Source organism: Salvelinus fontinalis, chromosome 6 (genome assembly GCF_029448725.1).
Source record: "Salvelinus fontinalis isolate EN_2023a chromosome 6, ASM2944872v1, whole genome shotgun sequence".
In the NCBI taxonomy this organism is placed as follows: domain Eukaryota; kingdom Metazoa; phylum Chordata; class Actinopteri; order Salmoniformes; family Salmonidae; genus Salvelinus; species Salvelinus fontinalis.
The window spans coordinates 40,574,088-40,646,176 of NC_074670.1; the positions used below are offsets into that span (position 1 = coordinate 40,574,088).

At 43.1% G+C, this 72,089-nt stretch overlaps 1 protein-coding gene across 1 annotated transcript; it reads left to right on the plus strand.

Moving 5' to 3' along the window:
* The first annotated feature begins 4,431 nt into the window (after positions 1-4,431).
* Positions 4,432-31,238, plus strand: LOC129858614 (histone RNA hairpin-binding protein-like). The gene is given in 7 exon segments (XM_055927930.1): positions 4,432-4,625; positions 26,966-27,070; positions 27,153-27,215; positions 28,465-28,599; positions 28,711-28,860; positions 30,846-30,957; positions 31,095-31,238. Coding segments are annotated over 7 exon segments (828 nt in total). The 3' UTR covers positions 31,164-31,238.
* Positions 31,239-72,089: the final 40,851 nt, after the last annotated feature.

Here is a 72,089-nt window from a genome sequence, read left to right on the forward strand (position 1 = left end):
TCGTTATATTAGAATACCACATGTGCAAACGTTACCCGAGCATTGATTCAAGCCAAAGAGAGCGATAACGTAATCATCGCCAAAATATATTAATTTTTTCACTAACCTTCTCAGAATTCTTCCGATGACACTCCTGTAACATCATATTACAACATACATATAGAGTTTGTTCGAAAATGTGCATATTTAGCCACAAAAAAACGTGGTTATACAATGACAATACTAGCAAAACTAGCCTGAAAATGTCGGGCGCCATATTTGACAGTGATCTTGTTTCATGAATAACTATTCATAAACTTGACTAAAAAAATATAAGTTGGACAGCTATCGAAAGACAAATTAGTTCTTAATGCAATCGCTGAATTACATTTCTAAAATTATCCTTACTGTGCAATACAGGGTTCGCCAAGCGAAGCTATACCAAAGAAAATGGCGGATTATGCGTTTAACATTTTTCGACAGAACAACGATTTATCATCTTAAATATTTCTTACTATGAGGTGATCTTCCATCAGAATCTTGGGCAATGTATCCTTTCTTGGGTCTAATCTTCTTTTGGTCGAAAGATGTCCTCTTGTCCATCGAAATGCCCACTAACGTTCGACAGGGACCCCGAAACGTGCCCGGCGCTTCAAAGTGCATCACAAAGCAATGCCTCAAAATCGCACTAAACTGATATAAATTGCTATAAAACGGTTTAAATTAACTACCTTATGATGTTTTTAACACCTATAACGAGTAAAAACATGACCGGCGATATATTACTGGCTAAACAACAGCTTGGAAAGAGAGCAGGTCCAACGTCCATCGTGCGTCAGGCGCAGGGAGCAAAAGAACGGTACATCCGGTCTTTGGCCTTTTATACAGGCCCTGATTGCGCAATCGACTCCATTCAAATTGTCACCACTTACTGACATCTAGAGGAAGGCGTGGGCAGTGTTTGTATCCTCATAGCATTTATAGGGACATTAAAACTGACCTGGGACCAGAGGCCAAGATTTCTGAAATCTCACTCCATATCAGGAAAAGTGCTGTAGAATGAGTTCTGTTCCACTCAGAGACATAATTCAAACGGCTATAGAAACTAGAGAGTGTTTTCTATCCAATAATAACAATAATATGCATATTGTACGAGCAAGAATTGAGTACTAGGCAGTTTAATTTGGAGACCAATTTTCCCTAAGTCGAAACAGCATCCCCTATATCCCAGAGAGGTTAAGTCATTTAGCAGACGCTCTTATCCAGAGCGACTTACAAATTGGTGCATTCACCTTAAGATATCCAGTGGAGCAGCCACTTTACAATAGTGCATCTAAATCTTTTAAAGGGGGGGGGTGACTAGTTCAGGACAGTGGTTTTAATTGTTTCCACCAGTTAATCATTAATCCTCAAGAAATTGCAGAAAATGACTGTTACACACATGACGGTTACATGTCAATATTTTGTCAGTATTAGCTAGCTATGAACCTAGCAATGAACCTCAGACAGTCTGTATGGCATCAACGAAGCCCATGGATTGAGTAGAATATAATATAACTTTATTGCTCCAAGGATGCAAGTTGTATATACATGTAGTTATGACCAAGCATGAGTTCCCCATCACCTGTACATTCAATATATTCAGTGAACATATACTCTACCTTGACAAATAAAGTTGTGTTTCAGGTATGAACGACTATCAGATGTTCTTTTTCTGTAATACCCAATACCAGGAGGGTCAAACTCTAGTCTTTGAACAATGCTGTGTTTGCATGTACAGTACATGTAGTCTAAATTAACACTTGTACAGTAACTTGTATTTAGTAACTTGTATTTAGTAACTTGTATTTAAATGTAGCAATTCAACAACACTGTTTAGCCTGCACAACTTTTTACAGCATGTCATTGTCTCGTTGCTCAGGTAGTTTGCAGCAAGTAAGTGATTTCCACTTTTCTAATGGTTGTCAATTCCTTCAGGGCTTCTTTTTCACTGTGCTCATCTCATTTTCAATGCATCAGTGCAACAATGTTATCATAACCCTGTCAAAAGTGATCACACCAATGCACTTTCTCTCAACTTTCCCCAAAATGCATTCCCTGTTGTGTAGGCCTATTTTACATGAGCAATTAGTAAAAGCAATCTTGCTTCTTTCCCCGAATAGGCTATCAGGCTTAAAATTTATGTTGTCTAGCTTTTGTAGCCTATAGCTTTCCTGGGATTTCACAAGAAGAGGAATGGCCTATTGTGGAGAGGCTTGAGTATTCTATAGCCTGTTGTGCACAGGAACAGCTGAAAGAGATAGGCTAGTGATGTGTAGCCGAAGAAAGTAACAAGCTAAATATTAGGCCATTCATTAGCTCAATATTAGTGCTACAAGCTAAATATTTACCTGAGAGAGTGCAAGAAAAAAAAGTTTACAGATTATGAAATGGCAAATCTGTAGTGCTATTTACTCCAGGCTGTGCTCATTGGTTCTCGGGCACGCAAAGTTACACATTTTTAGACAAGCCAATTATTATATTTGGGAAACAACAACACAGTGCAACGAGGAATGTATTATTGTTATCAAGTAAGTGCACAAGTATTGCCCACAGGCTGTAAACAGCAGTAATGTAGGCTAATTTGAATAACCGCTCAAACATCCTGTTTTGTTTCATGCAGAAGGAACCGCATAGGCCTACAGCCTAGGCCTGATTATGCATCCATTAAGATCAGTGTGGGTCTATTCTAGACAGTTAAGAAGGACAAGACAAGAAAGGTACATTAGCAGGCCACTTATTCAGTGTATTTTGTCAGAATGTAGCACGGTGTTAAGATAGACCTACTGTAGGAAAATATGGGCTTCTCCTTTCCAACACCCCGCCCATTCTTAATGCTGTAGTCTATTTTACATTCAGCAAGCAAGCGCAAATGTGCATCTTTCCTCCTATAGACGATTTGGTAGGCTAAATAAAAAAGGTTGAAATAAGTGTCCAACAAGATTTTGTACTCTGGCTTTTCCTGGGACTGCACAAGATTTAAAAGGGATAGCCGTGGCAGCGAGGCCAGGTGCGTAATTGCACAACAGAGCAAAGTCGGACAGGCTCAAGATGTAGCCTACAGTCTAAGTAGAAGCGTATGCATATTATTTGAAACCATAATTCAGAAACTCAATGTTAGGCTTAATACGGCAGTGAATATATCCAGTCAATTTACACAGCGAAATTTTAAATAGTATCAGATAACGAAATCATAGGTAGCTACGCTATGTGTGCTCCTGAGGCTGCGCTGAGTGTGCTCCAAAATGGTATCATTCCGTGCTGCAGGATACATTCCATGTAAGAGTTTCAGATTAGTTCCATGCAGCTGATCCCCTTAAATACATGCTGCCACACTACTTCCACCTTGTGTCCTTTTCGAGGCAGTGTAGATCACCGACAAAAGAGGATTGGAATGATCCAAGAGCTCACATAACATTGGTTAAATACGTAACCTTTGTTATGTAGTACTATATTGGATCACTCCAACATGGTTTCACAATACCAGATGAATTGGTGAACTAAGTAAGGGCCAGCCAGAGAGCAAGGTCCCGTAGGACTGAGCTCAGGGCAGTCATAGTTGCTATGTCCTTCCATCCCTACTCAGAGAGGTGGAGGCAACACCCAGCGCAGCCGTTCTGGCCTCATTGGCGGGGGCAACAATGACTCAGTACTACCTAAAAAAAGGTGCTAGACGATGCGCTGTAGTAATAGTGTCCACAATCCAATGTGAGAGTCTTTGTATCGATAGGCTCTGGCCAAAAACTCTCTCACCATAGCAAAAGAATAGCCGATTAGACCGTCATATTGCCTGTGTAATGTAAGTGTCAAAGGCCCTGAACGGGCAGCTCACCCATAGCCCGCGGGAGGAGAGTAATGCAGAGAAATGTAAGAGCCGGTCGGTCAAACAGGACCTTCGGCAAGAATGAAGGGTTAAGACGGAGGGTGACACTCCTCTTGTCTGGACTCATTTGGAACATTCAGTGCTCACTGAAAAAGCATGACGTATACTCACCATCTTAGTGGAGGTAATAGCCAACAGGAATGCCACCTTCATAGATAGGTGCTTCAAAGTCATTGACTCTAGGGGCTCGAGGGTGGCTTAGCAAGCGCTGACAGCACCACGTCAACAATCCAGTTTGGCACCGAGCAGGCCATTGCTGGACAGTTACGTAAAACTCCCTTCATAAATTTAGAGAGAAATGGATAACCACTCATGGGTCCCTTTTGGCCTCAATGTGGATGCAGTGACTGTGAAAACCGTAAAACCATTTGCAAACACAGTTCTCGCACCATGTACAGAATATGCCTCACCACATTTGATATGATGCATTGGTGGAAGAAACCATAGCACCACATTGTCCTGAAGGCCTAGACTAGTCCACTAGCGCCTCCCAGAGGCCAAGCACTAAGCTGGGGGCGGTGCGGGTCCGGATGCCACAGTGTCCCCCCAGCCTGGAGAGAAAGCCGGGCCTCAGGGGCAGCTGCCATGGGGTCCCCAAGAGGAGAGACAACAGAAGGCTGAACCATTGTAGTCTCGGCCAGCATGGAGCGATCAAGAGCAGCTGGTGGCCAATGAAGATGACCCTGTCTGGCGTAGCTCTGATCAGGGGAAATGGTGGGAAAGTGTAAAGCATCGTTGCCGGCCAATCATGAGCAGAGGAGTCCAGACCCATAGAGTTCGACACTGGGAACCAGCTGGGGCAATGAGTGTTCTCCTGAAATGCAAACAGATCCACCTGTGCTCTCTTGAACCTTTACCAAAGCTATAGCACAACTTAAAACCTGTTGAGGACAGAGGGCGCTGTTTTCACTTTGGGGGAAAATCGTACCCAATTTAAATGGCCTCGTACTCAATTCTTGCTCGTACAATATGCATATTATTATTACTATTGGATAGAAAACACTCTCTAGTTTCTAAAACCGTTTGAATTATATCTGTGAGTAAAACAGAACTCCTTTTGCAGATAACATCCTGACAGGTAGTGGAAAATCTGATATCGATGCTCTCTTCTAGGGCCTGCCTATTAAAGTCCTTGATATTTAAAAGTTTAGATGCACTTCACACGTCTTCCACTAGATGTCGACAAGCAGTGAGAGAAGAAATTGAGTGTGTAACTTGATCTGGGCTCGAATAATAGCTCTTGGCATGACGTGTCACCAGTTTCCTGTTTTCTGGAGAGCGCGAGAAGGGACCTGGATTTGCCTTCTGATAAGCTGTCGTTATTGATGACTAATATCTCCGGCTTTGATTTTATTTGATACATGTGACAATATCATCGTAAAGTATGTTTTTTCAATATAGTTTAACCTGTTGGGGATGGGGGCGCTGTTTAGACTATTTATGCTAATTTGGCTAATTTTTTAAACGGCTTCCCACAAAATCCTTGATCGTACAATATGCATATTATTATTATTATTGGATAGAAAACAGTCTATAGTTTCTATAGGAGTTGAAATTTTGTCTCTAAGTGGAACAGAGCCCATTCTACAGCAATTTCCCTGACATGGAGTCAGATTTGAGAAATGTTGGCCACTTTTCTGAAGTCAGTTAAAAGGGCACTGTCGTTGCTATGACTATACGGACACTTCTTACGTCTTCCCCTGGGTGCCTTTACGTGATGACGATTCCAACGGGGTCGATTGCGCGTTCACAGGCCCTACAAATGAAAAAACCCTGAAGCTAGTCATTCTTTGGGAGCTGCGTCATGAGCCTAGAGGACACCGGCGCGCACCTGTTCCAAGCGTTAGTTTAGCCTGTTATATTTCTCCGGTCATCTTTTCACTCGTTATAGGAGTTAAAAACATCATAAAGTAGTTAATTTAAAGCGTTTTATAGCAATTTATATCCGTTTAGTGCGATTTTGGGACATTTATTTTTGCAACGATGTGAAAAGTTGGGCACGCTTTTCAGTTCATCCCGAACGCAGTTGACATTTCCACATGGCAAGAGGACAGCTTTCCACCAAAAGACGATTTCTCCCAAGAAAGGATCCTTTGCCCAAGATACTGATGGAAGAACAGCTCAAGGTAGGACATTTTTATTATGATAAATCGTGTTTCTGTCGAAACATTTTAGTGGCTTAGGACGCCATGTTTTTTGACGTAGCTTCGCTTGGCGCAAACTGTATTGAAAGTAAGGATAAATTAAAAAATGTAATAACGCAATTGTATTAAGAATTAAATTGTCTATCAATCCCTGTCCACCCTATATTTTTTAGTCACGTTTATGAGTATTTATGTATAAGAGTAGATCACTGTCTAAGTGGCGCAAGGACATTTTCTGACCAGCTGAGCTACATTTCACATTGTCTAACCATGATTTTGGTGGCTAAATATAAACATTTTCGATCAAACTCTATATGGATTGTGTAATATGATGTTACAGGAGTGTCATCGGAAGAATTCTGAGAAGGTTAGTGAAAAAATTAATATCTTTTGGCGATGTTGACTTTTATCGCTCACTTTGGCTAGAATCAATGCTGGGCTGCTAATTGCTATGTGCTAAGCTAATATAACGATTTATTGTGTTTTCGCTGTAAGACACTTAGAAAATCTGAAATATTGTCTGTATTCACAGGATCTGTGTCTTTCGATTCGTGTATGCTGTGTATTTTTACGAAATGTTTGATGATTAGTAGTTAGGTAAACACGTTGCTCATTGTAATTATTCTAGTCCATTTGTGATGGTGGGTGCAATTGTAAACTATGCCATATACCTGAAATATGCACTTTTTTCTAACAAAACCTATCCCATACCATAAATATGTTATCAGACTGTCATCTGATGAGTTTTTTTGTTGGTTAGGGGCTATAAATATCTTAGTTTAGTCGAATTGGTGATGGCTACTGGTGTTGGTGGACAAATAAAAGATGGTGGATTATGCTAATGTGTTTTTAGGTAATAGATGTACATCTTTACATATTGTGTCTTCCCTGTAAAACATTTTAAAAATCGGAAATGTTGACTGGATTCACAAGATCTGTGTCTTTCATTAGCTGTATTGGACTTTAATGTGTGAAAGTTAAATATTTAAAAAAAATATTTTTTTTGAATTTCGCGGCACTGGTTTTTCAGTGGGGGGGGGGGGGTGTGCCGCTAGCGCCACGCTGATCCTAGACAGGTTAATCAGATTATTGAAATTTTTTCGGGAGTTTTGCTGTGTTCTGTCCTCTGAGTTTGTTGACGATGGAGAGATTCGCGCCACTTGGCAAGTGTGCTTGCTAAATCGAGAGGGAAAAAGGCCGTTCTAAAACCGAACAACGATTGTTCTGGAGAAAGGACCCCTTGTACAACATTCTGATGGAAGATCAGCAAAAGTAGGACCCATTTTATGATGCTATTTCATATATCTGTCGAACATGTTGTACTAGTCGTTTGCGCCCAGATTTTGGGTACTCTCTCGCTATACCTAAGCTGGATGTCGTAATGAAGTTATTTTTAGAATTCTAACACGGCGATTGCATTAAGAACTAGTGTATTTATCATTTCCTATACAACATGTATTTTTTTGTTATGTTTATGAATAGTTATTTGGTCAGAATATGTGTGTCAGAAAAAGTGTCAGAAAAATATCCGGACGTTGTGGGAAAAAGATGCTACGTTAGCACAATGTATAACCACTGATTTCAGCTCTAAATATGCACATTTTCGAACAAAACATAAGTGTATGTATAACCTGATGTTATAGGACTGTCATCTGATGAAGCTTATCAAGGTTAGTCAAAAATTATATATCTTTTGCTGGTTTATTCGCTATCGCTAACGTGCCTATTGCTATCGCTAACATGCCTTGATGAATGAATGCGGTAGTGTGGTAGGCTATTGTAGTAAGCTAAAATAATGCTATATTGTGTTTTCGCTGTAAAACACTTAAAAAAATCGGAAATATTGGCGGATTCACAAGATGTTTGTCTTTAATTTGCCATCGATTTTTCAGAAATGTTTGATGATTTTTTTTTTTTTTTATTTCACCTTTATTTAACCAGGTAGGCTAGTTGAGAACAAGTTCTCATTTGCAACTGCGACCTGGCCAAGATAAAGCATAGCAGTGTGAACAGACAACAACACAGAGTTACACATGGAGTAAACAATAAACAAGTCAATAACATGGTAGAAAAAAGAGAATCTATATACAATGTGTGCAAAAGGCATGAGGTAGGCAATAAATCGAAATTACAATTTAGCAGATTAACACTGGAGTGGTAAATCATCAGATGATCATGTGCAAGAAGAGATACTGGTGTGCAAAAGAGCAGAAAAGTAAATAAATAAAAGCAGTATGGGGGTGAGGTAGGTAAATTGGGTGGGTAGTTTACAGATGGACTATGTACAGCTGCAGCGATCGGTTAGCTGCTCGGATAGCAGATTTTTAAAGTTGTTGAGGGAGATAAAAGTCTCCAACTTCAGAGATTTTTGCAATTCGTTCCAGTCGCAGGCAGCAGAGAACTGGAAGGAAAGGCGTCCAAATGAGGTTTTGGCTTTAGGGATGATCAGTGAGATACACCTGCTGGAGCGCGTGCTACGGGTGGGTGTAGCCATCGTGACCAGTGAACTGAGATAAGGCGGCACTTTACCTAGCATAGCCTTGTAGATGACCTGGAGCCAGTGGGTCTGACGACGAACATGTAGCGAGGGCCAGCCGACTAGGGCATACAGGTCGCAGTGGTGGGTCGTATAAGGTGCTTTAGTAACAAAACGGATGGCACTGTGATAAACTGCATCCAGTTTGCTGAGTAGAGTATTGGAAGCTATTTTGTAGATGACATCGCCAAAGTCGAGGATCGGTAGGATAGTCAGTTTTACTAGGGTAAGTTTGGCGGCGTGAGTGAAGGAGGCTTTGTTCCGGAATAGAAAGCCGACTAGATTTGATTTTGGATTGGAGATGTTTGATATGAGTCTGGAAGGAGAGTTTGCAGTCTAGCCAGACACCTAGGTACTTATAGATGTCCACATATTCTAGGTCGGAACCGTCCAGGGTGGTGATGCTAGTCGGGCGTGCGGGTGCAGGCAGCGAACGGTTGAAAAGCATGCATTTGGTTTTACTAGCGTTTAAGAGCAGTTGGAGGCCACGGAAGGAGTGTTGTATGGCATTGAAGCTCGTTTGGAGGTTAGATAGCACAGTGTCCAGGGAAGGGCCGGAAGTATACAGAATGGTGTCGTCTGCGTAGAGGTGGATCAGGGAATCGGCCGCAGCAAGAGCAACATCATTGATGTATACAGAGAAAAGAGTCGGCCCGAGAATTGAACCCTGTGGTACCCCCATAGAGACTGCCAGAGGACCGGACAACATGCCCTCCGATTTGACACACTGAACTCTGTCTGCAAAGTAGTTGGTGAACCAGGCAAGGCAGTCATTAGAAAAACCGAGGCTATTGAGTCTGCCGATAAGAATATGGTGATTGACAGAGTCGAAAGCCTTGGCCAGGTCGATGAAGACGGCTGCACAGTAATGTCTTTTATCGATGGCGGTTATGATATCGTTTAGTACCTTGAGCGTGGCTGAGGTGCACCCGTGACCGGCTCGGAAACCGGATTGCACAGCGGAGAAGGTACAGTGGGATTCGAGATGGTCAGTGATCTGTTTGTTGACTTGGCTTTCGAAGACCTTAGCTAGGCAGGGCAGGATGGATATAGGTCTGTAACAGTTTGGGTCCAGGGTGTCTCCCCCTTTGAAGAGGGGGATGACAGCGGCAGCTTTCCAATCCTTGGGGATCTCAGATGATACGAAGGAGAGGTTGAACAGGCTGGTAATAGGGGGGGCGACAATGGCGGCGGACAGTTTCAGAAATAGGGGGTCTAGATTGTCAAGCCCAGCTGATTTGTATGGGTCCAGGTTTTCCAGCTCTTTCAGAACATCTGCTATCTGGATATGGGTAAAGGAGAAGCTGGGGAGGCTTGGGCGAGTAGCAGCGGCGGGGGCGGGGCTGTTGGCCAAGGTTGGAGTCGCCAGGTGGAAGGCATGGCCAGCCATTGAGAAATGTTTGTTGAAGTTTTCGATTATCACGGACTTATCAGTGGTGACCGTGTTATCTAGCCTCAGTGCAGTGGGCAGCTGGGAGGAGGTGCTCTTGTTTTCCATGGACTTTACAGTATCCCAGAACTTTTTGGAGTTAGAGCTACAGGATGCAAATTTCTGCTTGAAAAAGCTGGCCTTTGCTTTCCTGACTGACTGAGTGTATTGGTTCCTGACTTCCCTGAACAGTTACATATCGCGGGGGCTCTTCGATGCTATTGCAGTTCGCCACAGGATGTTTTTGTGCTGGTCGAGGGCAGTCAGGTCTGGAGTGAACCAAGGGCTATATCTATTCTTGGTTCTGCATTTTTTGAACGGAGCATGCTTGTCTAATATGGTGAGGAAGTAACTTTTAAAGAATGACCAGGCATCCTCAACTGACGGGATGATGTCAATATCCTTCCAGGGTACCCGGGCCAGGTCGATTAGAAAGGCCTGCTCGCAGAAGTGTTTTAGGGAGCGTTTGACAGTGATGAGGGGTGGTCGTTTGACCGTGGACCCGTGGCGGATACAGGCAATGAGGCAGTGATCGCTGAGATCTTGATTGAAGACAGCAGAGGTGTATTTGGAGGGCAAGTTGGTCAGGATAATGTCTATTAGGGTGCCCTTGTTTACGGATTTAGGGTTGTACCTGGTGGGTTCCTTGATGATTTGTGTGAGATTGAGGGCATCAAGCTTAGATTGTAGGACTGCCGGGATGTTAATGTACATTTCGTACAATTCTACACATTTTGCCAAGGGGCAAAGAGAAAATGTTGCAGTTTTAAAGGCCCAGTGCAGTAAGAAAAAAACACGTGACTTTCCTGTGTTTCTATATACAGTGCATTCAGAAAACATTCAGAACCCCAGATTTTTTCCACATTTTGTTATGTTACATATTTGCTTTTCATTGATTAAATCGATTTTTTCCCTTCAATCTGCACACAATACCCCACAATGACAAAGTAAAAAGTGACATTTTTGCAAATGTATTAAAAATAAAACCGGAAATATCACATTTACATAAGTATTCACATCCTTTACTCGGTCGCGAGTTGGCCGCGATTACAGCCTCGAGTCTTCTTGGGTATGACGTTACAAGCTTGGCACACCTGTATTTGGGGAGTTTCTCCCATTATTCTCTGCAGATCCTCTCAAACTCTGTCAGGTTGGATGGGGAGCGTCGCTGCACAGCTATTTTCAGGTCTTTCCAGAGATGTTGATTTGGTTCTAGTCCGGGCCACTCAAGGACATTTAGAGACTTGTGCCGAAGCCACTCCTGCATTGTCTAGGCTGTGTGCTTAGGGTTGTTGTCCTGTTGGAAGGTGAACCTTCACCCCAGTCTGAGATCCTGAGTGCTCTGGAGCAGGTTTTCATCAATGATTTCTGTACTTGGCTCCGTTCATCTTTGCCTCAACCCTGACTAGTCTCTCTGTTAGAGTGACCATCGGGTTCTTGGTCACCTCCCTGACCAAGGTCTTTCTTCCCGATTGCTCAGATTGGCCAGGCAGCCAGCTCTAGGGAGTCTTGGTGGTTCCATACTTCTTCCATGTAAGAATGATGGAGGCCACTGTGTTCTTGGGGACCTTCAATGCTGCAGAATCTTTTTGGTACCTTTACCCAGATCTGTGCCTCGACAAAATCCTGTCTCGGATCTCTACGGGCAATTCCTTCTACCTCATATCTTGGATTTTCCTCTGACATGCATGGTCAACTGCGGGACCTTATATAGACAGGTATGTGCCTTTCCAAATCATGTCCAATCAATTGAATTTACCACAGGTGGACTCCAATCAAGTTGTAGAAAAATCTCAAGGATGATCAATGGGTCAACAGGGTGCACCTGAGCACAGTTGAGTCTCATGGCAAAGGGTCTGAATACTTATGAAAATACTTTCTTTTTTTTTGTTGCAAAAATGGCTAAATACCTGTTTTCACTTTGTCATTTTGGGGTATTGTGTGTAGATTGCTGAGTTTATTTAATCCATTTTAGAATGAGGCTGTAACAAAGAAAAATGTGGAAAAGGTCAAGGGGTCTGAATACTTTCCGAAGGCACTATATCTACGCGCGTGCACACACTGAGGTTTGAATAAATACTGTGTAATTGTGAACACGATAATGCCATTTAAGTGTAAGAGCTGTTTGAAAAGACCACCTGCAATTTGGCCTTCCATGGTGATAGAAGTTGTTAATAGACCAATAAGGAAGAGAGTTCCAAACCTCTCTGCCAACAACAGCTAATTATCAGTTTTCGCCTCCCCACTCAGACCACTCCCAGACAGTCCTAGCAAAATTCTTAATTGAGAAATTGCTCTTTGCTAAGAAGCCATTTGTTTATTTTTTTTATCATTTTAAAATGTTAAACAATCACAGTAAGGTACTTAATTGTTTCCCAGAAATAAGAGATCAAAACAGCTGCATGGACTTTTACAGCAAGTTTTCTGCAATTCTACCCATTTTGCCAAGTGTGCGCTACAAGTTATTTGTGGAGGAGTACAAAGGCCGGGCTACAGAAAGGCTGAGCTGAGAATGACATTAGGGCCAGCAAGCCAACTGCACCACCATCGATCATCTGGCATCACCATCAAACAATCCTACTCCAGTGGGTTGCCAAAAGCACCAATCTCCGCCATGAGCAAGGAACTCTCCAAATATGGCGTCATCACCATAACGTCAGTTTTGTTAATCTACCTAATTGTTAATACTTTTTTCCCCTTCATCTGTAAGCCTATGCTGCAAATCCACTTTTAGCTGTTAATGTGTAGTTTACAAGATTAAATCAACTAAAGTTCAATGAGCCACCTCCCCAGAAGAACTCTGATTTGTCTCAAAATGCCTGAAAATGGCAGATGTTTCAAGTTTCAATGTCACATGCACAAGTACAGCAAAATGCCTTTCTTGCAAATTCAAAGCCCAACAATGGAATAAATCAACAACAATGTATTACTAGGGGAAAGAAACAAAGAAAAAAAAACAAGAGAAATAAGAAACAAAGTAAGCATTCTATATACAGGAAATATTTAAAAAGTCAGTTCCAATACCATATTTCAGGGATGCAACCTGGTGAGGGCCCAAAAAGGTGCAACTTTTTTTTTGCACTGAAACATGAAAAAAAGGTCCTGCTAGGGGGAAATGCAGGTTAACTAATTAAACAAAGAAAATGACCTACATGATCAGTCTCTGTGTGTAAAATAAAGAGTTGTTAATCTGAACCTAAAAAAAAATTTAAGAATGCAATCTGATGTTATTTGTTGCCTAGACTTTACTGTAAATTACACTCAAGTCGTACACTAATATTGCAGTTAGGCATGACAGCCTTTATAATAGAAGGCTTGTGACCACAGAACATCTTAAAGTATAAATAGAATGAAACAAACAGACGTTCTATTTTTGCTTTATTATAGTGGCCACTATAGTAGACATCAATCACACAAGGCTACATGTGTGCAAAAACAACATTCACCAAGTAAAACATTTCAATAATCCCTCCTCACGCACACAAGTGCTACTGTCAAGTTCAACACAAAAGCAATATCTTTGGGATACACTGCACATTATTACATTGTACACTTTCTGCCTGTGGACATCTGTTCTACAATGTGCCAGCAGAGCATGATACCCTTTGTTGGCATAATTGATCTCTTTCAGGCAGAGAGTACACCTGGCATATCCCTTTTTATCCACTATATTAAAAAAGTGAGAAAGAGGGAAGTGTGTGGTGTTCCTTTCACCTCTATAGTGGCATCTTAGCCAGGCCCAGCTCCAGCTAAACTTGTTTAACAAGCAACGCCTCATTTTCACCTAATTCTCTCATTTTGAAAATTAACCAAATACCGTAGAGGGAAAACATTACTGTTAGTTCATTAGCTAGTTAACATTTCACACAGATTGCCAGGCTTCAGTAAGCAACTAACATGTTATAACTTGAGGAACGGCAATACTATAGAGAATTGGTTAGGTAACTAACGTTCGCTCATCTGATGTCATAACGTTAGCTAGCTACCTGGCTACCCCTACCAACAGCTCTGCACCCCCCCCCAGCAAGTTTCCCAAGCCCCCCCGTGCTGCCCTTGGATGTAAGTCCCTTTTTGCGGCACCTGACCACACGACTGAACAGTAGTCCAGGTGCGACAAAACCAGGGCCTGTAGGACCTGCCTTGTTGATAATGCTGGTAGACAAGCGCATTATTATGGACAGACTTCTCCCCATCTTATCTACTGTTATATCAATATGTTTTGATATGACAGTTTACAATGCAGGGTTACTGCAAGCAGTTTACTCACCTGAACTTGCTCAATTTACACATTATTTTTTACAAGATTTAGTTGAGGTCTAGGGTTTAGTAAATGATTTGTCCCAAATCCAATGCTTTTAGTTTTAGAAATATTTAGGACTAACTTATTCCTTACCACCCACTCTGAAACTAACTGCAGCTCTTTGTTTAGTGTTGCAGTCATTTCAGTCGCTGTAGTAGCTGACATGAATAGTGTTGAGTCATCCGCATACATAGACAAACTGGCTTTACTCAAAGCCAGTGGCATGTCATTAGTAAAGATTGAAAAAAGTAAGAGGCCTAGACAACTGTCCTGGGGAATACCTGATTCTACCTGGATTATGTTGGAGAGGCTTCTATTAAAGAACACCCTCTGTGTTCTGTTAGACAAGTAACTCTTTATCCACATTATAGCAGGGGGTGTAAAGCCATAACACATACGTTTTTTCCAGCAGCAGACAATTATCGATAATGTCAACAGGCGCACTGAAGTCAAACAAAACAGGCCCCACAATATTTTTATCATCAATTTCTCTCAGCCAATCGTCAGTCATTTGTGCAAGTGCTGTAATTGTTAAATGTCCTTCCTTATAAGCATGCTGAATGTTTGCTGTCAATTTGATCACTATAAAATAGCATTGTATCTGGTCAACACACATTTTTTCCCAAAAGTTTACTATGGGTTGGTAAATAGCCGTGGAAGCTGCTGTCTTTGGCTTCCACTGCTCGTGACATGCAACCATCATTGACTGCCTTGCTCCTCTTGCTGTACTCCTTCGACTCTGCTATCAGATGGGGGAGCTCCGGGCAATATGTCGGATAACGACAAATGACAAGGTGGAGATGCACCCAACAAGTGCGAACGTCATCCAGCCACTGTTGTAGAAAATGTAAACATTCCACTCTGTGTTTTCCCCAGTTTCTTTCGTAGGCTGGCGACCTGCATGATCAAGGAAGCCACCTCAAGCTTATAATCCTCAGCAAGCAAACAATTGCCGCATTGGAACTCTGAGTGATCCGGTTTGTCGTGAAGCAAAGTGTAGTAGATTCAGCACCTACAGCGCTGGAACCATTCATTTATTTCTCCATACAAAGAGGGCTCCATTGCAAAACTCATCTGGTACCAACTTCGTTAGCTTGATGGCTAGCAGCTTAACATCTCTGTCAAGCAGGCTTCAACCTGTCTGTTAAACGGGATTCCAGGGACAAGAAATAGCAGTCCTAGCTGTTAAAAGCTACCCGTGTTGCAGAATCCACGCTAAAACAAATTCGGAATTCATATTTAATAAATAGTGGTTTTGTTTTAATCAAAAAATAACAAACCGAGTGTTTCCAGCATACAGTGTTCAGCTGTCCACTCTGATGACATGTGTGTCTCTGATGGTGATCAGGCGAAAAGAGAGGAGGATGGCATTGGACCGTCAATGGAAGGTTCACGGCCTTTCCTTATTCTAATTCCTAATTCTAAGGTTATAAGGGTTATGGTTATGGTCAGGGTAGGGGTTAAGGTTAGGGTTTAGGGTAGGGACTTCCCACGAATCCCAGACAGCACTGACCATGGCGAAGGGGGAGGGATTTGGCGTGCTTGTTTATGATGTGTTCAAGACAACTAGGAACTCTGAAAAAAAACAAGTTCAAATCGAGACGTCAGTTAGCTTTAGGTCGGAAGGTCGGAAATTCAGAGCTCTAGGAAGATGCCATAGTTTCCGAGTTGGATGACCGTTCAAAACAATTATTAGAAGTCGGAGCTCGTTTTTCCAAGTTCCCAGTTTTGTTGAACGCCCTGAAGCCAGATAAGGGAGAATTCCGAGTCCCAAGTTCCCAGTTGGTCTGCCCAAGCACTAGAAAGCCTATGAAAATTACGATCGCCAGAACAGCCAAAAAATAATCATTGACGACCGTTTTGGCTCTAAAATTTGTTTATTATTTTGATTCCCACGGTGAATTATTTTAAAGTTTGAGTCCCCGGAAATGGTTCCAGTCGTTTTTTCAACCATACATTTTTAGAACTACTTAATTTAAGGTCTGTGTTTCGTCTTACCCTGGCGTGAATGGTTTGATGAGCGTGCACATTTCTCTCAGGTAACTTACATATTTGCCTGTATATACCCCCCAAAAATGAAACACGAATTAGCCGCTAATGTGGCTATATACAAAACTACATATCCTGTCGCAAGCTTTGATGTAATCGCTCAAGGCGCAGGACGGGAAAAACCTCCACATTTCTCCATGCAAACTCTCATCGACAAGTAGCGAGTAACCTAGCAAGTTAGATATAGCCTTTTTAGTTTCTCAAGTAAATAATTGATCCTGTGTATTTCTCATCTGCATTCTTGTTTAGCATTTTTCAAATTCCTTAGCTAGCTACTGTAGCATTTTTTTATTACTATCATTTTTTTTTTAATTACCCTGACCTTTGTAGCTAACTAGCTAACATTAGGGCTCTCCATCGATCAGAAGCAAGGATCTTTCTGTGCTATGTACCGGATTGTAACCACTACTTCCATACGCACATGTGCGTGTGATCATTTTCCGACCTCTGTAAGCGAGAGGCGTCGCTGGATCTCTGTGATAAGGTAAGCCCTGTTTGCTAGCTGCTGACAATCTATCTTGGTTAGGTCAAAGATCTGTGGTTAGCTAGATAACCACCGACTGTAGTTGCGTGTGCAACGCACGTTCCTTTCCTGACAAGTCAAATGAAAAACAGCATAGGCTAGCATAATGACTTTTTGACCTCATTATTGACAAGTCCTTTCCTTATGTTTTATCCCTGCATGTCAGTCCCTTTGAGACGATCCCCCCTATCACTGTTGGTCCTCCACAGTGACCTTTTAACTTCCCTGTTGAGAATTAGAATCAGAAGTACAGTTGTATAGCTCATCGCAGTACTTCACCTCTTCGGGCAAATAGTACCCTAGACTGACCTGATAATCCAGTTGAACTTTCTTGATAATTCCTCCATCCCAGCAGAAATGTCCCATCCACATTTTACCATTACTATAGTGAAGTCTGTGGGTTATGGTGTTTTAATATAGATGTTACCATTTTAGTAATCAAATAAAAATGACATCTAATTTTATTTGTCACATGCGCAGAATACAACAGGTGTAGACCTTGCCGTGAAATGATTACTTACAAGCCCTTAACCAACAATGCAGTTTTAATAAATAATAAAAATAAATAAATAAACGAATAAAAGTCACATAAAAGAGCAGCAGTAAAATAACAATAGCGAGGCTATATACAGGGGGTACCGGTACAGAGTCAATGTGTGGGGGCACCGGTTAGTCGAGGTAATTGGGGTAATATGCAGTAGCAGCAGCGTAAAGGAGGAAGGGTCGAGACCGAGCAGTTGCCATACCAGGCAGTGATGCAACCCATCAGGATGCTCTCGATGGTGCAGCTGTAGAACCTTTTGAGGATCTGACAACCCATGCCAAATCTTTTCAGTCTCCTGAGGGGGAATAGGTTTTGTCGTGCCCTCTTCACGACTGTCTTGGTGTGCTTGGACTATGCCAGTTTGATGGTGTTGTGGACGCCAAGGAAGTTGAAGCTCTCAACCTGCTCCACTACAGCCCAGTCGATGAGAATGGGGGTGTGCTCGGTCCTCCTTTTCCTTTAGTCCACATACATCTCCTTTGTCTTGATCACGTTGAGGGAGAGATTGTTGTCCTTGCACGACACGGTCAGGTCTCCGACCTCCTCCCCATAGGCTGTCTCATCGTTGTCAGTGATCAGGTCTACCGCTGTTGTGTCATCGGAAAACTTATTGATGGTGTTCGAGTCATGCCAGGCCGTGCCGTCATGAGTGAACAGGGGGTACAAGAGGGGACTCAGTCTTTGCTGGCCATGGCAGAACACTGACATTCCTGTCTTGCAGGAAATCACGCACAGAATGAGCAGTATGGCTGGTGGCAATGTCATGCTGGAGGGTCATGTCAGGATGAGCCTGCAGGAAGTGTACCACATGAGGGAGGAGGATGTCTTCCCTGTAACGCACAGCGTTAAGATTGTCTGCAATGACAACAAGCTCAGTCCGAAGATGCTGTGACACACCGCAGATGAGCAGGGATCCTGGGCATCTTCCTTTTGGTGTTTTTCAGAGTCAGTAGAATGGCCTCTTTAGTGTCCTACGTTTTCACAACTGTGACCTTAATTGCATACCGTCTGTGAGATGTTAGTGTCTTAAAACTTCTTATGGCTGCAATCCCGGTAACGGGATGATATGACAACAGCCAGTGAAAGTGCAGGGCGCCAAATTCAAAACAACAGAAATTTCATAATTCAAATTCCTCAGACTTACATGTTTCTTATACCATTTTAAAGGTAATCTTGTTGTTAATCCCACCAAAGTGTCCGATTTTAAATATGCTTTTCAGCGAAAGCACTACAAACGATTATGTTAGGTCACACCAAAACACAATAAGCACAGACATTTTTCCAGCGAAAGATAGCAGTCACAAAAACTAGAAATATAGCTAAAATTAATCACTAACCTTTGATGATCTTCATCAGATGACACTCATAGCACTTCATGTTACACAATACATGCATGTTTTGTTTGATAAAGTTAATATTTATATAAAAAAATCTGAGTTTACATTGGTGCGTTACATTCACTAGTTCCAAAAACATCCAGTGATAGTGCATAGCCACATCGTTTCAACAGAAATACTCATCATAAATATAGATGATAATACAGGTTATACACATGGAATTATAGATATACCTCTCCTTAAAACTTCTTATGGCTGCAATCCCTAAGTCGGGATCAATATGACAACAGCCACTTCAAGTGCAGGGCGCGAAAATCAAAAGATATTTTTTGAAATATTTAACTTTCACACATTAACAAGTCCAATACAGCAAATGAAAGATACACATCTTGTGAATCCAGTCAACATGTCCGATTTTTAAAATGTTTTACAGCGAAAACAGCACGTATATTTATGTTAGCTCACCACCAAATACAAAAAAGCACTAACATTTTTCACAGCACAGGTAGCATGCACAAAGCCAACCTAACTAACCAAGAACCAACCAAACTAACCAACAAACAACTTCATCAGATGAAAGTCTTATAATATGTTATACAATAAATGTATGTTTTGTTCGAAAAATGTGCATATTTGAGGTATAAATCAGTTTTACATTGCAGCTACCATCACAGCTACCTTCACAAATAGGACCGAAGCAGCCAGAGTAATTACAGACACCAACGTCAAATACCTAAATACTCATCATAAATCCAAGCTGGCGTAGCAGTGTAGACGTCTTTGTCCTGTCGTGTCCCGTGTCCCTTGTATATATCTTTTTACATCTTTTTCTTCGCATATCTTTTAAAAATACTTTCTTAAACCTCAACTTCTATATACTCTCCTGCAACCCGCCTCACCCAATGTGGCGTGGATCTGCTTTTTTCTAAAGTATTTCTATTTACTTCTGATCTGGAATCCATCTACTGAAGATAGCCAGCTAACTGCCTACCAGCTATCAGTTAGCAAACCATTGCTAGCGGTCATCAGCTAACCTTTAGCTCGGAAAGCTCTCGCTAGTTCGAACAACGTGACTAAAACCAGAGCATAACGGACCTATTTCTCTCCATATCCCCGGATTCCTACCGCAAACTCTGAACATTTTCATCTGGATCTTCGCAACTAGCTAACCACAATCCCGGGTGACCACTCCTGGCTAGCGTTTACATCCCGGAGCAAGCACCAATTAGCCTGAAGCTAGCCCGGCTAGGGCTCCTGTGCTACCACTGAAGCCCACTCCTGGGCTACAATATCCGGACCCCTTTACTGCCGGTACGGAGCACGGAACCCCGCCGATCCTCTACGACTGGAATACCGACATAATCTGCCCGAGGACTCCAACAGGCCCCTCAGGCGTGACGCCCGCTGAAGGCCCATCCTGCTAACCTACTAGGCCTGTTAGCTACCTAGAGCTACCTGGAACCCTGCTAATTCCACGACTGGTCTATCGACGTCACCGCACGAAGAGGCAAAAACAGACTCCCCCCCCCATCGCGACGTCCCCCAAAGGCTAACTTGCCTGCCCCGGTCTGCTAACTGCTAGCTTATCTTGCAGCTAGCGCAGCCAGGAAGCTAGCACCAGTTAGCAAACACAATTCTACAATTCACAACCTCTCTTTCGCCATCGCTATCCGGCTTGGATTCTCTGTCGACACGACCACGTCTGGTCTGCAGACGTGCCCTCAACCGGTGCCCTCAACCGGCCTCCGTCTGAGCAGACCCCCTCCGTCTGAGCAGACCACCCGCCGGGCTACTAACTTTAAACGCGTGCTAGCTTAGTGGAGGCCTCACTGCTCCATCTACGGCTGCCCCCTGGACACTATGATCACTTGGCTACATAGCTGATGCCTGCTTGACTGTCCATTAATTCATGGTACTCCATTCTGTTTATTTGTGTTTTATCTGTCGGCTCTGTGCCTTAACTCAGGATCTGTGTGTAGTTAATCCGACCCTCTCTGCCTAGTCGTCGCCATTTTTACCTTCTGTTGCTGTGTTAGCTGACTAGCTGCTGTTATCTCACCTGTTGTTTTAGCTAGCTCTCCCAATCATGACCTGCAATCACTTTATGCCTTATTGTATGTCTCTCTCAAATATCAATATGCCTTGCATACTGTTGTTCAGGCTAGTTATCATTGTTTTGGTTTGCAATGGACCCCGTAGTTCCACTCTCCGTACCTCTGATACCTCCTTTGTCCCACCCCCCACACATGCGGTGACCTCACCCATTGAGACCAGCATGTCCAGAGATACAACCTCTCTTATCATCACCCAGTGCCTGGGCTTGCCTCCGCTGTACCCGTGCCCCACCATACCCTGGTCTGCACATTATGCCCAGAATCTATTCTACCACGCCCATAAATCTGCTCCTTTTATTCCTTGTCCCCAACGCTCTAGGCGACCAGTTTTGATAGCCTTTAGCCGCACCCTCATCCTACTACTCCTCTGTTCCTCGGGTGATGTGGAGGTAAACCCAGGCCCTGCATGTCCCCAGTCACCCTCATTTGTTGACTTCTGTGATCGAAAAAGCCTTGGCCTCATGCATGTCAACATCAGAAGCCTCTTCCCTAAGTTTGCCTTACTCACCGCTTTAGCACACTCTGCCAACCCTGATGTCCTTGCCGTGTCTGAATCCTGGCTTAGGAAGGCCACCAAAAACTCTGAGATTTCCATACCCAACTATAACACTTTCCGTCAAGATAGAACTGCCAAAGGGGGAGGAGTTGCAATCTACTGCAGAGATAGCCTGCAAAGTTCTGTCATACTTTCCAAGTCTATGCCCAAACAGTTCGAACTTCTAATTTTAAAAATTAATCTCTCCAGAAATAAGTCTCTCACTGTTGCCGCCTGCTACCGACCCCCCTCAGCTCCCAGCTGTGCCCTGGACACCATCTGTGAATTGATCGCTCCCCATCTAGCTTCGGAGTTTGTTCTGTTAGGTGACCTAAACTGGGATATGCTTAAAACAAATTATATCCACCATCCTCACTACGAGCTCTCTTCCATGTCCACATTGCTGTCAGGCGTCATTGATCAAGAAGCCGGTTCTGAGTGAGATGCATCTTTTTAAAGGGATACTTCGGGATTTTGGCAATGAGGCCGTTTTTCTACTTCCCTTAGTCCGACAACGTGGATACCATTTTTATGACTGTCCAGTCGGAAGGAAGTTAGCATTGCCTCGTAAAACTACCTCTAATTTCCATCATACTGGACAGACATAAAAATGGTATCTACAAGTTAATCTGTCTCTGGGGAAGTAGGTTTAAGTTCATTGCCAAAATCTGAAGTATCCTTTTTAAATGCAAAAATTTGCCAGCTATCTTGCTAACCAAACAAGCAGACTTGCCATCAGTCCTTCAACTCCATGGGTAAAAACTACCAGATATATTCAATCAACACTCAATGTTATAAAAAAAAACTAATATATATATATATATATATTTTTTAAAATGTTTTTTATATTACCTTTTATATAACTAGGCAAGTCAGTTAAGAACAAATTCTTATTTACAATGATGGTCATACCTGGACGACGCTGGGCTAATTGTGTGCCGCCCTATGGGACTCCCAATCACGGCCGGTTGTGATGCAGCATACAGTGCCTTGCAAAAGTATAATAAAAACAAAATGTAAAACCGAAAAGGGGTGTGTTCATATGTCTTCACCCCCTTTGCTATGAAGCCCCTAAATAAGAACTGGTGCAATCAATTACCTTCAGAAGTCACATAATGAGTTAGGTTGCACACAGGTGGACTTTATTTAAGTGTCTCGTGATCTCAGTGTGTGTGTGTGTGTGTGTGTGTGTGTGTGTGTGTATATATATATATATATATATCTGTTCTGAAAGGCCCCAGAGTCTGCAACACCACCAAGCAAGTGGCACTATGAAGACCAAGGAGCTCTCCAAACAGGTCAGGGACAAAGTTGTGGAGATGTACAGATCAGTGTTGGGTTATTAAAAATAAAAAATTATCCAGAACTTTCAACATCCCACGAAGCACCATTTTAATCCATTAATAAAAAATTTAAAGAATATGGCACTGCAACAAACCTGGCAAGAGAGGACCGCCCACCAAAACTCACGGACCAGGTAAGGAGGGCATTAATCAGGGAGGCAACAAAGATACCAAAGATGACCCTGAAGGAGCTGCAAAGCTCCACAGCGGAGATTGGAGTATCTATCCATAGGACCACTTTAAGCCGTACACTCCACAGAGTTGGGCTTTACGGAAGAGTGGCCAGAAAAAAAGCCATTGTTTAAGAAGAAAATAAGCAAACACGTTTGGTGTTTGCCAAAAGGCATGTGGGAGACTCCACAAACATATGGAAGAAGGTACTCTGGTCAGATGAGACTAACATTTTGCTTTTTAGCCATCAAGGAAAACGCTATGTCTGGCGCAAACCCAACACCTCACATCACCCGAGAACACCATCCCCACAGTGAAGCATGGTGGTGGTAGGATCATGCTGTGGGGATGTTTTTCATCGGCAGGGACTGTGAAACTGGTCAGAATTGAAGGAATGATGGATGCTGCTAAATACAGGGAAATTATTGAGGGGAAACCTGTTTAAGTCTTCCAGAGATTTGAGACTAGGGTGGAGGTTCACCTTCCAGCAGGACAATGACCCTAAGCATACTGCTAAAGCAACACTCGAGTGGTTTAAGGAGAAACATTTAAATGTCTTGGAAAAGCATAATCAAAGCACAGACCTCAATCCAATTGAGAATCTGTGGTTTGACTTACAGATTGCTGTACACATGCAGAACCCATCCAACCTGAAAGAGCTGGAGCAGTTTTGCCTTGAAGAATGGGAAAAAATCCCAGTGGCTAGATGTGCCAAGCTTATAGAGACATACCCCAAGAGACTTGCAGCTGTACTTGCTGCAAAAGTTGGCTCTTCAAATTATTCACTTTGGGGGGTTGAATAGTTATGCACGCTCAAGTTCTTTTTTTTGGTCTTATTTCTTGTTTCACAATAAAATATTTTGCATCTTCAAAGTGGTAGGCATGTTGTGTAAATCAAATGATTCTAACTCCCCAGAAATCAATTTTAATTCCAGGTTGTAAGGCAACAAAATAGGAAAAATGCCAAGGGGGGTGAATACTTTCGCAAACCACTGTGTATGTGTGATTTTGCAGGTTTTCCTACTTACAAAGCATGTAGAGGTCTGTAATTTTTATCATAGGTACACGTCAACTGTGAGACGGAATCTAAAACAAAAATCCAGAAAATCACATTGTATGATTTTTAAGTAATTAATTTGCATTTTATTGCATGACATAAGTATTTGATCACCTACCAACCAGTAAGAATTCCGGCTCTCACAGACCTGTTAGTTTTTCTTAAAGAAGCCCCCCTGTTCTCCACTGATTACCTATAGTAACTGCACCTGTTTGAACTCGTTACCTGTATAAAAGACACCTGTCCACACACTCAAACAGACTCCAATCTCTCCACAATGGCCAAGACCAGAGAGCTGTGTAAGGACATCAGGGATAAAATTGTAGACCTGCACAAGGCTGGGATGGGCTACAGGACAATAGGCAAGCAGCTTGGTGAGAAGGCAACAACTGTTGGTGCAATTATTATAAAATGGAAGAAGTTCAAGATGACGGTCAATCACCCTCGGTCTGGGGCTCCATGCAAGATCTCACCTCGTGGGGCATCAATGATCATGAGGAAGGTGAGGGATCAGCCCAGAACTACACGGCAGGACCTGGTCAATGACCTGAAGAGAGCTGGGACCACAGTCTCAAAGAAAACCATTAGTAACACACTACGCCGTCGGATTAAAATCCTGCAGCACACGCAAGGTCCCCCTGCTCTAGCCAGTGCATGTCCAGGCCCGTCTGAAGTTTACCAATGACCATCTGGATGATCCAGAGGAGGAATGGAAGAAGGTCATGTGGTCTGATTAGACCAAAAATCTCTATTTTTGTCTCAACTCCACTCGCCGTGTTTGGAGGGAGAAGGATGAGTACAACCCCAAGAACACAATCCCAACCGTGAAGCATGTAGTGGAAACATCATTTTTTGGGATGCTTTTCTGTAAAGGGAACAGGACGACTGCACCGTATTGAGGGGAGGATGGATGGGGCCATGTATCGCGAGATCTTTGCCAACAACCTCCTTCCCTCAGTAAGAGCATTGAAGATGGGTCGTGGCTGGGTCTTCCAGCATGACAACGACCCGAAACACACAGCCAGGGCAACTAAGGAGTGGCTCCGTAAGAAGCATCTCAAGGTCCTTGAGTGGCCTAGCCAGTCTCCAGACCTGAACCCAATAGAAAATCTTTGGAGGGAGCTGAAAGTCAGTATTGCCCAGCGACAGCCCCGAAACCTGAAGGATCTGGAGAAGGTCTGTATGGAGGAGTGGGCCAAAATCCCTGCTGCAGTGTGTGCAAACCTGGTCAAGAACTACAGGAAACGTATGATCTCTGTAATTGCAAAAAAAAGGTTTCTGTACCAAATATTAAGTTCTGCTTTTCTGATGTATCAAATACTTATGTCATGCAATAAAATGCAAATGAATTACTTAAAAATCATACAATATGATTTTCTGGATTTTTGTTTTAGATTCCGTCTCTCACAGTTGAAGTGTACCTATGATAAAAAAAATTACAGACTTCTACATGCTTTGTCAGTAGGAAAACCTGCAAAATTGGCAGTGTATCAAATACCTCTTCTCCCTACTGTATATAGATATTACACGCACAGTGCATTTTGTAAAAGTATTCAGACCCCCTTTTATGTTCAAAGCCTTATTCTAAAATTGATTAAATCGTTTTTTCATCTCATCAATCTACACACAATGCCCCATACTGACAAAACAAAAACAGGTTTTTACAAATTTTAGCAAAAATTAAACTGAAATAACATTTACATAAGTATACACACCCTTTTCTCAGTACTTTTGTTGACGCTCCTTTGGCAGCGTTTACAGCCTCGAGTCTTCTGGGGTATGACGCTTCAAGCGTGTTACACCTGTATTTGGGGAGTTTCTCACAGTTCTCTCTGCAGATCCCCTCAAGTTCTGTCAGGTTGGATGGGGAGCGTCGCTGCACAGCGATTTTCAGGTCTCCAGAGTTATTTGATCGGGTTGGGCTCTGGCTGGGCCGCTCAAAGACATTCAAGAGTCTTGTCCCGAAGCTGCTGTTTTGTCTTGGCTGTGTACTTAGGGTTGTTGTCCTGTTGGAAGGTGAACCTATCCCCCCCAGTCTGAGGTCCTGAGCGCTCTGGAGCAGGTTTTCATCAAGGATCTCTCTGTACTTTCCTCTGTTCATCTTCCCTCGATCCTGACTAGTCTCCCAGGCTCTGCCACTGAAACTTTCCAACAGCATGACTCTGTCACCACCATGCTTCATAGTAGGGATGGTATTGGCCAGGTGATGAGTGGTGCCTGTTTTCATCCAGATGTGATGCTTGGCATTCAGCCAAAGAGTTAATTCTTGGTTGGTTTCATCAGACCAGAGAATCTTGTTTCTCATGGTCTGAGAGTCTTTAGATGCCTTTTGACGAACTCCAAGCGGGCTGTTGTGCCTTTTACTGAGGAGTGGCTTCCGCCTGGCTACTCCAACCATAAAGGCCTGATTGGTGGAGTGCTGCAGAGATGTTGTCCTTCTGGAACATTCTCTTATCTCCACAGAGGAATTCTGGCACTCTGTTAGTGACCATCGGGTTCTTGGTACCTCCCTGACCAAGGCCCTTCTCCCTTGGTATATCAGTTTGGCCGGGTAGGCAGCTCTAGGAAGAGTCTTGGTGGTTTCAAACTTCTTCCATTTAAGAATGATGGAGGCCACGGTGTTCTTGGGGACCTTCAATTCTGCAGAATTTATTTGGTAGTCACATCTCAAGGATTGTTAATAGAAACAGGATGCACCTGAGCTTAATTTCGAGTCTCGTAGCAAAGGGTCTAAATACTTATGTAAATAAGGTATTTCAGATATTTTTTTATTGTTAATACGTTTGCAAAAAATTTGCTTCTTTTTCGCATTGTCATTTTGGGATATTGAGGGGGGGGGGTCATTTTATAATATGGCTTTAACATAACAAACTGTGGGAAAAGTGACTGGGTCTGAATACTTTACGAATGGACTGTATACTCAAATGTGTACATAATTATAATAATACTCATAATTAATGATGCATGTCATTCTTCTTTCAGTTTTACCACTCCTGAAAGTGAAGGTCCTGTTCCCAGATGCATGGACTGGGAGAGTGAAGTGGAGACTGACGAAATGTGCTCAAGCGTCTGTTGTGATATGCAACGGTCAGCAGTCCCTGCAGATTTTCCCTTTGTACATGCATATGACTAAAATCTTTCAATTGTGTTATGGTATTGTTTCTTTTAGTTACAGGAGGAGGACACTGGCAACAGAGTTTGGTCCAAGGGAACGGAAGAATTCTTCAGGGAGGTTTGTTTGAATAATGATGTCTTCTACTCTGAATTTAGCATGCTAGCCTGGTCCCAGATCTGTTTGTCCTCTTGCCAACTCTGTGGTTCATTTTCAAGCCAACAGACAATGTTTGGCGTGACAAGGAGTTGGCTTGATGGCACAGGCTGTCACTCGGCTAGAGTTCTGCAATACCGCGGTCCCGACAGATCAGGGCGGCACGAGCTGCGCTTTTCATGCTGCGGCAGCGGGCTGTCGGGCACATGACTTTGGGATGAAAATATTTTTGTCTCAGATTATTTGGAAACTGTCATTTTCTGTCTGTATGTGTTAGCCTACCTATTGTATTAACAACACGTATTTTTCGCATTATTCATTATTTGCTGCCTCAACTGCAGTAACCTACCTCATAGTTGGGCATGAAAGTTCAAGTGTGCCTATGTGTGGTCTCATTGAAATAGAGTAGGCTGCCTACATGGGCAGATAATCATGTGGCAGTTAAGTTAAATATGACTGCTGTAGTTTACTAGTGTCTAAATAAATATTGATAATGCAAAGAAGTGGACGGCACTCAACCAACGTAAGTTAAGGTGCAATCAAAACATTTAAGCATCATTCAAAAGGCACAATGCGTGAATAGGTTGGGTTACTATGGTGAGTGAGATTTGCACCTTTTCATTTTCAATAAGTATTGATTACCCTTTTATTTGTCTCTTGTCAGCAAATCATCTTCCTAAAAGGTATGCTATATCCTATATGCACAACGTAGCAAGTGTCATCTTTCTTGTTACTTCAAGTTCAGTAGCCATATCTGTGAGATCAGGTGTGCATGTGGCCTCAATTGAATAGCCTATGCATTCACAGAGAAGTACAGGGGCAGTTATCTTTCCAAGGAAATGTACTTAATCTAGTTTATTTGCTGAATATAGCCCAGTAGTACAGTTAGCCTAATATAATGGGCCATGTGAGAATCTCTGGTAATTAAACCTATTTTAAGTTGTTTTTGAGCCTTTGATATTGCCTTTAAGACGCAAAATTGCTGGGACCGTTGCTGGCAAATGAGCTGCGTCACATATGCCTAAAATAACATTGCGGGACTGCTCTTGGGTTTGGGAACAATTCTTGCCGTAGCGGGTGGGAGTCAGACAGAAAGGGGGCAGAATGTGGTATGGAAAATGCAGGATGAAGAAATCAGTCCCACGCAGACCTCTACACTCAGGCTACATCCATTATTGCATTTCATTCATTAATCTGTATCCTGTCTCTTCAGCTCAGATTCCAGAGACTCTCCAGTCCCTGGTGAGGTCATGGAGGAGGATGAGGAAGTCCTGATGAGGAGGCAGAAACAGATCACATATGGATAGAACACACTCGCCTATGACAGATACATAAAGGAAGTACCCAAGTGAGTCAAATACAGTGTGAATGCTTAGATTAAATTATTGTGTTAGGCTACGTACCACCTTATTAGATCAGAAGTTAGTATTAAACAATTTGTTGTCCATTGTTTTGTTAGGCACTTGAGACAGCCAGGAGTTCATCCTAAAACTCCTAACAAGTTTAAGAAATGCAGCCGGCGCTCATGGGACCAGCAGATTAAATTGTGGAAGGTAAAGATTCACGCGTGGGACCCCCCAGCCCAGGAAGGCAGTGAGCTGCAGGCCATGTAACCCCCTCAAATATCCTGGAATTTAAAACCATCTCATTTACATTTACATTTAAGTCATTTAGCAGACGCTCTTATCCAGAGCGACTTACAAATTGGTGCATTCACCTTATGACATCCAGTGGAACAGCCACTTTACAATAGTGCATCAGATCTTTTAAGGGGGGGGGGGGGCAGAAGGATTGCTTTATCCTAGGTATTCCTTGAAGAGGTGGGGTTTCAGGTGTCTCCGGAAGGTGGTGATTGACTCCGCTGTCCTGGCGTCGTGAGGGAGTTTGTTCCACCATTGGGGTGCCAGAGCAGCGAACAGTTTTGACTGGGCTGAGCGGGAACTGTACTTCCTCAGTGGTAGGGAGGCGAGCAGGCCAGAGGTGGATGAACGCAGTGCCCTTGTTTGGGTGTAGGGCCTGATCAGAGCCTCTCTAAATGTTGACATACTGTACTTGCAACCTGAGATGATGGATTGACAGAAATGATGTTCTATTCTAATAGAATTGTGCCCCAACTCTTGTGCATAAATTACAAGCACAAGTTGTTCTCCTGAAGTTGGATTTGGAAGTGTGTTAAAGACATGTCAATGAAATGTATCTCTCTAGTCTCACTGTAGAGTGCCTAAGGGAAGTATTCAGACCCCCCATTTTGTTCAGTTACAGCCTTATTTTAATTTTTTTTAAATACTTCTACACACAATACCCCATAATGACAAAGCGAAAACAGGTTTTTATAGATTTTCTCATTTATTAAATTTAAAAAACAATACCTTATTTACATAAGTATTCAGAGCCTTTGCTATGGGACTCGAAATTGAGCTCTGGTGCATCCTGTTTCCATTGATTTCTACAACTTGATTGGAGTCCAGCTGTGGTGAATTTATTGTGATTGGACATTAATTGGAAAGGCACACACCTGGCTATATAAGGTCCCACAGTTCACAATGCATGTCAGAGCAAAAAGCCATGAGGTCGAAGGTATTGTCCGTGGAGCTCTGAGACAGGATTGTGTCAGGGAACACAGTGGCCTCCATCATTCTTAAATGGGATAAGTTTGGAACCACCAAGACTTCCAAGAGCTGACTGCCCGGCCAAACTAAGCAATCATGGAGGTGACGAAGAACCCGATGGTCATTCTGACAGATCTCTAGAGTTCCTATGTGGAGATGGGAGAACCTTCCAGAAGGACAACCTCTGCAGCACTCCACCAATCAGGCCTTTATGGTAGAGTGACCAGACGGAAGCCACTCCTCAGTAAAAGGCACATGACAGCCGGTTGGAGTTTGCCTAAAGGCACTTAAAGACTTGGGAAACAAGCTTAACTTCTGGAGGAAACCTTGCACTATCCCTATTGGTGAAGCAATGGTGTTGGCAGCAGCATGCTGTGAGGATGTTTTTTGGTGGCAGGGAAGCACACTAAGAACACAGCCAAGACAACGCAGGAGTGGCTTCAGAACACGTCTCTGAATGTCCTTGAGTGGCCCAGCCAGAGCCTGGACTTGAACCCGGTCGAACATCTCTGGAGGGACCTGGAAATTGCTGTTCAGCAACTCTCCTCATCCAACCTGATAGAGCTTGAGAGCATCTGCGGAGAGGAATGGGAGAAATTCCCCAAATACAGGTGTGCCAAGCTTTTAGCGTCATACCCAAGAAGACTTGAGGCTGTAATCGCTGCCAAAGGTGCTTCAATAAAGTACAGGGTCTGACTACTTATGTGAGTTTACATTTTTTTTTTTATATATATATATATACATTTTCTAAACTGTTTTTGCTTTGTCATTATGGGGTGTTGTGTGTGTAGATTGAGGGAGGAAAAAATGCTATTTTATTAGAATAAGGCTGTACCTTAACAAAGTGGAAAAAGTCAAGGGGTCTGAAATGATTTCCAAATGCACTGTATATTCTTCATGAAAGACAACCCCTTTGTGTCAGACATCTTACTCAAACCAAGTCATGTTTGTAATGCAGTTAGTATTTGTTTCATGTTTCATTTAGATATGAGGTTGACTTGGATGATGTAATGGATATTGAGCTAGATGTCCCTGAGCTGGATTCAGACTCAAGCGCACAGCCTCCTAAAGTCAGCAAGGCCTCTTCGCCTCAAGTGGTAAGTTCATTATCCAGTCTCGGCATATTTGAAAGAAACTCTTGGTCTGTGTTGAAAGGCATTGTCGTAAAGCACCATTGGACACTTAGCAAACACATTTGGAGTTAATTCTGTGTGTCTTTTTTTCTATGTTCTAGGACTCTTGCCAAGTAACTCCCAGCAAGATGATGAACATGGATACATCGGTTGACCTTGAAATGGCCTAAATGTCCTTGGTGGTTTAGAGGATAATGTGGAAAGGCCTGGGATATTGATTTCCCTCAACACCATGTTTGAAATGGATGCATCTACCAGTGATAACCACCTTTTTGGTGAAATGCAGTTTCTGGTAAAGAGACATGCCTCAGACCCATTCTCAGCTGTGTGTTGACAGCTGTCACCCAGCAGGGAAAAAATGATTGAATGCTTAAAATACCAGGACAAATTGATGATAGATTGAATTCAAGTCGGTGACCTGAATTGTGCATATATCATATTTTTCTGAAATTGTGTTGTGAATGCTTGCATTGTATTTTATAGTTGTTGATTGCCTTGTATGCTGAGAACATCTTTATTGTGAGTAGTTGAAGTGTTTGCATTTTTGTTCAATTATATATTTTTTTATATAAACTTTGAATACAATGTTGTACTGTATTTTTTGAAAGACTATGTTGACATTGATTTTTATCAGCAGGTAAAAAATAATAATAATGAGACATTATGCCTCGGCCTTGTATTTTTCTGGATATGCTTTTTTCTGCTTCCTAACTGGCTATAGCTGAGACATGCAGAGGACGTCATTCGTTTTTATACTACATTTCTGTGTAGCTGAATTTATTCTTTTTTAATGAGAAGATTTGGTTTATATAATTGCTAGGATTGATTTAATTAAAGGTTTGTGAGTGAAGTGTAGGCCAGAAGCATGGATGAGCATAGGATCGCTGTGGATGCATGCCGTAATTCCACCCTTTATTAAGCATAACAAGGGATGCCCTATTTTTGTCTGTTTGAAACGCATGCTGGCTAGCTAGCTACTATGCTATTAATGAACGGTCAGTGCTATCTGGGTAGGGACGTCCAACATTTGCACACCTCCCTCAAATGTCCTCATTATTCCCACTATAAATAACTTTAGCAACCCTGTGTTTTATAAACTTGGCTATTGATTACCACTTCAGCATGGTTTTATGGCACATTCGATGCCACACAGGGCTAACGGGCCAGAAGGTTGAGGGTTCGAGCTCACTCCTCGTCTGTCTCAGTACACTATGATCAGAGCCAGCTGCGGATAATAATCAGCAAGGGGGAAGTCAGATTTTCCACATTTTGATGCTGTATTTATAATTGTATAAAATATATGCAACAAATTTTCCAACAGTGCACCACACACGACCAATAAGCAATGTATAACTGCATACCGAGTACCAACTTTGAGTGCTTTTATTCCCCCACATGTTTCCTGATTCCAAAAAGTGCTTTTCTTGGGAAAAAACTGTATATTGTTGGAGATGGACTAAAAACACCAGCAAATCAGCTCCAAGTAATTTAAATTTTGAAAATCTGTTACAAAGTATTCCCACGAATAATAGAAAGATATTCACTGTGTGCAAAACAACACCTGCTCTTTCCATGACATAGACTGACCAGGTGAACGCTATGATCCCTTATTGATGTCACTTGCTAAATCCATTTCATCATTGTACAGTCGTGGCCAAAAGTTTTGAGAATTACACAAATATACATTTTCACAAAGTCTGCTACCTCAGTTTGTATGATGGCAATTTGCATATACTCCAGAATGTTATGAAGAGTAATCAGATGAATTGTAATTATTTGAAAAGTCCCTCGATGCCATGCAAATTAACTGAGTCCCCAAAAAACATTTCCACAGCATTTCAGCCCTGCCACAAAAGGACAAGCTGACATGTCAATGATTCTCTCGTTAACACAGGTGTGAGTGTTGACGAGGACAAGGTTGGAGATCACTCTGTCATGCTTATTGAGTTCGAATAACAGAATGGAATATTCAAAAGGAGGGTGGTACTTGGAATCATTGTTCTTCCTCTGGCAATCATGGTTACCTGCAAGGAAACACATGCCGTCATCATTGCTTTGCACAAAAAGGGCTTCACAGGCAAGGATATTGCTGCCAGTAAGATTGCACCTAAATCAAAAATGTATCAGATCATCAAGAACTTCAAGAAGAGCGGTTCAATTGTTGTGAAGAAAGCTTCAGGGTGCCCAAGAAAGTCCAGCAAGCGCCAGGACCGTCTCCAAAAAGTTGATTCAGCTGCGGGATTGGTTCAGCTGCGGCACCATCACTACAGAGCTTGCTCAGGAATGGCAGCAGGCAGGTGTGAGTGCATCTGCACGCATTGTGAGGCAAAGACTTTTGGAGGATGTTCTAGTGTCAAGAAGAGCAGCAAAGAAGCCACTTCTCTCCTGGAAAAACATCAGAGACAGACTGATATTCTGCAAAAGGTACAGGGATTGGACTGCTGAGGACTGGGGTGAAGTCATTTTCTCTGATGAATCCCCTTTCCGATTGGGGCATCCGGAAAGGGGATTGTCTGGCTTGTCCGGAGAAGATGAGGTGAGCGCTACCATCAGTCCTGTGTCATGCCAACAGTAAAGCATCCTGAGACCAACCATGTGTGGGGTTGCTTCTCAGCCAAGGGAGTGGGCTCACTCACAATTTTGCCTAAGAACACAGCCATAAATAAAGAATGGTACCAACACATCGTTAACAAATTAATATTTGTGTCATTCTCAAAACTTTTGGCCACGACTGTAGATGAAGGGGAGGAGACAGGTTAAATACTGATTTTTTTTAAGCCTTGGGACAAATGAGACTTGGATTGTGTATGTGTGCCTTTGAACAGGGCCTTTGAACGGGGCAAGGCCAGCGTTATGGGCAGGCCTTAGGGGGTCTGGCCCGCACTACCGTACCTCCTTGCTCTTCCAACTAAATTATTTTTCATTTATTTGACCGAGACGTGCGCTGACAAAGACTCATCAATCACAGTTAAAGCATCCAAAGCACGAGAAACAGCGCCCCTGTGTCACCATATGTAGACCATGTACAGTTGAAGTCGGAAGTTTACATACACCTTAGCCAAATACATTTTAACTCAGTTTTTCACAATTCCTGACATTTAATCCTAGTAAAAATTCCCTGTTTTACGTCAGTTCGGATCACCACTTTATTTTAAGAATGTGAAATGGCAGAATAATAGTAGAGTGATTTATTTAAGCTCTTATTTCTTTCATCACATTCCCAGTGGGTCAGAAGTTTACATACACTCAATTAGTATTTAGCTTTTTATGTTCTGCCCACACATTTTCTATAAGATTGAGGTCAGGGCTTTGTGATGGCAACTCCAATGCCTTGACTTCCTGACTGAGATGTTGCTTCAATATATCCACATAATTTTCATCCTCGTGATGCCATCTATTTTGTGAAGCGCACCAGTCCCTCCTGCAGCAAAACACCCCCACAAAATGATGCTGCCACCCCCGTGCTTCACGGTTGGGATGGTGCTCTTCGGCTTGGAAGCCTCCCCCTTTTTCCTCCAAACATAATGATGGTCAATATGGCCAAACAGTTCTATTTTTGTTTCATCAGACCAAAGGACATTTCTCCAAAAAGTACGATGTTTGTCCCTATGTACAGTTGCAAACCGTAGTCTGGCTTTTTTATGGCAGTTTGGAGCAGTGGCTTCTTCCTTGCCGAGCGGCCTTTCAGGTTATGTCGATATAGGACTTGTTTTACTGTGGATATAGATACTTTTGTACTGGTTTCCTCCAGCATCTTCACAAGGTCCTTTGCTGTTCTGGGATTGATATGCACTTTTCGCACCAAAGTATGTTCAACTCTAGGAGACAGAACGTGTTTCCTTCCTGAGCGGTATGACGGCTGCGTGGTCCCATGGTGTTTATACTTGCGTACTATTGTTTGTACAGACGAACCTGGTACCTTCAGGTGTTTGGAAATTGCTCCCAAGAATGAACCAGACTTGTGGAGGTCTACAATTTTCTTTCTGAGGTCTTGGCTGATTTATTTTGATTTTCCCATGATGCCAAGCAAAGAGGCACTGAGTTTGAAGGTAGGCCTTGAAATACATCCACAGGTACACCTCCAATTGAATCAAATTATGTCAATTAGCCTATCAGAAGCTTCTAAAGCTATGACATCATTTTCTGGAATTTTCCAAGCTGTTTAAATGCACAGTCAATTTAGTGTATGTAAACTTCTGACCCACTGGAATTGTGATACAGTGAATTATAAGTGAAATAATCTGTCTGTAAACAATTGTTGGAAAAATTACTTGTGTCATGCACAAAGTAGGTGTCCTAACCGACTTGCCAAAACTATAGTTTGTTAACAAGAAATTTGTGGAGTGGTTGAAAAATTAGTTTAATTCACTCCAACCTAAGTGTATAAACGTCCGCCACTGGTCATACTATTTCTGGCCAGACAGCATCAGATACATGGGCTACATATAGGGGGGGGGGGGGTGTTTCGCCCGCTTGATGCTTTCTCCGGTGATATAGTTTCAGCAGAGAGGAAGAGGCGAAGCGAGAGGGATCACTCGTGAAAATCTGTCCAGTGTAAGCCCAATGAGTTTCTATGGGAATAATATGCAGACCTAAGCTTGTCGCCTGCCTTCCCGCCTTTCGGTCAAAGACTCCCGTTGTTAGGGTTGAGAGATGAGCATCTCATTTTATATACAGATCTCTGGTGTCAGCCTCTTGCAAATTGGAAAGGAAAGTTGGCGGGTGCACAGTGCACTGTTAAGATGCTGGATTGCCCTAAAGTAAATTGATGATTTGCCAACATTATATAGTTACCCCTGTCGAAATAAAATCATTAAAAGTACTTCGCCACAGAGGATCATTGGCTTTAAAATAAATAGCTGTGGATTTTTTTCAAATCACAAATGTTTGGGAAGCCTGCAGTTTGGGTAGTGTGGCAATAGGTCTAGCTGATTGAGTTGTGACTGTCAGTGAAAAGTGTCTAAAATATGTGTGAAGATAATGCGTCTCGAGTATATTTTAAAATGTTGCATCATGAAGAAGAGGGGGGTGTGGCGAAGATATGGTGCATCTCCAGAATGCATATGTAGTGTCGTGACTTTACTATCCTTCATCATTTACTATCCTTCATCATCCTATCTGATGACTGATTCAATTAGTCATGTAACAATTAACTCATTAGGATTTGGGGCACCATGGATGAAGTTGTTTGGAGTTACCATCTCCCCAATTGAACTCTACGGTCTTTACCTATTTCGTCAATGAATAGTCATCTTATTAATCATTACCTCTTATCAAATACTAATTCTGAATGATCACAACCTTGGATCTGCAAAAACCCTAGCCTTGCTTTTTATTCCGTACTACACAAATTGGTTTAATTATTTATTTTCTAGCTAACTAAATAATAACACAGAATACACATACACCCTTCACATGAGACAAAGGTCCCTAGTGGACTGACAGAATACGCTTGTTACAACATAGATGGTGAGGGGGGAAGAGCGATTGAGAGAGAAAAAGGCACACTTATCGTCAAGACATTTCAGAATTATTCTCAGTAACGTTAATCATATAAACTCAGCAAAAAAAGAAACGTCCTCTCACTGTCAACTGCGTTTATTTTCAGCAAACTTAACGTGTAAATATTTGTAGGAACATAAGATTCAACAACTGAGACATAAATGTAACAAGTTCCACAGATATGTGACTAACAGAAATTGAATAATGTGTCCCTGAACAAAGGGGTTGGGGGAGTCTTTCAAAATCAAAAGTAACACCAAGGCAACTTTCAAAATCAAAAGTAACACCAAGGCACCTGCAAGTTCCCGGACATTTCTGTGGGGAATGGCCCTAGCACTCACCCTCCAATCCAGCAGGTTACAGATGTGCTCAATGGGATTGAGATCCGTGCTCTTCACTGGCCATGGCAGAACACTGACATTTCTGTCTTGCAGGAAATCACGCACAGGACGAGCAGTATGGCTGGTGGCATTGTCATCCTGGAGGGTCATGTCAGGATGAGCCTACAGGAAGGGTACCTCATGAGGGAGGATGATGTCTTCCCTGTAACGCACAGCGTTGAGATTGCCTGCAATGACATCAAGCTCAGTCCGATGATGCTGTGACACACTGCCCCAGACCATGACGGACCCTCCACCTCCAAATCTATCCCGCTCCAGAGTACAGGCCTCGGTGTAACGCTCATTACTTCGACGATAAACGTGAATCCGACCATCACCCTTGGTGAGACAAAACCGAGACTTGTCAGAGAAGAGCACTCTTTGCCAGTCCTGTCTGGTCCAGCGACGGTGGGTTTGTGCCCATAGGCGACATTGTTGCCAGTGATGTCTGGTGAGGACCTACCTTACAACAGGCCTACAAGCCCTCATTCCAGCCTCTCTCAGCCTATTGCGGACATTCTGAGCACTGATGGAGGGATTGTGCGTTCCTCGTGTAACTCGGGTAGTTGCTGTTGCCATCCTGTACCTGTCCCGCAGGTGTGATGTTTGGATGTACCGATCCTGTGCAGATGTTGTTATACATGGTCTGCCACTGCGAGGACGATCAGCTGCCTGTCCTGTCTCCCTGTAGCACTGTCGTAGGCCTCTCACAGTACGGACATTGCAATGTATTGCCCTGGCCACATCTGCAGTCCTAATGCCTCCTTGCAGCATGCCTAAGTCACATTCACGCAGATGAGCTGGGACCCTGGGCATCTTTCTTTTTGTGTTTTTCAGTCAGTAAAAAGGCCTCTTTAGTGTCCTAAGTTTTCATAACTGTGACCTTAACGTGTTTGGGCTGCAGGGGCAGTATTGAGTAGCCGGATAAAAGGTGCCCATTTCAAACGGCCTCGTACTCAATTCTTGCTCGTACAATATGCATATTATTATTACTATTGGATAGAAAACACTCTCTAGTTTCTAAAACCGTTTGAATTATATCTGTGAGTAAAACAGAACTCCTTTTGCAGCAAACTTCCTGACAGGAAGTGGAAAATCTGAAATCGATGCTCTCTTCTAGGGCCTGCCTATTAAAGTCCTTGATATTTATTCGTTTAGATGCACTTCATACGTCTTCCACTAGATGTCGACAAGCAGTGAGAGAAGAAATTGAGTGTGTAACGATCTGGGCTCGAATAAATGCTCTTTGTATGACGTGTCACCAGTTTCCTGTTTTCTGGAGAGCGCGTCAAGGGACCTGGTTTTGCCTTCTGTACAGCTGTCGTTATAGACGACAAATATCTCCGGTTTTGATTTTATTTGATACATGTGACAATATCATCGTAAAGTATGTTTTTTCAATATAGTTGTATTAGATTATTGAAATGTTTTCGGGACGTTAGGCGTGTTGCGTTGTCTGCTTATGTTCAGGAAGGAGTGCTTAGCGCCACTTTGCTAGCTTTCCGTGCTAATTCACTGTAGAAGAGGCCATTCTAAATCCAAACAACGATTGTTCCCGATAAAGGACCCCTTGTACAACATTCTGATGAAAGATCATCAAAGGTAGGACCCATTTTATGATGTTATTTCATATATCTGTCGAACATGTTGTACTAGTAGGTTGCGGCCAGGTTTTGGGTACTCTCTCGCCATAACGTATACTGCATATCGTAATGAAGTTATTTTTAGAATTCTAACACGGCAATTGCATTAAGAACTAGTGTATCTATCATTTCCTATACAACATGTATTTTTTAGTTATGTTTATGAATAGTTATTTGGTCAGAATATGTGTGTCAGAAAAAGTGTCAGAAAAATATCCGTACGTTGTGGGAAAAAGATGCTACGTTAGCACAATGTATAACCACTGATTTCAGCTCTAAATATGCACATTTTCGAACAAAACATAAGTGTATGTATAACCTGATGTTATAGGACTGTCATCTGATGAAGCTTATCAAGGTTAGTCAAAAATTATATATCTTTTGCTGGTTTGTTACGATCACTAACTTTTGCAACTGGGAAATGGCTTGTGTTTCTGGCTATTGTGGTAAGCTAATATAACGCTATATTGTGTTTTCGCTGTAAAACACTTAAGAAATCGGAAATATTGGCTGGATTCACAAGATGCTTGTCTTTCATTTGCTGTACACTATGTATTTTTCAGAAATGTTTTATGATGAGTATTTCGGTATTTGACGTTGGTGTCTGTAATTATTCTGGCTGCTTTCGGTGCAATTTCTGACGGTAGCTGCAATGTAAACTATGATTTACACCTGAAATATGCACATTTTTTGAACAAAACATAGATTTATTGAATAACATGTTATAAGACTGTCATCTGATGAAGTTGTTTGTTGGTTAGTTTGGTTGGTTCTTGGTTAGTTAGGTTGGCTTTGTGCATGCTACCTGTGCTGTGAAAAATGTCTGTCCTTTTTTGTATTTGGTGGTGAGCTAACATAAATATACGTGCTGTTTTCGCTGTAAAACATTTTAAAAATCGGACATGTTGGCTGGATTCACAAGATGTGTACCTTTCATTTGCTGTATTCGACTTGTTAATGTGTGAAAGTTAAATATTTCTAACCCTTTACAATGAAGATCTGTGATGTTATTTGGATTTTTACGAATTATCTTTGAAAGACAGGGTCCTGAAAAAAGGCTGTTTCTTTTTTTGCTGAGTTTAGTTTGCATACGAACCACCTCCCATTTGGAATAAGAAATCATTAATGTTTTTACATGTGAGTTGTATCTCTGTCGGAAAAGCCCATCTTTGGAATGTTATCCATTCAGTCGTATGGCTCTGATTGTCCGAAAGGGGTCTCCCCTTTCCTGTCTTCTGCTGACGTTCACTCTGGAAGATTGGTGATGAGCGTAGTAGGATAGTCTCACTTACATTTGCTTTTCTCGATATATGATTTAAGACAGCTAATCAGCTGTCCCAGTGATTGTCTGAGGTGAGCTTCTCGCCTCTTCCTCCTTGTGTTGGTATTCAGGATTCAAACCACGATGGACATGACATGTGTGATTTCATGAAAGTTAGATTTTTATAGTCATTTATTTGAATTTGGCACTCTGCATTTTTACTGGCTTTTGGCCAAGTGGGACGTTAGCGTCCCACATATCCCAGAGAAGTTAAGATAGATTCTCTTATCCCTCCTAAAATCGCATTACTATCTCCTATAAACTGTGTATAAGTAGCCACGCCCTGAAATGAGGTCAGAAGAGCGTGTCAGTGTGATGGAACCACCCTTTTTGACCAGAATGCTTAAAAGGACTGGCTAAGAATTAACATATCAGACCAGGAAACGTGAATCGAAGACGCATATACCGTTATGGCTCCCTTATAAACTCCTCCCCACAACCCGGTTACGTCATATTCATATCATACTAGCATTTTCCCCTGATATGGAATTTTCCCAGTCACTACCACCCCCCCACCCCACAGTTTATTTAATGCCACATTTTACAGAACATCCTGCTTACGCAATCATTCCCTTGAGAACGATATTACAACTGGTCCATGTTAGACCCCCCCCAAGTCACATTCTTTTTTGGACTAAATCGACCTCCAGCAGGACATCAAAGGACGGGGTGGGAGGAAGCTCATGTAGAATGTAATGTCCTTCTGTAATCTACTCTGGCATTCTACCAGGCTCTGGCTCTGCTGCCGCTATTTCCGCCTCCTCCTTTCTATGCTGGCTGCAGCGTCTCTCAGCCCTGTACCCCAGCTTTACCAGTCGTATCCAAGTTCCTTTTATACCGGCATGCCCAATCTCTGTTTGCCCAATAACCAACTGTTCCATACAGTTATCCGGGACATTTATGCCTTTTCCCAGCTGTCCCCCAACAACAATTACACCTCTCATTTGGGCCAACATGTCAACCTCTCTATTACCTTCTCAATATGTGGTGTGACTTTTTGTGAGTGACCACACTTTCCATTTTTGTAATGAGTTATGCTATTTTCTCCCATGAACCCCTGTATGCCACTTCTTTACCCTTAGCAACCTCATAACCATTTTCTTCCCAAATCCCCAGATCATCCTTTAGTGCCCTCACACAGTAGTCACTCTCCGTTATTAAGCATACCCGCTGTATCCTACACTTCTCAGCCTCCAGTAGGCCTTCCAGTATTGATCTTACCTCGTCTGCCTGGGCTGTACCTTGCCTTTGCGTCACCTTTTTCTCCTGGTGTTTTAATATGTAAGCACAGTAGGCCCCTGTATCAGTCCCCTTTTGGGAGCCATTGGTATACAGTTCCCACTCTATCTCTGGCTCATCCACCTTAGCCTGCTTCTCCGACCAATCACCATACGCAAACTGCAAATGTGGTTCAAACAGGATATTCTCCCATCTACCCCATCGCATGTCTGTGGTTCTGGTGCCCTCCACCGTTTCTTACTTCAACTTCCTGTGCACACTGCTCTGAGCGTGTACTATGATCGGCATACCTCCCGCCAGTTATATTATCCTATTCCAGTAATGAGACAGCCAGCACTGAAAATTCCTGCTCTGGCAGAACATATTTCTGCATTACCGACCCTATGGTTCAAGACCAGAGTGCTATTAGCCCTCCTTCCTTATTTACCAGTCTAGTTTCCGAACCCATTCCATCAACATGGATCCTTACTACCCGATCTTTGTCTTGGTCCCTAGGTTTGACAGTAGTGTAACTGCGTATGTGTTCGATAATCTCCCTTAACCTTAACTCATTATCCTCTGCCCATACAAATGCCTTGTTTGACAGCTTTTAATTAAAAGAAATATTATTTATTACAAAAAACACAAGGTAGGGGTAACATTGAAGTATCAGAACATGAAGTACTAACAATATAGCATCAAGACACTATCAAACATGTATCAGTCTTTCCGCAACAGAGCCATCCTTATGTGTGAGGGTGCGTGTGCATGATAGTGATATAAAATATGTCATAGTTTCCTTTTTCATGATCACAATATTGTGAAACCCGAACCCTCCAAGATCCCCCCACAGTTCCCCAATAGCTGTCCCTCAACCATTCGAGACCCCTCCCACACAGACAAAATTTTTACAGTTTTTGGAAACCTCAGAGTGTTTTCTATCCTAATCTGACACTTATATGCATATTCTAGTTTCGGGGCAGAGAAATAGGCAGTTTCAAATGGGTACGTTTTTTAGCCAAAAACGAAAATGTCGCGACCCTATACTCAAGAAGTTAACAGCTTCTAGCTCCAAGCCATAAGACTGCTGAACAATTTAATGAAATGACCAACCGGACTATTTGTATTTTACACTGCTGCTACTCGCTGTTTATCTATGCATAGTCACTTTACCCCTACCTATATGTACAAATTACCTCGACTAACCTGTACCCCCGCACATTGACTCGGTACTGGTACCCCCTGTATATAGCCTCATTATTGTTATTTTATTGTGTTACTTTTTATTTTTTACTTTAGTTTATTTAGTAAATATTTTCTTAACCAACAACACAGTTTTAAGAAAACAGAGTTAAGGTGCATGTGACAAATACAATTGGATTTGATTACAGACTGGGACAAGGAGATGTTGAAAATTCCCTTGAATATGCCTGCCAGCTGTTCTGCACATGCTCTGAGAACGCGCCCTGGAATACCGTTGGGGTCACGGCCTTGCGGGTGTTGACCTCATTAAAGTGAAAGTAAAATCGTGGGAAGAGGTGTGCGGTTTTGCCTTCGCTTTTATCTCACCAGGATCCCCCCTCTCTTGCCTCTGTTACGCTGGCTTTTCCTTTTGGGTAGCCCGAAAATTGGGTTGGAATTATAGAGAGCCCAGGGCAGATGAGTTGAAGTAGAAGTCGGAATTAGGGTAAGTAACTGCCGATCCGATGTTCAAGAGTTGTCGGTTGTAAGAAATAATAGCGAATACATTTCGTGAAAATAGAGTAAAAATAAATGACAAAATAATAAGAAAGTTGGGCCGGCACTTCCAAAAGGGCAGCTATCCAGTACGGCACCATCTTGCTGTTATTGTGAAGTGGAAATATCGAGGAGCAACAATGGCTCAGCCACAAAGTGATAGGTGACACAAGCTCACAGAAAGGGACTGCCTAGTGCTGAAACGCATAGTGGGTAAAAATTGTCTGTCCTCAGTTGCAACACTCACTACCGAGTTCCAAACTGCCTCTGGAAGCAACGTCAGTACAATAAATGTTCGTCGTGAGCTTCATGAAATGTGTTTCCATGGCCGAGCAGTTGCACACAAGCGCAATGCCAAGTGTTGGCTGGAGTGGTGTAAAGCTCGCCGCCTTTGGACTCTGGAGCAGCAGAAATGCGTTCTCTGGAATGATGAATCACGCTTCACCATCTGGACAAATCTGGGTTTGGCGGATGCCAAGAGAACACTGCCTGTCCAAATGCATAGTGCCAACTTTAAAGTTTGGTGGAGGAGGAATAATGGTCTGGGGCTGTTTTTCATTGTTCGGGCAAGGTTCCTTAGTTACAGTGAAGGGAAATCTTAACATATTCTAATGATTCTGTGCTTCCAACTTTGTGGCAACAGTTTGGGGAATGCCCTTTCCTGTTTCAGCATGACAATGCCCCCGTGCACAAAGCAGGGTCCATACAGAAAGGGTTTGTTTCGAGATCAGTGTGGAAGAACTTGAGTGGCCTGCACAGAGCCCTGACCTCATCCCCATCTAACACTTTTGGGATGAAATTGAACGCTGACTGCGAGCCAGGCCTAATCACCCAACATCAGTGCCCTACCACACTAATGCACTTGTGGCTGAATGGAAGCAAGTCTCCTCAGCAATGTTCTAACATCTAGTGGAAAGAATTCCCAGAAGAGTGGAGGCTGTTATAGCAGCAAAGGTAAGACCAACTCCATATTAATTCCATGATTTTGGAATGAGATGTTAGATGAGCAGGTGTCCAAATACTTTTGGCCATGTAGTGTACCTGAATATGTCCAATAGAAACTCTCGTTTGCAACTGTTGGACTAATGATTACACCCTAGATCAGCTAGATGCAGGAAAGAGTGTGTCACCTTGATTACAAAAATGTGCACCTACATTGTAAACTTTCATGCATCAGCTAGGTTGTAGCAACCTCATGATGGGCATAGGGACAATTCTAGTATGATGTAGTAGCCTAAACCTATCGATGTTAGAATTGAACTGGGTGAATGGAATATGAATGACAGTCATTCAATATGATGTCATAGAAATAAGGCCATGCTCATTAAAAACAAATTGTCCTCCCTCCGACCGCCACTGTGTACAAAAAATGCTCTTTCCATGACATAGACTGACCAGGTGAATCCAGGTGAAGCTATGATCCCTTATTGATGTCACTTGTCAAATCCACTTCAATCAGTGTAGATGAAGGGGAGGAGACCGGTTAAAGAAGGATTTTTAAGCCTTGAGACAATGTGTGCCATTTAGTGAATGGGCAAGAAAAAATACTTAAATGCATTTGAACAGGGTATGGTAGTAGGTGCCAGGTGCATCTGTTTGAGTGTCAAGTACTGCAACGCTGCTGGGTTTTTAAAGATCAACTGTTTCCTGTGTGTAACAAAAATGATCCACCACCCAAAGTAAATCCAGCCAACTTGACAACTGTGGAAAGCATCCCTGCTGAAAAAAACTGTGGAAAGGCTGCTCTGAGGGCAAAAGTGGCTGCAACTCAATATTCCTAATGTTTTGTACACTCAGTGTATATGCCCTTTGTTGATCAATTTGTATGTCTATTTATCAAATCATTCACTCTATACATTCAATGACGTCCAAACTCTCACCATGTTGAGTTACTGCTTGAGCACTGTGCCGACCTCTCATTGTTGTTCTGTGATCAGCCTCTGAAGGGACTTTTAGTTTTGAACTCTGAACTTCAGGGGTTGGGTGTGCTCCCTGTGAAAAAGCTTCCCTGGCCCAGTTCACATCCTTCTTCTCTGGCAGTATGTCCAACCAGCCTCACAACCGCAGACCATGTGTGTGGAGTCATGTGGGCAACCGGTTTGCTGATGTCAACGTTGTGAACTGAGTGGCCCGTGTTGGCAGTGGGATTATGGTATGGGTAGGCATAAGCTACGGACAACAAGTGTGACAGGTTAAAGGAAATACTAATAGCTTGTTATACATTAAACAGTATTAGTAAATTCATAGTATGTGAGGATCTTAAAACATCTAAGGTTAAGAAGATCATGCATTCAGTATTAGTTGATAGATTGATAACATTTATATAATTGTGTTAAAATCCATCAAGCATACAAAGGGTACGAATTGTGAGGGGAATGTGTAAACGTTATGTTGATTACTTTATGTTGTCGTGGGTAAAAGTGTTAATCTGTGATCTACTAAATGCTCTTAATCTATGAGCCTGAGATCGATTGCTCTGGTCTCCACTCAAGTTCACGGAGAATTCGCGGTCTTTTTCTCATTGCACTAAAAAGTTCTCAATAAGTAAACATTCCGTATCACAATTGTGATTCTTTCCCCCTTTTTCAGGTACGTTATTGATGATTAAAAAGAGTAATTTAAATGTAATGACTTGCATAACATGTCAAGAGTGTTTAAGGTTTGTTTTAGTAACATATTGAGGAAGTTAGTTAAGTTTGCAGAGAGTAATATGAACCGTGCTCGGTTGCAGCTAGCTTCGTACTGCTAGGTACTGCTACGTAGCTGCCATTTTATGTCGATTGTGAATGAACAGGTGCTTTGTTAATAAGAGATTTTGCGGCGTTATTTGTGTAATGGTTTTTCAAACGCTTTATTGCCTGTTGATAAATTGAGTTATGGTTTACTGAGTTAAAGCTTGTATTATTATATTAGATATTGGAAATAGTATTTGTTTCAGTGATGTACAGTGTATACTGTTGTGACTTGAATAAGCCTGGTACCCTACAAAACTCTATTTCCTGTAGATCTGTTATTCTGTAAAATGTGTTACTTATGTAAAATGATTGCACTAAAAAGTTCTCAATAAGTAAACATTCCGTATCACAATTGTGATTCTTTCCCCCTTTTTCAGGGGTGTAACACAAGCACAATTGCATTTTATCGATGGCAATTTGAATGTACAGAATTTCTGTGACGAGATACGCCATCCCATCTGGTTTGGGCTTAGTGGGACTATCATTTGTTTTTCAACAGGACAATGTCCCACCACACCTCCAGGCTGTGTAAGTGTTACGGCTGTCGTCCTCCTCTTCCTCGGACGAGGAGAGGAGAGAAGGATCGGTGGACCAATACGCAGCAAGGTATGATGACATAATGTAATTTATTGAAAGACAAAGACGAATACGAAAACACTTGGAAAATTACAAAATAAGAAAACGACGTAGACGAAACCTGAACATGAACTTACATAACTACACGTAGAACTCACGGACAGGAACAGACTACATCAAACGAATGAACAGCCAAACAGTCCCGTTTGGTGCAGACACAGACACGGACGACAGCCGTAACAGAATCACCCACCAAACTAGGATCAAGCAGCAGGGAAAAGGGCAGCGACAGCAGTGGGAGAAAACCCAGGACTCCTGGACTTGGGAGGAGATCCTGGACGGTAAAGGACCCTGGGTTCAGCCAGGGGAATATCGCCGTCCCAAGGCGGAGTTGGAAGCAGCGAAGGCAGAGAGGCGCTGGTATGAGGAGGCAGCGCGGCGACGCGGTTGGGAGAACGAGAGTCAGACCCAAAAATTTCTTGGGGGGGGGGGGCACACGAGGAGTGTGGCAAAGCCGGGTAGGATACCTGAGCCAACTCCCCGTGCTTACCGTGGAGTGAGAGGGCGTCGTACTGGTCAGACACCGTGTTATGCGGTGAAGCGCACGGTGTCCCCAGTACACGTGCTTAGCCCAGTGCGGGCTATTCCACCTCGCCGCACTGGTAGGGCTAAGTTGGGCATCGAGCCGGATGTCATGAAGCCGGCCCAACGCATCTGGCCACCAGTGCGTCTCCTCGGGCCGGCATACATGGCACCAGCCTTACGAATGGTGTCCCCGGTTCGCCAGCATAGCCCAGTGCGGGCTATTCCACCTCGCCGCACTGGCAGGGCTACGGGCACCATTCAACCTGGTAAGGTTGGGCAGGCTCGGTGCTCAAGAGCACGTGTCCTCCTTCACGGTCCGGTATACCCGGTGCCACCTCCATGTACCAGTCCTCCGGTGGCAGCCCCCCGTACCAGGCTGTCTCTCTGGGTTCTCTCTCCAGCTGCTCCCACCTGTCCAGCGCTGTCAGAGCTTTCCTCCTCTCCAGCGCAGCCAGTGCCTATACCACGCACCAGGCTGTCTCTCCGTCTCCTCCCTACAGAGCTGCCCGTCTGTCCAGAGCCGTCCAGCCAGGACCAGCCAGAGCCGTCCAGCCAGGACCTGCCAGAGCCGTCCAGCCAGGACCTGCCAGAGCCGTCCAGCCAGGACCTGCCAGAGCCGTCCAGCCAGGACCTGCCAGAGTCCCTCAGCCAGGACCTGCCAGAGTCCCTCAGCCAGGACCTGCCAGAGTCCCTCAGCCAGGACCTGCCAGAGTCCCTCAGCCAGGACCTGCCAGAGTCCCTCAGCCAGGACCTGCCAGAGTCCCTCAGCCAGGACCTGCCAGAGTCCCTCAGCCCGGAGCTGCCCCTTATCCCGGTGCTGGCCCTTATCCCGGTGCTGCCCCTTCATTTAGGTGGGTTTAGTTGGAGGGTGGTCATTGGGAGGGGGATACAGAAGCGGGGAGTGACTATGGTGGTGTGGGGACAGCGTCCGGAGCCTGAGCCACCACCGTGGTCAGATGCCCACCCAGACCCTCCCCTAGACTTTGTGCTGGTGCGCCCGGCGTTCGCACCTTAAGGGGGGGGTTATGTCACGTTCCTGACCTGTTTTCTCTTGTTTTGTATGTGTTTATTGGTCAGGGCGTGAGCTGGGTGGGCATTTCTATGTGTTGTGTTTCTATGTTGGGTTAAAGGGTTGCCTGGTATGGCTCTCAATTAGAGGCAGGTGTTTGGCATTTCCTCTGATTGAGAGTCATATTAAGGTAGGTTGTTCTCACTGTTTGTTTGTGGGTGATTGTCTTCCGTGTCTGTATGTATGTTAGTACCACACGGGACTGTAGCGTTGGTTTGTAGTCTGTACCTGTTTCGTGCGTTCTTAGTGTATTTGTAAGTTTTCATGTTTTAGGTCAGTCTACGTCGTTTTGTTATTTTGTAAATATTTTCAAGTATAGTTCGTGTCTGTGTTCGTCGTGTTTAATAAATTTATTATGTCATCCTACCTGGCTGCGTATTGGTCCGACCCATGCTTCTCCTCTTCAGACGAAGAGGAGGAGAACCGTTACAGTAAGGGCTATTTTATAATTCCTGCACCTAAATATTAACATTACTGGCTATCAAAATAATTTAGTCCTAGCACACCATGTACCTGCCAAACAAATATTTAGCATGTGGGTATTTGTTTTATTTATTCAACCTTTATTTGACTAGGCAAGTCAGTTAAGAATAAAATCTTATTTTACAATGACGGCCTACCCCAGCCAAACCCTAACCCGGAAGACGGCTTGGCCAGTTGTGCGCCGCCCTATGGGTCTCCCAATCATTGCCGGTTGTGATACACCATGAACATTTGCCCTTGAAGTATATTAGTTTTATCACTGACCTTAACTCTCTAATAATTAGCAGGTAACAGTTTTAGATGTCATGTGCCAGTGGGGTCACCAGTGCCACTATAAGAATCTGCCCATGATGGACAATCCCAGCATCATCCCAGGAAACGGTGCTAGTACACGGACCAGAGGTTGAGAAACACTGAGTTAGACTGTCTTTAGTATCTTCAAAGTGGCTGTGAGAAGAGACTAGACTGTCTGCCTAAAGTCATCTTCGGGGTGTCCAACTAATCCTGTAGCATATTTGCTGACTGTAGATACCCAGTTAACCTGTCTAGGCTGAGGGTGCCGCTAGCGGCACTCCCCCCCCACCCCCACTGAAAAGGCAGAGCCGCGAAATTCCCCCCAAATTTTTTTTTTTTAAAGTCCAATACAGCTAATGAAAGACACAGATCTTGTGAATCCAGCCAACATGTCCGATTTTTAAAATGTTTTACAGGGAAGACACAATATGTAAAGATGTAAATCTATTACCTAAAAACACATTAGCATAATCCACCATCTTTTATTTGTCCACCAACACCAGTAGCTATCACCAATTCGGCTAAACTAAGATATTTATAGCCCCTAACCAAGAAAAAAACTCATCAGATGACAGTCTGATAACATATTTATGGTATGGGATAGGTTTTGTTAGAAAAATGTGCATATTTCAGGTAGATGGCATAGGTTACAATTGCACCCACCGTCACAAATGGACTAGAATAACTACATAGAGCAACGTGTTTACCTACTTACTAATCATCAAACATTTCGTAAAAATACACAGCATACACTAATCGAAAGACACAGATCCTGTGAATACAGACAATATTTCAGATTTTCTAAGTGTCTTACAGCGAAAACACAATAAATCGTTATATTAGCATAGCACATAGCACATAGCAGCCCAGCATTGATTCTAGCCAAAGTGAGCGATAACGTAAACATCGCCAAAATATATTATTTTTTTCACTAACCTTCTCAGAATTCTTCAGATGACACCCCTGTAACATCACATTACAACATACATATACAGTTTGTTCGAAAATGTGCATATTTAGCCACCAAAATCATGGTTAGACAATGTGAAATGTAGCCCAGCTGGTGAGAAAATGTCCGTGCGCCACTTAGACAGTGATCTACTCTTATACATAAATACTCATAAACGTGACTAAAAAATATAGGGTGGACATCGATTGATAGACAATTTAATTCTTAATACAATCGCGGAATTACATTTTTTAAATTATCCTTACTTTTCAATACAGTTTGCGCCAAGCGAAGCTACGTCAAAAAACATGGCGTCCTAAGCCACTAACATTTTTCGACAGAAACACGATTTATCATAATAAAAATGTCCTACTTTGAGCTGTTCTTCCATCAGTATCTTGGGCAAAGGATCCTTTCTTGGGTCTAATCGTCTTTTGGTGGAAATCTGTCCTCTTGCCATGTGGAAATGCCAACTGCGTTCAGCATGAACTGGAAGCGTGCCCAGCAATTCACAGCGTTTCAGAAATAAATGTCCCAAAATCGCACTAAACGGATATAAATTGCTATAAAACGCTTTAAATTAACTACCTTATGATGTTTTTAACTCCTATAACGAGTCTTAACATGACCGGAGAAAGATTACTCCCAACACTAATGCTTGGAACAGGTGCGGGTCGGTGTCCTCCACGCGCATAACGCAGCTCCAAAAGACTTACTAGCTACAGGGTTTTTTAATTTATAGTGCCTGTGAACGCGCAATCGACCCCATTCAAATCGTCATCACGTAAAGGCATCCAGGGGAAGACGTAAGCAGTGTCCGTATACTCATAGCGATAACTGTGGCCTTTTAACTGACTCCAGATCAGGGGCCAACATTTCTGAAATCTGACTCCATGTCAGGGAAATTGCTGTAGAATGGGTTCTGTTCCACTTAGAGACAAAATTTCAACTCCTATAGAAACTATAGACTGTTTTCTATCCAATAATAATAATAATATGCATATTGTACAATCAAGAATTTTGTGGGAAGCCGTTTCAAAAATTACACGATTAGCATAAATAGTGACAACAGCGCCCCCAGCCTCAACAGGTTAACTGACATGCAGTTCCTTTAATTCTCATGATTTCATTTTGATTCACCTAACATACAATTCTATATGGTCGATCCCTGCTTCTGTGAACTTTAATCACTTCGGCAGATTCTTATTAAACAGGGCAATTAACCTGTCTAGCCCCGGGGTGCCGCTAGCGGCACACCCCCCCCCACCCCCACTGAAAAGGCAGAGCCGCGAAATTCAAAAAATATATATTTTTTAAATATTTAACTTTCACACATTAAAGTCCAATACAGCTAATGAAAGACACAGATCTTGTGAATCCAGCCAACATGTCCGATTTTTAAAATGTTTTACAGGGAAGACACAATATGTAAAGATGTAAATCTATTAGCTAAACACATTAGCATAATCCACCATTTTTTCTTTGTCCTCCAACACCAGTAGCTATGACCAATTCGGCTAAACTAAGATATTGATAGCCACCAACCAAGAAAAAACCTCCTCAGATGACAGTCTGATAACATATTTATGGTATAGGATAGGTTTTGTTAGAAAAATGTGCATATTTCAGGTAGATGTTATAGTTTACAATTGCACCCACCGTCACAAATGGACTAGAATAATTACAATGAGCAACGTGTTTACCTAACTACTAATCATCAAACATTTCGTAAAAATACACAGCATACACTAATCGAAAGACACAGATCCTGTGAATACAGACAATATTTCAGATTTTCTAAGTGTCTTACAGCGAAAACACAATAAATCGTTATATTAGCATAGCACATGTGCAAACATTACCCCAGCATTGATTCTAGCCAAAGAGAGCGATAACGTAAACATCGCCAAAATATATTAATTTTTTCACTAACCTTCTCAGAATTCTTCAGATGACACTCCTGTAACATCAAATTACAACATACATATACAGTTTGTTCGAAAATGTGCATATTTAGCCACCAAAATCATGGTTAGAAAATGAGAAATGTAGCCCAGCTGGTCAGAATATGTCGTGCGCCATGTTAGACAGTGATCTACTCGTATACATACATACTCATAAACGTGACTAAAAAATATAGGGTGGACAGGGATTGATAGACAATTTAATTCTTAATACAATCGCGGAATTACATTTTTTAAATTATCCTTACTTTTCAATACAGTTTGCGCCAAGCGAAGCTAAGTCAAAAAAAATGGCGTCCTAAGCCACTAACATTTTTCGACAGAAACACGATTTATCATAATAAATTGTTCCTACTTTGAGCTGTTCTTCCATCAGAATCTTGGTCAAAGAATCTTTTCTTGGGTCTAATCGTCTTTTGGTCGAAAGCTGTCCTCTTGCCATGCAGAAATGCACATTGCGTTCGGCATGAATTGGAACGGTGCCCAGAGATTCACAGTGGCTCAGAAATAAATGTCCCAAAATCGCACTAAACTGATATAAATTGCTATAAAACGCTTTAAATTAACTACCTTATGATGTTTTTAACTCCTATAACGAGTAAAAATATGACCGGAGAAATATAACTGGCTACACTAATGCTTGGAAAAACAGTAGGTCGGTATCCTCCGTGCGCATGACGCACCAAGAAAAGAGTTCCTACCTACAGGGTTTTTTCATTTATAGTGGCTGTGATTGGGCAATCGATACCATTCAAAGCGTCATCATGTAAAGGCATCCAGGGGAAGACGTAAGCAGTGTCCGTATACTCATAGGAATAACAGTGGCCTTAAAACTGACTCCAGAACAGGGGACAAAATGTGTGAAATCTGACTCCATGTCAGGGAAATTGCTGTAGAATGAGTTCTGTTCCACTTAGAGACAAAATTTCAACGCCTATAGAAACTATAGACTGTTTTCTATCCAATAATAATAATAATATCCATATTGTACGATCAAGAATTTTGTAGGAAGCCGTTTCAAAAATTACACGATTTAGTGACAACAGCACCCCCTAGCCTTAACAGGTTTTAAGGGGAAGGAAGTCATCTCTCTTACTTGGTGACAGTGTTTCCTGCCCAATTAACACATCTTATTGTGTTTGCTACATTAAAGGTATTTGATTTGTAATTTCTTTCTGTATATACAGTACCAGTCAAAAGTTTGGACAGAACTACTCATTCAAGGGTTATTCTTTATTTTTTACTATTTTCTACATTGTAGAATAATAGAGAAGACATCCACACTATGAAATAACACACACATGGAATCATGTAGTAACCAAACCTGTCACGCCCTGGCCTTAGTATTCTTTGTTTTCTTTATTATTTTAGTTAGGTCAGGGTGTGACATGGGGAATGTTTATGTTTTGTTGGTTTTGGGTGTTTATATGGTAAAGGGGTTATGGGGTGTAGTATATGGGTTTGTGTTGAGTGTAGATGTCTAGCGTTGTCTATGTATGTTTAGTTATCTAGGAGAGTCTATGGTTACCTGAATGAGTTCCCAATTAGAGACAGCTGATTTCGGTTGTCTCTGATTGGGAGCCTTATTTAGGGTAGCCATAGGCGCTCATTGGTTGTGAGTAATTGTCTATGTAGAACGTTTGTAGCCTGTATGTATGTGCACAACGTTTGTAGCTTCACGGTCGTTTTGTTGTTTTGTTAGTTTGTATAGAGTTTTGTGTCGTGTTCATCTTCGTGGTGTTAATAAAAGAAGATGGCTTATTTTCCAACTGCTGCATTTTGGTCCGTCAATCCCCCACACGATCGTGACAGAATTACTCACCATAGGACCAAGCGGCATGGAAGGCGGCAACAGGACCTACCTACACAGGATCTCTGGAGATGGGAGGACGAATTGGAAGGAAAGGGACCTTGGGCTCAACCTGGAGAATATCGCCTCTCTCGTGAAGAGCTGGAGGCAGCGAAAGCCGAGAGGAGGCGATATGAGGAGGCAGCAAGGAGACAAGGCTGGAAACCCGTGAGTACAACCCAAAAATTTCTTGGGGGGGGCCTTAAAGGGAGTGTGGCGAAGTCAGGTAGAAAACCTGCGCCTACTCCTTGTACTTACCGTGGAGAGCGAGAGTACGGGCAGACACCGTGTTACGCAGTAGAGCGCACGGTGTCTCCTGTACGCGTGCATAGCCCGGTTCGGTACATTTCAGCTCCACGTATCGGCCGGGCTAGACTGAGCGTTGAGCCGTATGTCATGAAGCCGGCCCAACGCATCTGGTCACCAGTGCGTCTCCTCGGGCCGGCGTACATGGCACCAGCCTTACGCATGGGTTCCCCGGTTCGCCTACATAGGCCGGTGCGGGTCATTCCACCTCCCCGCACTGGTCAGGCGACGGGGAGCATACAACCAGGTAAGGTTGGGCAGGCTCGGCGTTCAAGGGAGCCAGTACGCCTGCACGGTCCGGTATTTCCGGCGCCACCTCCCCGCCCCAATCCAGTACCACCAGTGCCTCCTCCACGCACTAGCTATATGGTGCGTGTCTCCAGCCCTTTACCACCAGTGTCTAAACCACGCACCAAGCCTCCTGTGTGTCCCCAGAGTCCTGTGCGTCCTGTTGCTGCTCCCCGCACTAGCCCTGAGATGCGTGTCCCCAGCCCGGTGCCACCAGTCCCGGCACCACGCACCAGGCCTACAGTGCGCCTCAGCCGGCAGGAGTCTGCCGTCTGCACAGCGATGACTGAACTGCTCGTCTCCCCAGCGCCATCTGAGCCATCCGTCTCCCCAGCGCCATCTGAGCCATCCGTCTGCAATGAGCCTGCAAAGCCGCCCGTCTGCCATGAGCCTGCAAAGCCGCCCGTCTGCCATGAGCCCACTGAGCCGTCCGCCAGACAGGAGCCGCTAGAGCCGTCCGCCAGACAGGAGCCGCTAGAGCCGCCAGCCAGACAGGAGCCGCTAGAGCCGTCCGTCAGACAGGATCTGCCAGAGCCGCCAACCAGACAGGATCTGCCAGAGCCGCCAACCAGACAGGATCTGCCAGAGCCGCCAACCAGACAGGAGCAGCCAGATCAGTCAGCCAGCCATGAGCAGCCAGATCCGTCAGCCAGCCATGAGCAGCCAGATCCGTCAGCTAGCCATGAGCAGCCAGATCCGTCAGCTAGCCATGAGCAGCCAGATCCGTCAGCTAGCCATGAGCAGCCAGATCCGTCAGCTAGCCATGAGCAGCCAGATCCGTCAGCTAGCCATGAGCAGCCAGATCCGTCAGCTAGCCATGAGCAGCCAGATCCGTCAGCTAGCCATGAGCAGCCAGATCCGTCAGCTAGCCATGAGCAGCCAGATCCGTCAGCTAGCCATGAGCAGCCAGATCCGTCAGCTAGCCATGAGCAGCCAGATCCGTCAGCCAGCCATGAGCAGCCAGATCCGTCAGCCAGCCATGAGCAGCCAGATCCGTCAGCCAGCCATGAGCAGCCAGATCAGTCAGCCAGCCATGAGCAGCCAGATCAGTCAGCCAGCCATGAGCAGCCAGATCAGTCAGCCAGCCATGAGCAGCCAGATCCGTTAGCCAGCCATGAGCAGCCAGATCTGTCAGCCAGCCATGGGCCGTCCCTCAGTCCGGAGCTGCAGTCCCTCAGTCCGGAGCTGCAGTCCCTCAGTCCGGAGCTGCAGTCCCTCAGTCCGGAGCTGCCATTCCTCAGTCCGGAGCTGCCATTCCTCAGTCCGGAGCTGCCATTCCTCAGTCCGGAGCTGCCCCTTACCCTGGTGCTGCCCCTTACCCTGGTGCTGCCCCTTACCATGGTACTGCCCCTTACCCTGGTACTGCCCCTTACCCTGGTACTGCCCCTGACCCTGGTACTGCCCCTTACCCTGGTACTGGCCCTTAGTCCGGAGCTGTCCCTTAATGCAATGGGATTAATGTGGAGAGGGGTCATTTTGAAGAAGCTAAGGAGGTGGTTAGGGACTGTGGTGAAGTGGGGACCACGACCAGAGCCGGAGCCGCCACCGTGGAGGGAAGCCCACCCAGACCCTCCCCTAGACTGTGTTTGGTGCGCCCGGAGTTCGCGCCTCAAGGGGGGGGTTATGTCACGCCCTGGCCTTAGTATTCTTTGTTTTCTTTATTATTTTAGTTAGGTCAGGGTGTGACATGGGGAATGTTTATGTTTTGTTGGTTTTGGGTGTTTATATGGTAAAGGGGTTATGGGGTGTAGTATATGGGTTTGTGTTGAGTGTAGATGTCTAGCGTTGTCTATGTATGTTTAGTTATCTAGGAGAGTCTATGGTTACCTGAATGAGTTCCCAATTAGAGACAGCTGATTTCGGTTGTCTCTGATTGGGAGCCTTATTTAGGGTAGCCATAGGCTCTCATTGGTTGTGAGTAATTGTCTATGTAGAACGTTTGTAGCCTGTATGTATGTGCACAACGTTTGTAGCTTCACGGTCGTTTTGTTGTTTTGTTAGTTTGTATAGAGTTTTGTGTCGTGTTCATCTTCGTGGTGTTAATAAAAGAAGATGGCTTATTTTCCAACTGCTGCATTTTGGTCCGTCAATCCCCCACACGATCGTGACAAAACCAAAAGTTTTCAACAAATCCAAATATATTTTAGATTCTTCAAAGTAGCCACCCTTTGCCATGATGACAGCTTTGCACACTCTTGGCATTCTCTCAACCAGCTTCACCTGGAATGCTTTTCCAACAGTCTTGAAGGAATGCCCACATATGCTGAGCACTTGTTGGCTGCTTTTCCTTCACTCTGTGGTCCAACTCATCCCAAACCATCTCAATTGGGTTGAGGTCGAGTGATTGTGAAGCATTTATTTGGTCTACAATTTCTGAGGCTGGTAACTCTAATGAACTTGTCCTCTGCCGCAGAGGTAACTCTGGGTCTTCCATTCCTGTGGCGGTCCTCATGAGAGCCAGTTTCATCATAGCGCTTGATTGTTTTTGCGACAGCACTTGAAGAAACGTTCAAAGTTCTTGAAATTTACCGCACTGACTGACCTTCATGTCTTAAAGTATTTATGGACTGTCGTTTCTCTTTGCTTATTTGAGCTGTTCTTTCCATAATATGGACTTGGTCTTTTACCAAATAGGGATATCTTCTGTATACCACCCCTACTTTGTCACAACACAACTGATTGGCTCAAATGCATTAAGAAGGAAAGAAATTCCACAAATTCACTTTTGACAAGGCACACCTGTTAATTTAAGTGCTGGTTGAGAGAATGCCAAGAGTGTGCAAAGCTGTCATCAATGCAAGGGTGCTACTTTGAAGAATCTCAAATATATAATACATTTTGATTTAACACTTTTTTGATTACTACATGATTACTACATGACATTTGACTGGTACTATATATATACACTGCTCAAAAAAATAAAGGGAACACTAAAATAACACATCCTAGATCTGAATGAATGAAATATTCTTATTAAATACTTTTTTCTTTACATAATTTTTGTGTGATTTTGTTGTCAGCACTTTCAACTATCAATGGAAATCAAATGTATCAACCCATGGAGGTCTGGATTTGGAAAACCACTCTACAGGCTGATCCAACTTTGATGTAATGTCCTTAAAACAAGTCAAAATGAGGCTCAGTAGTGTGTGTGTGTGTGTGTGTGTGTGTGTGTGTGTGTGTGTGGCCTCCACGTGCCTGTATGACCTCCCTACAATGCCTGGGCATGCTCCTGATGAGGTGGCGGATGGTCTCCTGAGGGATCTCCTCCTAGACCTGGACTAAGCATCCGCCAACTCCTGGACAGTCTGTGGTGCAACGTGGTGTTGGTGGATGGAGCGAGACATTATGTCCCAGATGTGCTCAATTGGATTCAGGTCTGGGGAACGGGCGGGCCAGTCCATTGCATCAATGCCTTCCTCTTGCAGGAACTGCTGACACTCCAGCCACATGAGGTCTAGCATTGTCTTGCATTAGGAGGAACCCAGGGCCAACCGCACCAGCATATGGTCTCACAAGGGGTCTGAGGATTTCATCTCGGTACCTAATGGCAGTCAGGCTACCTCTGGCGAGCACATGGAGGGCTGTGCGGCCCCCAAAGAAATGCCACCCCACACCATGACTGATCCACTGCCAAACCGGTCATGCTGGAGGATGTTGCAGGCAGCAGAACGTTCTCCACGGCATCTCCAGACTCTGTCACATGTGCTCAGTGTGAACCTGCTTTCATCTGTGAAGAGCACAGGGCGCCAGTGGCGAATTTGCCAATTTTGGTGTTCTCTGGCAAATGCCAAACGTCCTGCACGGTGTTGGGTTGTAAGCACAACCCCCACCTGTGGACGTCGGGCCCCCATACCACCCTCATGGAGTCTGTTTCTGACCGTTTGAGCAGACACATGCACATTTGTGGCCTGCTGGAGGTCATTTTGCAGGGCTCTGGCAGTGCTCCTCTTGCTCCTCCTTGCACAAAGGCGGAGGTAGCGGTCCTGCTGCTGAGTTGTTGTCCTCCTACGGCCTCCTTCACGTCTCCTGATGTACTGGCCTGTCTCCTGGTATCGCCTCCATGCTCTGGACACTACGCTGACAGACACAGCAAACCTTCTTGCCACAGCTTGCATTGATGTGCCATCCTGGATGAGCTGCACTACCTGAGCCACTTGTGTGGGTTATAGACTCCGTCTCATGCTACCACTAGAGTGAGAGCACCGCCAGCATTCAAAAGTGACCAAAACATCAGCTAGGAAGCATAGGAACTGAGAAGTGGTCTGTGGTCACCACCTGCAGAACCACTCCTTTATTGGGGGTGTCATGCTAATTGCCTATAATTTCCACCTTTTGTCTATTCCATTTGCACAACAGCATGTGAAATGTATTGTCAATCAGTGTTGCTTCCTAAGTGGACAGTTTGATTTCACAGAAGTGTGATTGACTTGGAGTTACATTGTGTTGTTTAAGTGTTCCCTTTATTTTTTTGAGCAGTGTATATATATATATATATATGTATGTATGTATGTATGTATGTATGTATGTATGTATGTATGTATGTATGTATGTATATATATAGAAGCACTAAGGATGTGTGCTATATGGCCAATATACCACGGCCATATACAACGCAACGCAGAGTGCCTGGACACAACCCTTAGTATATTGGCCATGTATCACAATCCCCCCGAGGTGCCTTATTGCTATTATAAACTGGTTAAATCAAATCCAATTTTATTAGTTACATGTGCCGAATACAGTGAAATGCTTACTTACGAGCCCCTTACCAACAATGCCGTTAAAAAAAATGTGATTAAGAATACGAAATAAAAGTAACAAGTAATTAAAGAGCAGCAGTAAAATAACAATAACAGACTAATCACAGGGGCGTACCGGTACAGAGTCAATGTTTGGGGGCACCGGTTAGTTGAGGTAATATGTAGGTACAGTTATTAAAGTGACTATAAATAGATGATAACAGACAGTAGCAGCGGTGTAAAGGGGGAGATGGGGGGCAATGCAAATAGTCTGGGTAGACATCAGATTACATGTTCAGTAGTCTTATGGCTTGCGGGTAGAAGCTGTTTAGAAGCCTCTTGGAACTAGACTTGGCACTCCTGTACCGCTTGCCGTGCGGTAGCAGAGAGAACAGTCTATGACTAAGGAGGCTGGGGTCTTTGACAATTTTAGGGCCTTCCTCTGACACCGCCTGGTGTAGAGGTCCTGGATGACAGGAAGCTTGGCCCCAGTGATGTACTGGGCCATTTGCACAACCTTCTGTAGTGCCGTGTGGTTGGAGGCTGAGCAGTTGCCAAACCAGGCAGTGATGCAACCAGTCAGGATGCTCTCGATGGTGCAGCTGTAGAACTTTTTGTGGATCTGAGGATCCGTGCCAAATCTTTTCAGTCTCCTGAGGGGGAATAGGTTTTCTTGTGCTCTCTTCACGACTGTCTTGGTGTGCTTGGACCATGTTAGTTTGACCACCTCTCTGACCACCTCCCTATAGGCTGTCTCGTCGTTGTCGGTGATCAGGTCTACCACTGTTGTGTCATCGGCAAATTTAATGATGGTGTTGAAGTCATGCCTAGCCGTGCAGTCGGAGTACAGGAGGGAACTGAGCATGCACCCATGAAGGGCCCCTGTGTTGAGGATCAGCATGGCGGATGTGTTGTTACCTACCCTTACCACCTGGGAGCGGCCCGTCAGGAAGTCTAGGATCCAGTTGCAGAGGGAGGTGTTTAGTCTCAGGTCCTGAGCTTTGAGGGCACTATGGTGTTGAACGCTGAGCTCTAGTCAATGAATAGCATTCTTACGTAGGTGTTCCTTTTGTACAGGTGGGAAAGGGCAGTGTGGAGTGCAATAGAGATTGCATCATCTGTGGATCTGTTATGGCGGTATGCAAATTGGAGTGAGTCTAGGGTTTCTGGGATAATGGTGTTGTGAGTCGTAGCCAGCCTTTCAAAGCACTTCATGGCTACAGACGTGAGTGCTATGGGTCGGTAGTCATCTAGGCAGGTTATCTTAGTGTCCTTGGGCACAGGGGCTATGGTGGTCTGCTTAAAACATGTTGGTATTACAGACTCGGACAGGGAGAGGTTGAAAATGTCAGTGAAGACACTTGGCGGTTGGTCAGCGCATGCTCTGTGTACACGTCCTGGTAATCCGTCTGTCCCTGCGGCCTTGTGAATGTTGACCTGTTTAAAGGTCTTACTCACATCGGCTGCAGAGAGAGTGTTTACACAGTCTTCCGGGAACAGAAAATTACCATCATAATTAGAGCAGTATATGGTCTGATATACCACAGCTGTCAGCCAATCAGCGTTCAGGGCTCGAACATCCCAGTTTATTTATATATATATATATATATTTGGAATTTTGCCTTCATCAAGAGTATAGTTTCAGTGGCTTTGGGCTTACTGCAATGCAATGTAATGAAATCAGGGGTGAATGACTGCAGTAAATTCATTGTCCATAGGATGGCGACAAAGGACAGACATTTTGTCAGACCTAAAAGTTTTTTAAAAATCTATGGTTGACATAGTTGGCTTTGATGTCACTGGATAATCATGTAAACCTTATTGAATACATTCAAATTAAGAATGAAAATGTTTTAAAGACAGGCTGCAATGTCTCCATGTACTGAAATATTCAGAAAATGGGCTACTCATTCTCTTTAGGCTTTAAAATGATTGGTTAACATGATTTGCATTGATTGTGTACTTACTGGCAGACCTCCATCAGCCTTTGCAGCTGCATCTTTGATCTGGAGGAAAAACATGGTTTCCACTAGCGTCTATAGCCACAAAGTCAGATTTCACAACCACAAAGTCAAAATTGGCAAAAAAATGTGCTTTTTGGCATAATTTAAGATTAGAGTTATGCATAAGGTTAGCAGTGTGGTTATGTTTCAAATAACATTTTAAGAAGATAAATTGTAGAAGTGGGCAGAGTTTGACTGTGGTTATAGAAGCTAGTAATGACCCAAAACATAGATTGAGGAAAAGTATACGCGCACATGACTGACGGCAAGACAAGAAACTGGTGATGGGAAGTTTGCCACTTTTTACTGACTCAGATCTTTGCAACTCGTTCAGTCAAGGATTTAATTTAGTAATGCACAGAGCATGCAGGACACCCTACTGGCAAACTATGAACTTAAAACTCGAAAGAATCATAATTCCACAAGTCTCCTGTTCACCATAGGGGGCTTATTGGAGCTGTCGTTTGTGACTGAGAATTATAAAACTGTGCTTCAAACAATTTACATTTGTGATTGCTTAGGCATACAGTACAAATAAGATTATAACATTTGAAACAAGGTGGTTGATACTAGATTGTGAACGCCTCTTGGAGGAAAGTTTTGCTTTACCTGCCACGCAGGAGATTAGCACAATATCGTTTGCGAACTACAGCAGCCCCCCAAATGAATAGTGTTGACCAGCTGCAAGGCTGTGTATGGTTCTACAAAGCTGTGTCTATCAATAATATTTTGTAATAAATTAATTGCAATTATTCTTGAACCATGCAATCAATTATCACTTCAAAACATGCTTTTTTTTCTTCTCCATAGTGCCTTCAGCATACTCTATTTTATGCGCGCACATGATAGACAGTTGGTGGCAGGAGCACGTTTCTGGAGCCCCTGAGCCAGAGGAGTGCATATTAATCCTGCTGTAGAATTCATTATGGCAAGCAGGTCATACGAACGACTAAAATGAATGAGTCACTCGGAAAAAGAATCATGACTTGTTCAAAAAGAACAAATTGTTTGTGTACTGCACATCACTAGATGAAACACTGCATGAAAATCTGAGTTTCTGGGTGAAATCGTATCTGCTATATTCCTGTAAAATTTGAGGTGCACGGTCATGGGTGGGAATTTCCCAATACGAGTGTGCGGACCCTTGTAGACTTCCATGCATCCCCGAACACTTGCGTGATATGGACATTTCTGAGATAGTGAATTCTCAATTATGAATTAATACGTTTCTGGAAATTTCTATGGACGATCCAGAAATTTCCAGAAGGGTATTAATCCTCAACTGCCTCAGGCGCATGCCTCTTTACCTCGTGTTGGAAGAGAAGCCCAGTGAAAATAGGCCAACTCTCTGTGTTTTCAGGTTTGTAACATTTATAAGCAAAATTTTATTTACAAAATCTAGAGAGAACATGTTTATCTAAACTGTGAGATTTCTGGTAATTTTAATGTATAACTTAAGTGTTTTGAACGAGTGAAAAACAAGTGAAACTTTACTCATTCATGTGAGTGTAACCAAGTTAAGCCAGCTAACTTGTAAATTGATGAGAACAAGATGATGTCTCTGATTATAATTTTTTCTGTTTATAAACCTTTGTACATAAGAATTACACAAATTATATGCATTTCATAAGTACATTTTTTATGAAATGTGTATTTTTGACGTTAGCTAGATCAGTACTAAGTGTTTGTGGGTGATACATCGAGTGCATGTAGCCAAAGGCATGTAGAGCCCCTTTTAACCAGGCGGATGGAATTCAACTATTGTTTTCACAATAGTCCAATAATACCAATAATTTCACAAGATATCAAGAGAGTGAGAGTGCTTGCATTAAAGTATTTTCAAAAGTATTGAGCAGAGTACAGACTCAAGGAGCTTACTTTAGTTTCAGGCCCTGCTTAGCCTAAATGTAGATGCCATTACCCGCTTTCTCCGGCTTTACTGAAATTAATTATCATCCTTTCAAGTAGTGTATTTGTGTGTTTTATTCAAGGAACCAGGAGTTTTTTTAGTGTAGCGATGTCATGAGGTGCTGGAAAAAACTTGATAGTGGTGCTTTCATTTTATTTTTGAAAGGGTGTTGGACGCCTGACGTATGATATTAATGTATGATATTAATAAATAAGTCATTTATTCATTAATTCCTAATTCACTGTAATTAATGAATTAATACATTTTATTACTAATTGTGTTGTCAATATACCAGTGACTAGTGGGGTGAAAAAGCATGTACAACCTTGAGCAAGTGCACAGCCATTTACTGACATTTATGGGAGAGACGTGGATGGAGAAGTATTGCAACTGACGTCAAAGGAGTGCAATGGTATTTCAAGATGTGTCCTCGTAAGTGAGTGGATGTGTGTGGTCATTTCTGGGGATTTACTGAACTGTTTCCCGACATATACACATCCTTGCACATCTGCGCACGAAAGTGGTCCGTTATCGAAGATTTACGGGATATGTGCAGGGCCGAACACTGCTGGTCACGTGCCCGAAAATTTCCCAAAACTGTACCTTTTCAGACTTGTGCATTGGAGTGTTTGACCCCTAAATGTGCCTTTTCATGTAGTGAAACCAATTTAAACATACTGCTTAACCCAAAGAAAACAGTGTGTATTTGTCAGACAGTTCAAATGTAATTAAATATTTGCCACACAAACTTTTGGCATTTCATGGCCTCTATCACGAACTTGTTGACATCCCTCAAGCATCCATTTAAGTCCTGAATTGAGATGAGGTAAGTGATTATAACATTCTGTCCTGCATCTGCATGCTTAAACACACACACACACGTAGATGCAGGGCTGTACATTTAACCACACTGTACATGAAAATAATTGTGCAATATACTGGTTATATTTCGAGAGCAATCTAATTATCATGACTCAGGATATGACCCAGATGCAGACACAGGAGGCAAATGGTTCGGTTCTCAGAATATTTATTATGGCAAAAGGGCCGTTCGAGGGCAGGTAGTGGTTCGTTCGAGGGCAGGTAGTACTGCGGTGCAGCTTGCATTGTGCCGCAGAATTCTATGGCACATTATTTAAGTGTGAACCACTGGTATCATTGGTGCTAGTTTGACCACCAGAGGGCATCTTTGAGAAGTATTTGATAGCTTTCAATAGTGGCTGTACTAGAGAATGCGGGAGGAGGCTGTCCTTGTAAATAAGAATTTGTTCTTAACTGATTCCATGTGTGTTATTTCATAGTTGTGATGTCTTCGCTATTATTCAACAATGTAGAAAATAGTAAAAATTAAGAAAAACCCTAGAATGAGTAGGTGTGTCCAATCTTTTGACTGGTACTTGCTTTATCATATGATTAATATTATGGTGTTTCTATTCTAAGAAAAATTAAAATCCCTCTGGGTTTCTGTTAGGATGGAATGGAAAATATGCCGCTGTACAACGTGATGGTCGGGAGTACAGTACTGGGCTATTTAGCTAAAGAATCCCTGTGTCGTGCGGGCACGCGGGAGACCGGGGTTCAATTCCCTGACTGGGAGGAAGAAGTAGGCTGTCCTTGTAAATAAGAAGTTGGTCTTAACTGACTTGCCTAGTTAAATAAAGGTTACACGAAGAGCTTAACATTTATACCCCTTCTAATTTTCTAATTCTAGTCTAACCAAAATCCCAAATGGAGATTCAGTGAAAATAAAAAATCTCATTGATTTATCAAGACCAGTCCCCATGCTTGTCTCAGAGCAGCGCGAAATGGTGATAATATAGTTGTAGGCTATTGTTTCAAATGCAATTGCTTTTAACTTCAATATGCTCTTTAAAACCTGTTGGGGATGGGGGCGCTGTTTAGACTATTTATGCTAATTTGGCTAATTTTTGAAACGGCTTCCCACAAAATCCTTGATCGTACAATATGCATATTATTATTATTATTGGATAGAAAACAGTCTATAGTTTCTATAGGAGTTGAAATTTTGTCTCTAAGTGGAACAGAGCCCATTCTACAGCAATTTCCCTGACATGGATTCAGATTTCAGAAATGTTGGCCACTGTTCTGAAGTCAGTTAAAACGGCACTGATATTGCTATGACTATACGGACACTTCTTACGTCTTCCCCTGGATGCCTTTACGTGATGACGATTCCAATGGGGTCGATTGCGCGTTCACAGGCCCCACAAATGAAAAAACCCTGAAGCTAGTCATTCTTTTGGAGCTGCGTCATGCGCCTAGAGGACACCGGCCCGCTCCTGTTCCAAGCATTAGTGAAGGGGGTAATATTACTCGGGTCATGTTTCTACTCGTTATGGGAGTTAAAAACATCATAAGGTAGTTAATTTAAAGCGTTTTATAGCAATTTATATCCGTTTAGTGCGATTTTGGGACATTTATTTTTGCAACGATGTGAATAGTTGGGCACGCTTTTCAGTTCATCCCGAACGCAGTAGGCATTTCCACATGGCAAGAGGACAGCTTTCCACCAAAAGACGATTGCTCTCAAGAAAGGATCCTTTGCCCAAGATACTGATGGAAGAACAGCTCAAGGTAGGACATTTTTATTATGATAAATCGTGTTTCTGTCGAAACATTTTAGTGGCTTAGGACGCCATGTTTTATGACGTAGCTTCGCTAGGCGCAAACTGTATTGAAAAGTAAGGATAAATTAAAAAATGTTATTCCGCAATTGTATTAAGAATTAAATTGTCTATCAATCCCTGTCCACCCTATATTTTTTAGTCACGTTTATGAGTATTTATGTATAAGAGTAGATCACTGTCTAAGTGGCGCAAGGACTTTTTCTAACCAGCTTGTCTACATTTCACATTGTCTAACCATGATTTTGGTGGCTAAATATAAACATTTGCGATCAAACTCTATATGGAATGTGTAATATGATGTTACAGGAGTGTCATCGGAAGAATTCTGAGAAGGTTAGTGAAAAAATTAATATCTTTTGGCGATGTTGACTTTTATCGCTCACTTTGGCTAGAATCAATGCTGGGCTGCAATGTGCTATGTGCTACGCTAATATAACGATTTATTGTGTTTTCGCTGTAAGACACTTAGAAAATCTGAAATATTGTCTGTATTCACAGGATCTGTGTCTTTCGATTCGTGTATGCTGTGTATTTTTACGAAATGTTTGATGATTAGTAAGTAGGTAAACACGTTGCTCTAAGTAGTTTTTCTATTCCATTTGTGACGGTGGGTGCAATTGTAACCTATGCCATCTACCTGAAATATGCACTTTTTTCTAACAAAACCTATCCCATACCATAAATATGTTATCAGACTGTCATCTAATGAGTTTTTTTGTTGGTTAGGGGCTATAAATATCTTAGTTTAGCCGAATTGGTGATGGCTACTGGTGTTGGTGGACAAATAAAAGATGGTGGATTATGCTAATGTGTTTTTAGGTAATAGATGTACATCTTTACATATTGTGTCTTCCCTGTAAAACATTTTAAAAATCGGACAAGTTGACTGGATTCACAAGATCTGTGTCTTTCATTAGCTGTATTGGACTTTAATGTGTGAAAGTTAAATATTTTAAAAAAATATTTTTTTTGAATTTCGCGGCACTGGTTTTTCAGTGGGGGGGGGGGGGTGTGCCGCTAGCGCCACGCTGATCCTAGACAGGTTAAATAAATAAGACCTACACCACTTTTAACAGCACATTGCTCAACACTAGTGAGACTCATGTCGCCTACGGTAGACCTACAGTATATCGAAAAATATGATGTGACTCTCCGCCAATAATTACATATGGAGGATTGGAGGATATTTCTGTAATTCAGTGATATTTATTCCCATAGTAATTCGTTATGGATCCATAACTAAATAAATATCGGCATTTTAATATTTATTAACAAAAGCATAAAGATGACGTTAATAGTTAAATTGTTTTAGTTTGAACGTGCAGACTGGCACTAAGAACAGAACAGAGGAAACGTTTCCCTTGTCAGCGACATTATTAGTGCAATGCCCCTTAAAGTGTAGGCGGGATGGGGGTCCCTCCCCCTTCCTCCTCCTTCCTTCCCCATGGGCTAGGTCAGTCTTTTGTGCGCAGCTCTGCGGCCCATCCCTTGCCCCCTGCACTCGTGCCTTGAACCTCTCACACTTTCAGTGGATACAGATGGAGAACTGCAAGGCAATCCCATTGTGCGCCACTCGGGAGCCATGAACAATATGACCAATATATATTGTCCTGCTAATAACAGGGTTAATAATATATCTATGAGAATATCCAATGGGCATTTACATAATTCTAAATTAATAATAATCGCTTTGTTTAAAAAATAACAATATTTTGGAGATGATTTTAGTTTTCAAATAACGTAAAATAAGCGAGGAAAAAGGCCATTCTTGAACATGGGGTGAGACATTGTTACTAACTTGTAAAGAAAGACAGTTAGTTATTTAGAATTATTTATTTCTGTTTTCAGAGGGCGAGAAACCAAAAACCTACAATCATCTTATGGATCTTTCAGTCGAGGTAATGGGTAATGAACCAGCATCTGTAGCAACACGGCTTGCGCTGCTATGCAGTGTCTTAGACCTTTGCACCACTTTGCACCACGTGTAACATGACCGGTCGGGGGTGGCCTACAGTACAAAATAATCCTATCAAAATAAAATAAAAACCTTAGTGTAACAACAGTTTTAGTAAATAATACTGAAGTCGTACACAATTAGTTTCTATTAAGGTTTATGTCACCCATTCATTGTCAGTTAGAGACACAGTAGGACCCAAAAGCATAATCAGTGCTCTAACTCCCTCTTGCGCTGGTCTGGAGCAATGAAGTGGTGACGCAGGGTACTGTACTAAACCACAAATTACCTCTAAATCCCGCAGCATAATCACAAAACTAGTAGTGGAGCAACCACTGTAGTCCAAGGCAAAGTCAAAAAGAGACAGAATGACAGGGTGATGGTGAGGCTCAGGGCGATGGCAGGCAGAAACGTCAGAAATGGGAAGGAGACAAAGGTTTAATCCTAGTGGGATGTACATGGAGGGTACGGGGCAACAGAAGACAAACAGCACAGGGGCTAAGGACTTTAGAGCCAACCGGGAGCCGACCGGGAAAAGACAAGGATGTCATCGAGATACACAAACCGGTTCAACATGTCACGGAGCACATTGTAGACCACGGCCTGGAACACTGCGGGAGTGTTGGTCAGACCAAACGGCATAACCAGGTACTCGTAGTGTACGCTAGCCGCGTTGAAGGCTGTCTTCCACTCGTCTCCTGCACGTATCCGAACCAGGTGATAGGCGTTCCGATGGTCAAACTTCGAAAAGATGGTCGTCCCCTGGAGAGCCTCGAAAGCCGAGGAGAGGAGTGACAGAGGGTAACGATTGTTTTACAGTGATGTCGTTGAGGCCCCGGTAGTCATTACACAAGCGCAGGGTTTTGTCCTTTTCCTCAAAGAAAAATCCCGCGGCGGCATGGGAGGCAGAAGGATGCATGATCCCAGCAGAGAGTCCTCAATGTATACATCCATGGTCTTGGTCTCTGGGCCAGACAGGGAATAAAGCCATCCCCGGGGTGGTGTGATGCCCGGGAGGAGGTCAATAGTGCAATTGTAGGGTCGATGTGTTTCGAGCCTTTTTGAAAACCTCCCGAAGATCCTGTTATTCCGCGGAAACGGCTGAGAGATCCAAAGCTTTTCCCAAGTCTGCGGAAGGACGCTGCGCCGCTTTAACCTGTCTAGGACTAGGGTGCCGCTAGCGGCACACCCCCCCCACCCCCACTGAAAAGGCAGAGCCGAGAAATTCAAAAAAAATATTTTTTTTAAATATTTAACTTTCACACATTAAAGTCCAATACAGCTAATGAAAGACACAGATCTTGTGAATCCAGCCAACATGTCCGATTTTTAAAATGTTTTACAGGGAAGACACAATATGTAAAGATGTAAATCTATTACCTAAAAACACATTAGCATAATCCACCATCTTTTATTTGTCCACCAACACCAGTAGCTATCACCAATTCGGCTAAACTAAGATATTTATAGCCCCTAACCAAGAAAAAAACTCATCAGATGACAGTCTGATAACATATGTATGGTATGGGATAGGTTTTGTTAGAAAAATGTGCATATTTCAGGTAGATGGCATAGTTTACAATTGCACCCACCGTCACAAATGGACTAGAATAATTACAATGAGCAACGTGTTTACCTAACTACTAATCATCAAACATTTCGTAAAAATACACAGCATACACTAATCGAAAGACACAGATCCTGTGAATACAGACAATATTTCAGATTTTCTAAGTGTCTTACAGCGAAAACACAATAAATTGTTATATTAGCATAGCACATGTGCAAACATTACCCCAGCATTGATTCTAGCCAAAGAGAGCGATAACGTAAACATCGCCAAAATATATTATTTTTTTCACTAACCTTCTCAGAATTCTTCAGATGACACCCCTGTAACATCACATTACAACATACATATACAGTTTGTTCGAAAATGTGCATATTTAGCCACCAAAATCATGGTTAGACAATGGGAAATGTAGCCCAGCTGGTGAGAAAATGTCCGTGCGCCATATTAGACAGTGATCTACTCGTATACATAAATTCTCATAAACGTGACTAAAAAATATAGGGTGGACAGCGATTGATAGACAATTTAATTCTTAATACAATCGCGGAATTACATTTTTTAAATTATCCTTACTTTTCAATACAGTTTGCGCCAAGCGAAGCTAAGTTAAAAAAAATGGCGTCCTAAGCCACTAACATTTTTCGACAGAAACACGATTTATCATAATAAAAATTTCCTACTTTGAGCTGTTCTTCCATCAGTATCTTGGGCAAAGGATCCTTTCTTGGGTCTAATCGTCTTTTGGTGGAAAGCTGTCCTCTTGCCATGTGGAAATGCCAACTGCGTTCGGGATGAACTGGAAGCATGCCCAGAGATTCACAGCGTCTCAGAAATAAATGTCCCAAAATCGCACTAAACGGATATAAATTGCTATAAAACGCTTTAAATTAACTACCTTATGATGTTTTTAACTCCTATAACGAGTCTTAACATGACCGGAGAAAGATTACTCCCAACACTAATGCTTGGAACAAGTGCGGGTCGGTGTCCTCCACGCGCATGACGCAGCTGGAAAAGAGTTCCTAGCTACAGGGTTTTTTAATTTATAGTGCCTGTGATTGCGCAATCGACCCCATTCAAATCGTCATCACGTAAAGGCATCCAGGGGAAGACGTAAGCAGTGTCCGTATACTCATAGGAATAACATTGGCCTTAAAACTGACTCCAGAACAGTGGCCAAAATTTCTGAAATCTGACTCCATGTCAGGGAAATTGCTGTAGAATGGGTTCTGTTCCACTTAGAGACAAAATTTCAACTCCTATAGAAACTATAGACTGTTTTCTATCCAATAATAATAATAATATGCATATTGTACGATCAAGAATTTTGTAGGAAGCCGTTTCAAAAATTACACGATTACCATAAATAGTGACAACAGCGCCCCCAGCTTTAACAGGTTAAGGCTATGTGCATGGAAGAACAGGCTCCAACCCGAGGATAGAACCAGTAGCCCAGTCGATCAGGGGGTTGTGCCTCTGGAGTCATGAAAGTCACAAAACCACAGGTGTATGAGGACATTTCAATTAGTAGAAACTGTAGGGTCTCAGTGTGATTACCTGACACTCGCAGGTTATTGGGAACCTACTGTGAGTGACCCTGCCAATGGAGTGTCCGTCCACAGCTCTGGTGTCCATGGTAATGGAGAGGGATGAGTAGACTTACCAGGGCAGCGTACATGAAGCACTCATCATCCCCAATGTCAATGAGCACCCGGAGAGATTTTGACCGGTTACCCCACAGCAGGATATCTTGGAGAGGAGTATGAGGAATGAGAGTTTGGAGACTCTCTGTATGGCTACCCACCATACCCAATACCTACTGATGAGCCTGGTCTTTTACTGGACAGGTGGATATGTATTGTCCTGTAGTACCACAATACAGGCAACTGTTGGAGCTCAGCCTCTGTAAATGTTCACTAGGAGACATTCTAGTCCTGCCCAGTTGCTTGGGCTCAGGAGGAGATGAGTCGCCAGTCCCCGATGATTCCCGAGGGATGCTGGAGTCTGGAACTTCCGGGGTCCTTCGGAGGCGAGGGAGAAACCATAGACGAGCAAGTGTGGCTGAGAACAGACCTCCTCTCCCTCCTGCGTTCCCATAGGCGCCCATCAATCCTTATAGTCAAGGCTATGAGGGAGCCGAGGTCCCTGGGTAACTCCCGGGCTGCGAGTTCGTCTTTGATTACCTCCAATAATCCATGAAGGAAGATGTTGAAAAGTGATTCCGGGTTCCAGGCACTCTTGGCGGCCAGATTGCGAAAGTCTACCGTGTAGGCTGGCACACTACGGGAGTCTTGACACAGATGAAGTAGCTTCCGAGCCGACCTCTCTTCCAGATACCGGGGAATTGAACACCTTCCTTACCTCCACCAAGAAATCCTCCAGACTAAAGCAAATAGTGGATTGTTGATCCCACACTGCCGTAGTCCAAGTGAGCGCCTTTCCAGACATCAGCATTGTAAGATATGCTATCTTTGACCGATCTGAACGAAATGAAGAGGGAGAGGAACAGATGTTCTCTCATCAAAGATAAGAAAACACTGGGAGAGGAACGCCCGGCAGGTTCCTGGATCTCCAGCATAGCAGTCTGGGGGAGGTAAGCAGGGTTCTCTGGAAGCCAGGGTAGGCTGGGGAGAAGCATCGTTAGTAGCGTGGTTACTGGGCGCCCGGGAGGTTTCCGTTGTGGGTTGAACATATGGTCATGGCGTTCCTCCAAGGTATGGAGTCCCTCCCATCAGGTTCTGAAGTAGCTCCTTGTGTCTTCCAATGGTGGCTCCTTGCAGGGAGACAGCGTTATGGAGCTGGTCTGAGTCTACTGGCTAGTTCATGCTATCATGTCTCAGGATATGACCCAGATGCAGACACAGAAGGCGGATGGTTCGGTTCTCAGAATATTTATTATGACAAAGGGGCAGACAAAAGGGCAGGTCGATGGCAGGCAGAGGTTCGTAGTCCAAGGCAGGGTCAAAAAGGGACAGTACGGCAGGCAGGCTCAGGGCAGGCAGGAAGGTTGGAACCAGGAAGACTAGAAAACAAGAACTAGAGAGAAGGTAACACACGGAAAAAACGCTGGGACGACTTGAAGAGACGAACTGGCAACAAACAAACAGAAAACGCACGTATAAATACACAGGATAATGGGGAAAAATAGGAGACACCTGGGTGGGGTGTGGAGACAAGCACAAGACAGGTGAAACAGATCAGGGTGTGACACTAATATTTTTCAGAATTGAGTGGTAGATATGATACTCGTAAACTGCTGGTGAACAACTGCAACTGTCTTGCATTTCTTTCTGCTCCTGGGCCAAGCAGACCTGAACACCATTACTATTTTATAGTGACTATTTCCATAATCTCGCAGTTCACTTGGT